The sequence below is a fragment of the Melitaea cinxia genome, chromosome 13 (assembly GCF_905220565.1).
Source record: "Melitaea cinxia chromosome 13, ilMelCinx1.1, whole genome shotgun sequence".
NCBI lineage: Eukaryota > Metazoa > Arthropoda > Insecta > Lepidoptera > Nymphalidae > Melitaea > Melitaea cinxia.
Genome location: NC_059406.1, coordinates 3,856,389 through 3,928,477, shown reverse-complemented (window position 1 = coordinate 3,928,477; position 72,089 = coordinate 3,856,389). Strand labels below are relative to the sequence as shown.

The 72,089-nt window shown below is 32.7% G+C and overlaps 1 protein-coding gene across 1 annotated transcript; it reads right to left on the bottom strand.

The window, feature by feature from the left end:
- Positions 1-20,495: 20,495 nt before the first annotated feature.
- Positions 20,496-58,558, bottom strand: LOC123658872 (acetylcholine receptor subunit alpha-like 2). The gene is made up of 9 exons (XM_045594161.1): positions 58,516-58,558; positions 50,792-50,928; positions 35,895-35,939; positions 35,343-35,452; positions 28,711-28,891; positions 28,192-28,345; positions 22,936-23,506; positions 22,122-22,314; positions 20,496-20,693 (listed from the first exon to the last, which is right to left on the bottom strand). Exons 1-9 carry the CDS (start codon positions 58,556-58,558, stop codon positions 20,496-20,498), a joined length of 1,632 nt encoding a protein of 543 aa, XP_045450117.1.
- Positions 58,559-72,089: the final 13,531 nt, after the last annotated feature.

Genomic DNA, 72,089 nt, shown 5'->3' with positions numbered 1-72,089 from the left:
TTATTGATTAACTTAATATATTAATTTAAAAGTTTATAATTAATATAATTATCATAATTATTGAAAATCAGTAATATTTACATCGTGGACTCATGCACGGACGCATGTATTATTTATATTTTATTTATTATAATTATATAAATATGTAAAATAATGATATCGACGTAACTGTTACTAAGCTCATTAAATAATCAAGAAAAAAAAATTAATTTGTATGAATAGCTTAATATTATTCTCCTTTTTTTACGTGGGAAAAATCCACCATGGATAAGCGCGGGGGCGCCAGAGGGTTATGTCAGACTCCTACTGACTGAAAAACCATTACGTGTGAGCAGTCATCCGCCTGGATGGGGTGAGATGGAATCGCGCTAGCACTCGCCGCCTCGCCCTATTCTCTTAAATTGGCTTATATATCGCTTATAAACGCTTGTCCCACCACAAAAAACCGACTTCAAATTATATCGCCAACTATTCGTAAGATCTCATTCAACTATTATAACAACAACATTAACTGTGATCACACGACAAGTACCAGCTTTCAAATAATAGAAGAATTATTAAAATCGTTACACCCAGTAAAAAGTTACGAGGTAGCACACACACATAAAGAAACAGTTGAATACATCTTCTCCTTTTTAGAAGTCTTTTAAAAACGAATGTCAATTTTCATATATTAGTATAAAGAGTAAAGAAGGCTTTGTATATATAAAATGTGTAGCTAGCTATAGCTAGCTAATTAGATAAAAACTTTACAGAGTTAGTGTTTCCTCAATTCTTTTAGGAGTATAACGCTTAGTGTACCAACGTACGGTCATTCTTAGTTGATGTCAGGATTAGCCTAGAGGCATATTTGTGATATATTACGTTGTAGCTGTTGCGTCACCAACACATAATTCAAGATAATGGTAGCATTAGTTAACCGCGTTCTACACTTTTTGCGATTAGACTGATGGTCGGGGATTCGGGTTGTTTAGCGTGATAAATTGTTTATAAGCTCTTTGAATGCTTTATATTATACCAAAAGTAATTGCTGGAAGATTTCCTTTAAAATGGTTACATTTTTATTTCACTTTTATCCATGTGGCATTTTAAAAGATTTACGAAATTGTAATATAAACGTTTTAAGCATCGTGGTATAAGATTAGGCTGTACATCGTGTTTGTACAGATTTTTTTTTTTATGTCACTAGGTCGGCAAACAAGCGTACGGCTCACCTGATGGTAAGCGATTACCGTAGCTTATAGACACCTGCAACACCAGAAGCATCACAAGCGCGTTGCCGACCCAATCCCCAATCCCCCCAGGAGCTCTGGTCACCTTACTCACCAACAGGAACACAATACTGCTTGAAAACAGTATTATTTTGCTGTGACCTTCTGTAAGGTCGAGGTACTACCCCAGTCGGGCTGCTCCATGTTTTGAGCAGGAAATTCCTGCTGTGCCCTACCTCAGTTAAACACAGTACAGATACCTATAGGACAGTGCATTTTTATGTATATCGAATATGTTAACATGTGTTACAAAAAGTAAAAATGTACACAAAAAGTGTACATTTGAAGTTAAGTCGTTAGCACTGTCTAACTTTGGACGTATAGTCTCTTATCATGTGTATTGTCATTATGTCATCTTAAGGTGGGTTTTATGTAGGTAGTTTAATGAAAGCGATAGCCATCGTAAAGAATTTCGTGGGTTTAGGTAGACGGGATTTTTTTATACAACTAGTTTGGCCAACAAGCCTACGGCTCACCTGGTGATAAACGATTTTCGTAGCTTATAGAAGCCTGCAAAAACTGAAGCATCGCAAGCGCGTTGCCAACCCTATCCCCAACCCCCCAGGAGCTCACCTTACTCACCACAGAAACATAACTTTGCTTGAAAGCAGTGTCATTGAGTTGTCATCGTTTGTAAGGTCAAGGTACTTCCCCAGTCGGGCTGCTCCATATTTTCTGCAGTTCAGCCTATTGCAGTCCACTGCTGGACATTAGCCTCCCCAAGTTAATGCCAGATATCCCGGTTTCTCGCAATTCTCATCCAGCCTACACCGACAATCTTACGTAGATCTTCGGTCCAGCGGAGGCGGAGGACGTCCAACACTGCGTTTGCTAAGACGCAGTCGCCATTCCAGGACACGTCTGCTCCAACGATCATCGGTTCTGCGATATAGGTGACCAGCCCACTGCCACTTCAACTTGCTTTTATGTTCCATGTAGGAGATGGATTAAAACTTAATCCATTACGCTGCTCCACTACGGGTTTAGGGATATGTTCCCTACTATGATTAACGATTACTATCAAGTATTTATGATAATAACCGGTAACGCCGGCTTAACGCAAAATTTTACTAAAGTTGTTATGTTTTTTGTCGATTGACAGTAGAATTTACATTTCAAATAGTTCATTAGTTCACATTAAACTCATACTTCGTTAAATAAAGATTAAATAATCCTTTAAATGCCTACTTAAATAACCTGATGAACGTGAATGATTGCGGTAATTTCAGGCTTGTATAAGGCAGCCTTATTTGGCATTTTATGAAAAAAAAAATTATTTGTAACAGACGTCACAATTATTGGACTAAATTTTTAAATAATTTTCTTGTTTTATGTGAAATATTAGTTAATCAATATGGTGTTCCAGTGACATATAGTGGGCAGTGGCGCTTCTAATGATATGAAGTTGCCACTTATCAGCCAATGAGAGGGCGACGGGCAGGGGGACCTCGCCTAACTTCATACGTTTTTTTCCTTTGTTCGAAAAAATTTAAAATTGTACCGTTCATCATTTCTTCATTCATTATTCGTTGTTATTTGGTCAGACAATACACGAAATCCTTATCATACGAGTCGTCTTTTATTTCAAAGCAAAAGTAAACGTTAATAGTTTTAATACCGATTGATCTTGAAATCGCATACAATACAAACAATCTGAATTACGAACATATGGAATTGTAGTGAATATTTGTGTAATAATATACATTACTAAAACGAATTATTATATTATCTAATGATAATTTTAGATAGGAAAATAAATTTTTCATATAGGTATAGTTTATTTCGATATTTCCTTTGCTACACTAACAAAGCAAGAAATAAACGTTGATTCGATTTCTGTAGCTCTTCCATCACATTTTCTTTCTTATATTGGATTCATTACAGGCGCTGATAAAGTACGACGAACTGCCTCGGGGCAACTCGGTTTTACGTAAACGTCAGCATCTATAGATTTGAAATGGATGGTGGATATACGTTTGCGTGCCACGTTTTATCACGTCTGATTCATTGTTATTAGTTTCGTAAGCTTTTATGACTATATGTACTACATCTGCGAAATCAAGTTTGGTGTTTAATAGTCCATAATAATACACTCTTCAGCCTGTAATATCCCACTGCTGGGCATAGGCTAATTTACCCATTTAGGAGAGGGATCAGAGATTTATCCACCCCCAATATTCCCTACTATGAGTAACGATCGCTATCAAGTATTTATGATAACAACTAGGACTGACTGCTTAACGTGCTCTCCGAGCACGGTGGGAAGACCCACAAGTCTGTATTTTAGGCGAATACTCACACCACTACACCAAAGCGGTTGTTGAATAAGTGAAATATTAATACTAAATGCTGCATACAATTAAAGAACCACATATGAAAATGAATAATTTTTTCGTAGAATTTCGTGATTTTATTTTAAATTATAGCCGTGCTTACGCGCTCACGAAAGGTAACACATAAATCGAGTCTATCAAAGCAGCTCGTCTTTTTAAACAAAAGTAAAATCTTCTATTCTTCTAATACTGTATGTAGGTGTTACAGAACCCCCCTATTTAAAGGGACGCAATAGGATTCAACAATCTGTATAAGGTAATACTGGACAATTGTCAGTTTGTTATACTTATATTTATAAATTTGTATTTTTGTTATTTCACCTCATTCTTGTTAGGTTCATTAAAATTTGAAACGAAGCTCGGCGGTTGGTAGTCAATAGGAGTAGTATTATATATTTTGACTAGCCCGTTGGCACAGTTTGTAGTGACACCGCTTTCTGCTCTGGGGTTTGTGGGTTCGACTCCCACCCGAGTCTGTGTGTAATATATATATTTGTTTATATATGTATTATTTATATGGATGTTTATCGAAAAAAAATGTAGCCGTACCAGTCAGCTGTTACCTATAACACAAGCACTAAGTTGCTTACTTTAGGAACAGATGACCGTGTATGTGTAAATATTTATTTATTTAGTATTAAAAAAATGTTATAGATTATAGCATATTATATCTACGCCAACAGTTTAGTAGACGACATCAACGACATACATGAGAAAACAAAACTTTCTTTTGTGTGTCGTATCTTTGACTAATAGTTGATATCTTATACTATTAAACGAGCAATTCTTGTATATATATATATATAGAATCTGAATCTCGGAAACGGCTCCAACGATTTTCATAAAATTTAGTATTTAGGGGGTTTCGGGGGAGATAAATCTATCTAGCTAGGATTCATTTTCAGGAAATGTCGTTTTATCCCTGTTTTTAGGAATTGAAAAATCTTATACTATTAAACGAGCAATTCTTGTATATATATATACATATATAGAATCTGAATCTCGGAAACGGCTCCAACGATTTTCATAAAATTTAGTATTTAGGGGGTTTCGGGGGAGATAAATCTATCTAGCTAGGATTCATTTTCAGGAAATGTCGTTTTATCCCTGTTTTTAGGAATTGAAAAAAATATCGTTAGAATACGAAGGTAAATTTCGCATAAGTCAATGTAGTTGAAATAGCTCGGTGGGAAATCGGCCGCTCGGGATCAACCGAGATCATGGTTCAAATCCACATGTCCCTGATCAATTATTTTTTCTTTTTCTTTTTCTAATTGCACTCGCTATTTTTTATTTAAATAGACTGTTCTTATTTTTTATTATTATGTCGGTAAAATCGAAAAATATTATTCATATTTTATCAATATGTAATTCGTATTTATACTTTATGATTTCCAAAAAACACGATTTACTAAAAATACCGAGCTTAGCTCGGTCAACCGGGTACTATATAATAAATGGTTATAATTTAACGATAAAGTACGGTGTTCCAAACTTCAGCGCTGTAAAGCGCTAGATAGGAAGAACTATTCAAACATAATGTGCTGAGAAATTCGCGGTATTCTGTGAATTCAGCTCGCGTTCACATCAAAGACGCCTTGCGCTGTTTGAAATATTGTTCAAAACGGACGCCTCACGAGGACAATTTTTGGAATTTACTCTAGAATTTAGATTACACGAGAAGTTTTCGTTAAAGAATTAACAATGGCCGCTGTGTGTCTAATGTACCTAAAAATTCTCATGTAAACTTTCATTGTGATGAAAAGTTTTTCTTAAAAAAATTGGCTTAAAGCAAAAAGTTGAATTATGTAATCTCAAACGATGGTTATAAAGAACTTTGATACAAGCCTTTGAACTTAACAATATTTAACAACGCAACTTAATATAATATTGTGCCATGTTCGTTTTTTGTATTAATTTTTTTAAATGTGTCTTTGTTTAAAATGTGATACTGTTTAAGTAACAAAAAAAAATGAGATTAACATTAAATTAAAAAACAGGCTGAAGCGTAATTTACATTAGAATTTATGACAGATTAAAATGTTGCACATAAATTATTGATTAAGAAGACTAAGGGATAATAAGGTTCCACAACCACCTTGGAACTTAAGAAGCCGACTGATGGCGGGATAACCATCCAACTGCTGGCTTTGAAATACACAGGCCGAAGACGGGCAGCAGCGTCTTCGGTGCGACAAAGCCAGTACTGCGGTCACCAACCCGCCTGCCCAGCGTGGTGACTATGGGCAAAACACATGAGTTCACGTTATTTTCGGCGTAAACTTGTGGAGGCCTATGTCCAGCAGTGGACTGTATAGGCTGTAATGATGAAATTATTGATTACGCATCAGCCATTAATATCCCACTACTGGGCATAGGCCTCTTTCCCCACGTAGGAGAAGGATCAGAGCTTAATCCACATCACGCTGCTCCAATGGGGGTTGTAGGATATATTCCCTACTATGAGTAACAATCGCTATCATGTGTACACGATAACAACCGGGACTGATGGCTTAACGTTCTCTCCGAGGCATAGTGGGGAGACCCACAAGAATTGCACAAACACCAAACACCCAGTCCACGGCAAACATCTGTATAGCCAATTCGAATATTTATCATGTGCGGGGGTGTTAAAACCGTTGCGCCAACGCGGCGTATATATTTTTTATACTCTAAAAATTTACTCATTTTAGAATAGAAATAAATGTTGCTAAAAGACACTACAAAATTAAGTGCCTTACTAGATATTTTTGAATATCATATCAAAAATTGACCGCTCCAGCGGGGTTCGAACCCGCGTCTCCGACGTACCGTGTCGGTACACACCGACACGGTACGTCGGAGACGCGGGTTCGAACCCCGCTGGAGCGGTCAATTTTTGATATGATATTCAAAAATGTTTAGAATTCCTAATGTGGGTAACACAAAAATAAAATCTTAGATGCCTTACTAGATTTTTTTATACTATCGGTAGTTGTCGCCAAAGGACTAAAAACTATAATGAGTTTAAAGGAATTATTAATCAACTGTAAATGCGCTGTTCCCGAAGATAAAGGCTTTGTTCCAGCCCCCTACTGTTCAGTACGAGACATGGCATTGTGTCCGCATTTTTAATCGAATCCTCATTCATTGCCTCAACGAAATTAAAGACGGAACGCATAAATTAATAGGACTTAGACAAACTTCCGACCACGAGCCTCATTCAAAGAGGTGGCTTCTTCGAACGACTGTTCCGAGTCAATTTCGAAAATAATCACGATCCAACGATCGTTGATTGAAAGTCAATTTTAATCCTTTAAACATAGAGATTAAATTAGTCTCACGGGCGAAATAAAGCGGTAAATATACCTCTGTAATGTCATATGCTAATGCGAACCTCCCATCGGAAAGATTTTGGAGTTGGTCGAATTGGATGGCAAATCATTGGAATATTTATTAGTCTGGGGACTTGAGGTCTCCGATTCTGTTTGTTTGATTTGGTTTGATATTTCGGAACTGACAATGTAGAAAAGCTTCTATTTTATTCACTCTTATGTGATTCAAGTGTATCAACTACAGTTGATACAGTGTGTCTTGTTTTATCGAAATTAAAATAAACGGAACAAAAAAAAAATAATCGTTGTAAAATACTGTAATGTAAATTATTTTAAAAGATATATCACATATAATCAACTTTGTTGTCTATTTAGTCTATCACTAATACAGAATGTTTATAAATAATTGAATTACATTAAAGAGTTTACAAATCATTAAATAATTATAATAAATCATTAATTTGGTTCGCGATTTTTGCTCGCCGAAAACATTATTTATAATAATTGGAATTGATTGTTTGAGGTTTTTTATTTTATAAATTTAAATCATCTAATGAAATGTATGACAAATGTCGATTTTAATTTTATTACCTTTTTAGGCGTCTATACAAAACATGTGACGTCACAAGTCACTATAAAATTTATGTACTACTTTGTATACATTATACTTATTACTTATCATATGTACCTCAATCCTTATATCGTTTTTACTTGTAAGGGAACCATACTGAACGGGCTAGTGAAAAGTACTTAGTGATCTCTCTTTTAGTATGGACTCAAATAACGTCCAGTTTCATATAGAAACTTCGACGTTATGCACGAACAAGACGTGGACAGGCGGACAAAAATGAAAGTAATTGGAGTTTCATCACTAATTAAATAAAATAAAAACAAGAGTGCTTCAGACCCCAATACTGAAGTAAAACTTCTGCGCAATAGGCCTGCACTGTGTCTTAGATATACGGAACGTAACTGGCTATGAGAGAAAGAGAGAAAGAAAATGTGTGCTCACACCTGTCTTGATTCGCTCGCCACGCCCCATCATACTTTTCGTAACGCTCTCGTCTCACATTCACCAGCTTACTCCCCAAGTCAAGCGTGCGTAAAGAAGTTTTACTTCGAAAACATAAAAATTTAAATTGTGGATATGCATGATACGAGCTGAAAGCAGAAGGTTAACCAAGGCAATGTACTTGTCATAATAATTTTATTTTATTTTATTTTTTATTTATTCATTTATCAATTTCTTTTTTCTTTGTGTATGTATTTTTCTTTTGTTATCAAATTATTATGTGTTTATGTAGGTGTATATGTATGCATATGTGTATGTATGAATATATATAATATATACTTATGTTTATATCTGATAGTACATATTTTGCGCCCCTATCCCCACTAACAATCAATTCTAGTCCTCTGCCCAAAGGTTGCCTGGAAGAAATCGCTGCTTTAGCGATAAGACCTGTTGCAACTAATGCAACTTTATTATTTTTGTTTCGTTGATTAAATTTATGTTACTTTTGTGTTGGTATGCAAAAAGTGTAAATAAATAAAATAAATAAGTTCACGCATGACGAACAAATAGAAGTTAAATTCCTTTGAAAAGTTTTATATTCATTTACTAGTAAATAAAAGTAATTTGCCGTACATCCGAAAGATTATTATCACTCGAAAACGACTTGATAATTCGACAGATTTTGTTGTTATGTTTACAATAAGATATAAGTATAAATACTTGTAAGAAAGATGGGTTTTGAAAAGGAACTGATAAATCTTTGTGTAAATCTTTAGGAAAAACTTTTACGTGATTGGAATCCAGTCTCGTTGCTTCGGAAACATTATACAAATACAAACGATCAAAATGTTTGTATGGTCAGTATATTTGTAACAAATGAAGATTGAAACCGGAACCGATAACAAAATCCATTTGCTAAAACGACTACGCCAACTTCTATTTTTAAAATGAGTATTTGATTATCTTGTATTCAGAGCATTGCAGTAACAAGACTCTAACTCTAACACCTGCAAAAACAAAAACAGCCAGCAGTATAAGTCTTAGATTATGGTTCGTTTCGTGTACTAACTTAACCTAACTATAACTTGGAATGAAATGCAATTGCAAACGTCCTGCATGCTCTTGTCAATCCGAAACGTACCTGGTTCGTGCCATTATCTCAAAGGAATCTTAAATGAATTTCTAGAAACCTTTTGTGGTAAACTTTTAACGTCATCGCTTGTATGGTTTGATAAGCTAATATAAAGTCATTTGTCGTAACTACTTACTGTTTGATATACTTGTTTATTTTTTGAAGTTATAACTTCTTTTGGTGCGTTAGAGAATAATGATGAGAGTAATTATTTACGATGTGCGCGCACTGTCACGAAAAACCGAATAAATAAATAAGAAATTAATGCAATACAAATAATCTTTATTGTACACTATCAGAGAAAAAAATTAACACCGGAAGTAAGAAACCATAGACATGTACAAAAGGCGGTCTTATTGCTAAAATTCATATTGATAAATTACCAGGAAATAAACAAAAAAATAATAATTATAATTATTTTATATTTAGATAAGAGATAGCGAATAACATATTTTTCTAAATACCTTATTAATGATTTTGTATGCTCTTTGCATTTTCCAAGTTGCGGCAAATAAATACAAGGACGAAGTCTTTAAAAAGTTTATTTTTTTTTTTCAGACGATCGGCGTGTTTTTGTCATTTCTCGTTATAGGATTAAACTTCGAGAGAGTTTCTATGGGCTGACTCTCATCAAGTTGTATATGCTTCGCTGGCTTGAATCTATAGTATTTTAATGTTCTCTTTACAATATATGGACTCGTTTTAGTAAAAAATATATTCTTACAGACATAACCATGACTTAATAATCGAAACTTTCTTCCCAAATGAACTAGTTTCACAATAGACAATAATATAAAACCACGCAACGGATAAGCCTAATCTATGTATAATGTTTGGAATAAGGTACAGTCATATAAAAGCCCATGGATGATGTTTATTCTAAAATAAAATAAAAATTAAATAAAAATAGTTTTATTCAAATATGCTTCAAAAGCACCTTTGAATCGTCATTTTATAAATTAAAATTTTAATTATGCTTAAAAGTGAAGCGGCCACTGATTCGGAATGTAAATTCCGCAGACTCCGCAGAGAAGCATCAGCAAGAAATTGGAACATGGTATAAAAACCAACAATTTTTTTTTACAATTTTTGTCTGTCTGTCTGTTTGTTCCGGCTAATCTCTGAAAAGGCTGGACCGATTTTTACCGGACTTTCACTGGAAGATAGCCGATGTACTAATGAGTAACTTAGACTAGTTTTATTTTAAACATTTATTTATTTTATAACTCTGCAAATAAGCATTAGCTATTAATTTACAATACAATACAATACAAATATACTTTATTATACAACCAAAAACAATACAAGTAACATAAAAGAAAAAGAAACAAGCGAGAAATAATAATAATAATAACAAAAAAAAAAGGAATGTACAAAATTTATTTTTAATAAAAAACCCGTGAGTTGAATATTGATAATTTATTAGTTGATGATCAAGAAACTTGTTTTATTTTCTGCTAATATAGCCCAAAGCTGTAATTTATGTGCAAGATAACATAAAAACATGCTTTAAATCATATCATTATAGGTATTATGTCTCTTTTGCGGTGTCAATCGCGTTGACTTCTATGGCAATCGTTCAAATAAATGATATTTTCGGTTTAATTAGTTTTAAGCTTATCAAATATTAATGAACCAGTATATTCTTCCTGTTTGAAGTTATTATATAAAAAAATCATAATTTAATAAAACCTTTAAAGGAGGTAGGGCACAGCAATTTTCCTGCTCAAATTATGAAGCAGCCCGACTGGGGTACCCGGGGTAGAAGATTACAGCTAAATAATACTGTTTTCAAACAGTGTTGTGTCTCTGTTGGTGAGGAGGTGGCCAGAGCTCCTGAAAGGAATTAGAGATTGAGTCAGCAACGCACTTGTGATGCTTCTGGTGTTGTAGACGTCTATAAGTTACGGTAATCGCATACCACCAGGTTAGCCTTACGCTTTTTTCTCGACCTAGTTGTATATAAAAAAAGGAATATTTGGGCTGACTCATATTTAGTCATGTTCACGTTGTAGGTCTGACGACAGTCCTCGGAGGCGACTTGTCACTGCTGAGCGTCATCATCGCGATGCTCGGCGACGATGAGTTCTGGAAGGCGATGGTCTCCTTCTGTGAGACAGTAATGTCCCAGAAGGAGAATGACGAACGGATAAGAGAGGAGGCCGTCGACGAGGCCTCCGTCCGCAGGTGGCGAACGGGGGTGCGTAGGAGGCGCTTCTTAATGCGCCTCCAGTAACGCCGCTGTGCCCGTGTCGGACCGGGATGGGAACCAGGTCCTGATAGACATGGCGTCGTTGGGATTGTTCAGAGGTGAGCCAGACAGTTCCCATGGAGGAGAAGTCTGGCTTTCTCGCCGAGGTCAGCCTGTCGCTGAAGGATCCTGTTGCCTGCATATCCGGGACCCTCCAATTAAAGCGGGTGAAGGCCCCGCAGGGGTTTTGGTCGGTATTGTACCCCCGAGTGCTGAAGCCGACATATGGTCTAGGAATGCCTACCCGGGCATCCTGGATATCACCCGTAAACGGGTTCCCCTGCGATACCAAAAAAAATGTTCACGTTGTAGGTATACAGCGGCGTCGGGTCGTCGGAGCATTTCTCACTTGAATAAATTCAATAACATGTAGAAAGGGACAAGAGCATAATTCAATGTTCCGTTAATGGATAAAGGTTACCTGGTTCTGAAGCACACAACAAATAAATGACTATAAATCTTTTTCTCTACAATCCTTTTTTATGTATTTATATATGTATTTTCATTTTTAGTTTACCATAAATTCGTTAGAGATGCTATTTATAGACGCTCTTCCAAAAATTAGATTAAAAACATTTAAAAGATGTAGAGTGCAAATCTTTTTTGTCTCTTTCTCATTTCTTTTCTCTTTCTATGTCTAAATGTTAAGTACATTTTGCATGTTTGTGACGTTACCAGACGTATGAATATTTTGTGCTTAGGTATTTATGCATGTATGGCCGTAATTATGCATGTATATTTTTTTGAATAAATATGAATACATTTTTGTATGTAAATTTGTATATTTACGTTGATTTTTTTTGCCCGTCTTTAAGTCGGTTGGTATGTAAGGTTTTAAGCCCGTCTTTTTCTAGATGTGTGTTGGATAGTTATGTAATCAAATTTACATAAATAATAAGTTTAATCATAATGTTTAATTTAGCTATAAACTCATAAAACTCATAAAATTTAATTTTATTTTAAGAACTAGAAAAATAAAAGTAGATGATAATGATAAATATAAACTTAAGTCTTGTTTATAACAATATAAACTATTATATGTTACTATCGAATCAAATAATGCCAATAAAGCTATTATAGCTTATTATAAGCTTAATAAGCTTTCACGAATCATAAGATGAGGTATATTTACTTTATGAAAAAAAAAAATGTAGCTATATATTGCGTTCAGACAGGGTCTAGTTTTTCCTTGAATATTTATGTGACAAATTTTAACATTATTTTTATACGAAAGAGTTCGATGACCTATTCATGACATTATTCATAAACTGCCAAAGTTTTGCTTTAAGCTTCCAAGAGCAATGTAATTGTTAATACTTTTTATCACAATAACGAGAATTGTCAATATATAGATACTTATACTAGTAAGTGGCCCATAACATCCGCTTCAACCTGTAATTCCCCACTACTGGGCATAGGCCTCTTTCCTCATGTAGGAGAAGTATCCGAGCTTAAGTCACCACGCTGGTCCAATGCGGGTTGGCAGATATATTCCCTACTATGAGTACCGATTGCTATCAGGTGGTCTCCGAGGCACGTTGGGGAGACCAACAAGGACTAACAATCAGATCGGAAAAATCGAACTTTTCAACTTCATACTATTACCTAAGATAAATATAAAAAAAAATTACGTTGAGAATATAAATCATCAAGATTACATTTTTGTAAATTTCTGTTCTATTTGAGCATATTTAATACTTTCGCTCAAAAATTTGAACCCCAACTTGGACTACATATTTTTAACTCTTGAAGAAAAACAATAGCTATTATTATAAACTCGATAGCTTATAAGCGATGGGAGAATTTTAAACTAGTAATATTTCAATAAGTGCAAACTGTTTTGAAGACTCCATTAGTAATATCTCCGCTGTACGTGGTCTGCATGAAAATTGACGGATTTTTATATTTTTATATAGATCCATAATGTGATATTGGTATTCATTCAGGTTTGAAATTGCGGACTGTTGGCTGATATTTCGTTAATAATGTTATAGAAAGCGAATGAATTGTATTAATAAATGTCAACCGCAGGTCTATCAGCGACAAATGATTTTTTGTTTGACGTTCAATAACTGTTGCTTAGTTTTTGTTTAGTGTTATGATTATTTTATTTTAACTTTTGTAGCTTATTTAACGTAAATATTTCGTGTTCGATATACTTTTGGCTTAAAGTTACTCAACTAATTGAAAATCATTTAAATTATTAGAATTTTATTCTACTGTAAGCAAAATGGTTTTTAATTTGTTATTTCAAAAAGCAGTTTTAGTGTCAGTTACATTGTTTGAAGTGATTACTTTTATAATTTACTAGCTGTGCTCGCGACTTCGTCCGCGTGGAATAGTGACTTTACTTGTTCAACGTGATTCTTTATATTGGCATAACTTTTTATTTATGAACTGATTGACATGAATCAAATACTAAATGTTAAGCTAAGCTTGCCACAACATATTAATAAAAACCACATCTAAATTGGATAAGCTGTTTCTGGGATTAGCGTGCACAAATACACAGACAAACAGACAACAATTCTGCCAATTATTGTTTTGGGTGCTCGGCGTATTAGCGTTGATGAAGGTTCCAATAATATTTTTTCTTATATGTCTTAAATGTACAGACAGTGACCCGTTACATTTTTACTACCTATATGTATTGATTAGTAAGTATTAGTAAATACTTATATGTTTTAAGCTGCGCATATGTTATTTAAATATAAAATTATATTAATATAAACAAATAATAAGTAAAGTATTGTATCAAACTAAAGGCTTAAAATGCTTTTTTAAATCAACAATTTAACTTTATACAAAACAAACATCAATTTGTTAAATCTATTTCGTCGAAACTAAACGGATTAACGTAGTTATTTTCGTGGACACTCAATCATACGTCGCCAACAGGATGACTATTAAAAAGGCAGCCAGTTCGCTACTATGTACATGCAGCGGGCAATGTGCCAAATCGGTTGGACAGTCACTGGCTGGGTTTTTGTTCGATGTACGGTGGGAACGTTTTTTTTTATTTCAAAAACAGATGCAGTTTTAGAGGTTTCAATGTGAAACTGAAACGTTAGTAAAGGTCAATTGGGGGAAGTGATAACTTAATGATCTGTATTTTTATTTGAAAATCCCAAACAATTTTTTATATCTGTTACATGTTGCTGTTACGTTTTGTCGTTGTATATCTGTCTCTCCAATAACCAAAGGTGGTCTGAAACAGATCGCTCTTTGCGACAAGACCGGCTTTTTTTGTGTGTATTATTGGTTTGTTTCTATATGGCGTATAGTAAAATGTAGGAGTTATTATTATTACATGACCCATTTACTAAATACAATATTATACAAAAAATTGACTAAGCTGTTGAACTAGTATGTAGTTGTAGTGCCTATCATAAGGTAGCCACAGTCTTCGGAGAAGATCTAGGTAGGATCGGTAGCGCGCTAGGAAATGTGGTGATGTAGGGGTCCATAGGCTACGATATCTGCCTACCATTAGGCGGACCTTAGCTTGTTTACCCACCTTGAAAAAAAAAAAACAAGTGTGTTTTAGACCACACGACTGAAGTAAAACATCTTTAGCACCATCTAACTTATATCTACTTCCGTTCATCTCGCTCGCACCTAGCTTAATCTCCAAGTCAAGGGTGCGTAAGGAAAGGTTACTTCAAAAATTAAATATGATATTGCAGAAAACTGGCATATAAGCATTGTTAATTTTAATCAATATTGATTGTTTCTGTGACTGTTATTATTACTAAAATTGTGCTTTGATTTCAAATGTGTTCCGTGGTTGCGCCAAAACGATGAGATGACTGTCGACACGTAACGCTGACGACACATGTGAGGACCAGGTGCATGCTTGGGCACGTTCAGTTTTAATAGTTTCAAAATCACAGACGTAGCTACTGAATGCTTTTTCTTTTAACTTTTCTTAATGTAACAGACTTGAGTACATTTGACATCATTTTTTGAAGTAAAATTTCTTTGTGCACGCTTAACTTGGGGATTAAGCAGGTGAATGCGTGATGAGAGCAATAAGAATAATGTGATCAAACGAGGCGAACGGAAGTTGAGAAGGAGATATATTTTGGTGAATATGGAATGAGAGAGAGTTATGTTTTTACGAAGTTTTTCCATAAACTTTTTGACTGTAAAAAGCTTATGAAACAGTATCCATAATCGATTTGTATACGCTCGTATTTTACAGCAGAGGCGTAAATAAACCATAAAAATGACAAAAGTTCGTTGACATTTAGTCGTTCCTCAAATATCTAAATATTTTTATACTATGAAACTATTAAAAGTATTACCATGTACAGTTATATAGAATTAAATTTCAAACTCTAAACTAATTGAATGGCTAAATTGCCAATTTTAAAGCACCAGGACTTCATAAAAGAATGCGTCATCGGAATATGAATTATTCAAGAGATTAAGCAACATTTTACCAGTATTCAAGTGTTATTCCTGTAATAATTCAGATATCGTCCTGGTTATAGCTGCACCGGATTCATTTAATTTTTTTATGTGAAGTATTAACGTTAATATTATATTACAGAACCTTTTGGAACATTTAAAAATAAATAGTTACGTCTAAAATAGGTTTGTAATTACTTAGCTTATAATAACATTTATATATAAATAAAAAAATAAATAATAAATAAACGCTTCACAATCAACGGCCCCCAGTAGGATTTTCTCCTGTGTTGGGGGTCCAGAAACACATACAATACACAAGCACAACGCCCAGACCACGACAAAATCTATATGGCCGATACAAATGTCTGTCGTGAGCGGGAATCGAACCCGCGACCGCCAGCGCAACAGCCAGTGCTATGACCACTGCGCCAACTCGTCGTCCATGCTATTCAGCATATACAAAAACTTCCCGCGTAAAGATTTCAAAAATTTTATGCTTAAAATAAATTTGAATATATCTTCATCGAACTCTTAATAGAGATCTTATGCTAAAAAGTTTCAAAAGATTTGACTTCAGGTACGTGTATCCAGAACTACACAGTCCAAGAAAGTTTGTAACTTTATACCCGTTAGCTACTAAAGAATTTTACATGTGACTGTCAGAATTTCTCTGTAAATCCATTGATTTATTCGGTCCATATTTATTTTGGATTTTATGGCGGAGAATTCATAGGTGCGAGTAGCGATATTTTTCACATGTTGACAAGTATAATGGGTCGGCTGCACGTTAATTGTTTCGATCCATCCATTTTATGGCGTTATATTCGTCAACAAAGCACTGTAGGAATTTTTCTTTATATGTTACGTGGTGCTTGGTACCATTCATAATATGTAACGTATAAAATAAGCCTTGATGTAAGGTTTTGGAGGGTTTTTATCGTGTGATATAATTTTAATGTAATAGTGCTGTTCATAATAATGAGTGAGATGGTAACTAAGTTGCGATGTTTACATTGGAAATAATAAATCGGGGTTAGTACTTACATTTTTTATTCGATTTCGGTTCCACTTAACGTAACGAGAGTGCTAACATTATCCTAAATCAAATAACTAAATCTATTTACCAATTTTTAATTAGAAACGTAAAAGGAATACTTAGGGAACGCTGATTTTTATAAGAGGTATGCAATTTTTAAGTCTGGAAGGGTAAAGGCTTTCCGTTTATTAATTTTATTCAAACAGAGCTAACCATTATTATGAGATACCCAATATTTCGCTGCTATTATGAACGCCATGGTCATAGGGAAAATTTTCCCTTTATTAATGTTAGAAAACAAGAACGATGGTACGATGGTTAATAGTTATGGATGGTAACAACGATTTTTTTAATACACCAGGTCGATTTCTGTTCCTGTTAGGGTGTTTGGTTGTTGAGTGGCAATTTTAGGCTTATGTTAAAGATGACACTGAGACACTCCTAGAAGTCCAAGTAAATTTTGTATCTCGAGATAGTGATTGCCAAACAACGACCATTGTCTTAAAATACAATGCAGCACCACAATATATATGAGTTTCTAAATACATTATATATATAATGAAAACAATATTTATAGGTATTTATTGTTTAGTATTATTAACATAGAACAGTTGGAGTATCAGATATAATGGTACTTGTTTTATTTTTCTTCTTATTTTTCTCAGAATACAGCAAAATGAACAAATATTTGATCTACCTAATTTGGAGATCAATACAAGTTTATGTTTATGTACGTATTATAGAGTCATCAGTATTTTTTGTATTATATAAAAGCCTCGCACTCAACGGCTCCCACTAGGATTATCTCCTGTGTCGGGGGGCGGAAACACACAATACACAACCACAAACGCCCACACCACGGCAAACATCTGTATGGCCAATATAAATGTTTGCCATGTGCGGGGATCGAACCCGCAACCGCCAGTGCAACAGCCACAAACCTCTTCTGTGACATTTGCACCAACGTCATTACAAAAAATACCACATATATATTAAACGGATGATGTCACACTCAGAATAATATTCTTTAATTGATCTTTATAAGATACACGTTCCTTAATCTAGAAAATAATTACAAAGAACTACAAATGATAGAATAACGAACTAGAAATGAGGTTTAGAAAGAAAAGTTACATAACTTTAAAGGATTTTGGGTTAAGTTAAATAAAACGACGTCGTCATTACTATCATTTATTAATTCAATAATTTAACAATGTCACTTATTTTTAAAATTACAATTATATTAACGTGTAAAACTTAGGAAGACTACATTCACGGTGATGAAAGTTGAAATAACTAATAATTCATTTTAATAAATGTTAAAAAGTAAATGTTTACATAATTTAGAAATAAAATATATTAATCTATTTTTATTTGATGAATTATATAATTCATAAGCAAATAAATTTATGTAAAAAAGCTCTATAGGCTACGATATTTTTATAAAACTACATTAAAAGTAAATTGGGTCAAGGATTGCGTTTCAAAATTGCTTTTATAATTCTCAAAGGATGTTAATACAAAATACGATGTATATTTTACGTAATACTAAGACAATTTTTAATATTTCTTGTACAAATAATGATAACTTGGTATAAGGACAGAGTAAAAAAAACTTGTTCCTATTTAGATATTTTAAATACTTTATCTGTACACACACACAAATAAAAATGAATCGCCGAATTATATGTAGGTACCGGTACGTGCAAACTCCCGAACGACACTTTATAATAAAATTTTACTTATAAAAAAATTGATATATTCACGAAAAAAAATATGGCGGTCGTACTCTGATATTTTTAATGGATCGCCGGTTCAGCCCGTATAGTGAATTATAATATTAATAATATTTTAGAGTGACTTTAATTGAGATATCAGATAATTTGAGCGAAATTTTCACTTTAGAAACCTAACGATATTTTTTGTCACTAACACAGCCATTTTACTTTACTGATTTGAATAATATTTGACACCAGAAATCATCTATTTTATTACGTTTTATTACGCTCCTATAAATATTATTTTTATAGACAGTACGACGGTTACTTGAGACTATTCTAATCCTTTTAGATGACAGGTATTTTAGATACCAGCAGATTAAAAATAAATAAATGTCTATACACGAAGGAAAAAATATAATTTTAAAAGTATCAACCAAATTGACTAAAAAAATGTTGACAGAAAATTCGCTTAAAATCAAACAACATCGATAATATGCTTAGGAATAGCAAGTACAATATATTAAAATTGTTTTTTTTTTTTTTAAATAATTATGTTTTACAAATTCCTTCATGATATTTTTGTTAATGGAAAAATCCAACATATAATAGATATAATTTTTTAAAATGTTTATTATATGTGTAATTGTTATTTCAAAAAAAACCTATATCAAAACATTCAATCAATTCCGATTTTGGAATTATTTTATAATTATTATTAATGTAATTATGTTACAATTGTATCAATAATTACTAATTTATTTATAATTTTCAATATATTAATATAATTATTTAATTATAATTAAGAAAATTATTATCATATAAATACTGTTACATCTGGATTTAGTATTTTATACGTGTAATGGATGACGTTACATATGAATAGTTTACGATGTTAAATTAACGTGTAAATTATGAGCGAAACTTTTCTCGTCGTCGTGCGAGGTCAGTGGCTTATTAGGACGAGCGTGTGGTGTCATGCGAGTCGTCACCTAGTACCTGACATTAGTACTAGCACTCCATGCATGGTGTTAAACGATATTATAATATTAATTACGCAAATTAGTATTTAATCATCATACAATCTAATCGCCTGTTTTTTGAATATTGTTTTTCAATTGAGTACATTAGAGATAGGGGGATTATTAAATTAAATGAAATAAACATACACAGACAACACCTTTTTATATTCATTATATTTAACTTATACTCTTAAAAATAATACTTGTCAGGATTATAATTACTTTTCTGGAAAAGATATTCAGATAGCGGAGACTAAAAAATAACTAAGAAGAGAAGTATATTTTATTCTTTTAATATTAATCTAATATTCAACATTTATCTATGAATACTTAAGTTATATTGTTAATTTGAAAATGTAATGCTGTCATGTTCTCGTTGTAGCATTTTTATCTTATACTAATTAAAATTACAATGAATCGATACTAAAAATCACAGCCCGATTTGGCTTTAATAATAAAAATCAGTAATCTTAATTATTCTTATAAATATACGTATTATATATATATAAAGCAAAGTCACACTAATGTTTTTTCAAAGTTACAGGCTGGGTGTGATGTTATAAATTAAAAATATAACATAGACTATTATTGGATTCCAAACGAGTTTGTGTCTTCTCGATGATATTGTCGAATTTTCATTTAGACTATTAAAAAATCAATTGAATCTATTAATATAATTAAATTCCTAATGGCCGAACGCTGGATTTAAGTTTAAAGTTTATTCATTCTGTCAAATAAAAAGTACGTAAGAGACCTACTTCGGCTCTTACGGGTTTAGACAAATGTATTAGGATAATATCGTTTCAAGTATATATTCTTTGTTTGTTTTTAAAATATATAAAGTAAATGAATAGATCTTCAACATTCATGGTTATAATTCATGTTTTGATTACTTATAATCTTTCTTATCTATTATTCTGATCACTTTCGAAAGAAATCCGAAGTCGATAATAGGTAAAAGAAAAATGCCGTCTTCCCAGTCATTCCTTATGATTCCCCACTGTCAACCGGCAGGAATTGCTGCTGTGCGACAGAAGACAGAACCATATCTATAGGTTTGGTGTCATCGTACAGTGAAGGCGCTTCGCAGAGGATGGCGAACGTTCCAACAATAGAAGCTATTGTGAAAATCCAGAGGAATAATCTGTCCAGAACCATTGCAACGAAGCCCCAGTCCTGATCTTCCTGTTAATATAATAAATTACGATATATATAAGACGAACGATAATAAAAAAAAAAAAACTTACGATAATCTTAATATATATATAAATCTCGTGTCACAATGTTTGTCCTCAATGGACTCCTAAACCACTTAACCGATTATAATAAAATTCGCACACCATGTGCAGTTCGATCCAACTTAAAAGATAGGCTATATTTTATTTTGATATATTATGTTATTATTATATTTCAGAAAAAAATAAGGTGATACGAAGTTCGCCAGGTCAGCTAGTATAAACATAAGAACATCAGTTTGGTGTTTTGGTGTTTTGTGGGTTCAATTCCCGCTCGGGATAGATATTTGTATTTGTACAAATTTTACTATCCGGTTTAGATGTCTCTACCGTACCTTGGAGAGGACGTTAAGAAGTCGGTCCCGGTTGTTATCATTGACACCTGATAGCTATCGTTACTCATAATAAGGAATATATCCGCCAACCCGCAATGGAGCAGCGTCGTGGATTAAGCTCCGACCCATCTCTATGCTTAGCAGTGAGATGTAAAAGGCTGAATCAATAAATATAAACATATTTTTTTTTTACAATAATTCAGTCACATCACCACGGTACGTCGTCATATGACGCGGTGCGGTATAGTGACAAAGCGGAAAGTTGAGTAAAACGTTTTTATTTTTGAACATATGGACCATTGAGTTCCACACCATATTAAGCATAGATCATAAAGTGCAAGTGACGTCACACGCATTCATTGAATGACGTCATTGTTCATTGCAATTTACGCGTCCACTAATACGGCATTGCGTCGTGCCGTTACATCGCAACCGCCATGCGCCGTGGCGATGTGGCTAAGCTTGGCTAAGCCTTGGCTTAGAAGCAATTGTATACTCCCAAGTAGTATTTGATTGAACAAATCCTTATAATATTATAATCTCATGTGTAATATATTCTAAGTTTAATCTACCCTAAAGCCGCAAATCGAAATTGAAATCCCTTATAACTAACCTATACCTATTAACCTATTTATAGGTAACGACACGAGTTTATTTCGATGTCATTGTATTTAAATTCCCTAGTACCGTAATCTATACCTTTTAAAAGGTAAGGAAAAAATATTTTGTACATCTAAGAAAGCTCTGATCTATTCTGAGATGAATAATTTTTAAATATACACAAAATTTAAGTACCTAAAATAAAATTTACATCAATTTAAAAAGAAAAACGCGTCATGCGCTTCTAGAGCAGTTCAATGTTAAAAATTAAAAATGAAAAATGTTAATAATTTTGTATTTTAAACATGTTGTGTATTTTTAAGGCTGTTTACAAATTTTATTAATTAGTAATGATCTTGTATAAATCTTCGGTTCACAAGCTAATTAATACGTTTATAAAAGCATCCAAAGTTTAATTAAAATCTACCGAAATGAATACATACAGCATTGAACTCGTCCTGTCTCTGCATATGGTGCTGAATAAACATAACGTTGTGAATTGCCTTCTCTAGTTCGAATGGATATTTCTTCCTAGGAGTGATGTCACTTAGGGAATCGTCCAGTCCAGACATGACGGAAGGTAGACCGTTGTATCCAGCGCCGAGATTACCGAGAGCTCCCACCAGACCACTGAATCTAAAGGATTTTAAAAAAACTTCTAGGAAACGTTGTAAAATACTGGGAAATCGCAACTACTTAAATTCTTTATGCTTCTTATGTATGTATGTGTGTATTTATGTATGTATGTATGTATGTATGTATGTATGTATGTATGTATGTATGTATGTATGTATGTATGTATTTATGTATGTATGTATGTATGTATGTATGTATGTATGTATGTATGTATTTATGTATGTACCTATTTGTATATGTGTTTAAGTATATATATTCAAACGTTTATATCTCAATTTGTACACCTACACCGACACGATACCATCTCCTTTTCCCCTAGGTTGCCTGGAAGAGATCGCTTTTCAGCGATAAGGCCGCCCTTTGCACCTTATGATGCTCTGTTAAAATCAATCTGATATGTATTATTTCTGTATTGGTGTACAATAAAGTGTATTGTTATATCGTTATGTTATGTTCTTTATCTAAAAGAATTAATAGGAATATTATTATGTTTGTACCAATACTTGGGTTTCTCTTGCGGTAAAACTGCAGACCGATAATAGTGGTAATTGATATATAGATGGTTCAAGACTCAGATTTAAACACACTTTATAATAGAGAACAGTTATGCTAAAAATGTACCTATTAGTCGCTGTTGTAGAATGCAGTCCGTTACAACCACCAGGTAAGTGATGACGTAGGGAGTCAGGACTCGACGCGTTTGAATTTGTCTGTTCGGCCGCCGCCAAAGCATCTTTGAACTTATTCTTCTTCATGCTCCGACCAGCAATCTTCTGCGCGGCCAGATCCCTCAACAGGTCCTTAGGTACCCTCATCAGCAGTAGCTTCGGTAGCTTGGTTATAAAGAATTTTCTAACCCATGGTGCCATTTTATGGGTACTCGGCTTACGATAGTGAACGTTCAATATTACGATCGTTATTACAACAGATAATCCTACTAATAACATTGTGAATAGTAGATACTTTCCCAGTAATGGTAAAGCAAGGGAAGTTGATGGAATAATTTCGGATATCAGGAGGAAAAACATAGTTTGCGAGAGAAGGATGGAGATACTCAATGCTATCTTTTCCCCTGAATCAGCGGGTAAGTAAAAGACAAGGACGGAGAGATACGATATACCGACACATGGTACGATCAAGTTCACGGTATAAAATAGTGTTTTGCGTCTTAAAGTTATGTTGAAGAATATATCTGAAACAATGTACATAGATTAAATCGTGAAAAAATACGTATTTCTAAACATTTTTATATCATTTCAAAAATCGACCGTTCCAGCGAGGATCCGACTGACCGTGTCGGTGCTCTAGCCAATTAAGCTATGGAATGATGTACTCGCTAGATCGAAAATTTTGATATGATGATTTTATATTCGGTCTAAGCGACTGTGGCGCTGTCTATAGTGAGTTCTTTACAGAAGCCCGTAACTATTCAAAGTTTCATATTACAATGAAAATCTATTAGAGGAGACGACACCATGTAGTTTTTAATTTGTACGATTTTTTTTTCTGTGTTACCCACTCATTAGGAAATTCTAAACATTTTTTAATATCATATCATCATGTAATTTTTGAACATACGTCACAAGTCAAAATTCAAGTTTTAAGTAGAAAAACGGAGGTACTTAGGTAATTGCAATCGCTTTAACAAACGAATAAATAATAATAAAATTTATTTATTCCAGTTAAATGACAGGTATATATCGTTATATAATTTCAAAGACGTGACAGTTAACAAAGCAATTCAAATAATATTAAAGATTATCTACAAAAAAACGTTTCCATCATTAACTTGTTGCTTAAGTAATAACTAAACGATACAAACGTAAAATCTATAAAGTCTACAATTCTATAGCTATCTATGTAATTATTAACTCGACAGACTAGATTTAAATGAAAAACAATTAAATAATAAACACAACCGAGATGAATAACATTTAGGTAACGAATAACAGACGGAACATTCAAATTACTACCGTCCCAATTCAGTCGCCAATCACTTAGACGCTGCAGAGCAATTTGAATACGAACTCGAACAATTAGTATAAACAATTTCTGTTTATTCGAATTTCAAATTGAATTGGTGAGAATATTGAAGGAATTATGTCGGTATTTTATTTTAACGTTATATAATTATAATAATTTAAAATCGTTTAATATTTATGTGTCGAGATTATTCAGTTTAACCCCTAGCTGGATTCGTTAGTTATGATAACGTAGGTAGTTTGAGTCGGGGTCAAACATAACCCTACAGGCGTTGTAACGGAGCATATAAAAATCATCAATGTGCTTTTAATAATTCTGTTTATTTGTTATTAAATAAATTATTATCTACCCAGTTTTTAGTTTTATCTTCTATCTATTTTTTTTTTATAATTATTCAAACAGTGTACACATCAAGAGCCCTTATGTATTAAAAAAAGTAAAGATAACATACAAAATTTTATTTACATCGCTTTCTTATATAAACTTAATAACAAAAACCCGAACTTCTTTTGAGATCAAAAAAAGCGTGTTCTTTCATATTTTCCTTCGAAGTTTGAACTCGAGAAGTCATCTTTGGCTGTCTCGAGTTCCTCTGCATCGGAACAGATTAATTCTTCCGCTCCGTGAGGGTCATTGACTTCTACGTTCTTACAGGCAAGTATTGTGGAGTCGTGGATAGATTCTAGATCCGATTCATCTATTTCATCTTCTAGTAATATTATAATATGGTTATCGTTCAAAAAAACGACCAAAACTTGCTTCATTTATTGATAAAACAATACAGTACTCTATCATTCCCGGAGTCGGGGTTCGTTTTTGAATCCACGTGTATACATACCTCCGCTTCTAGGCATGTTAGAGCAACCGTCATCCGTCATTCACCCCACGACGTAGTGAGATTCTTCAAGCGCCGAGGATTACAGGGCCTTAGATCTCAAAGTTATCAGGCAAAATAGTTTCGTTGGGGTCATTTTTGACTCCTGACTAAAGCTAAGGGTTAAAATCAAAATTTTAAATGACTTAATACAATCTTTGCTTTATAATTTATGCTCACCATTTACATATTATATGAACTAATAATATAGAAAACTATATAACCTTTATTAAAAACGTTTAAAACATACATTTTATTTTATCAATATATTGTACACAGGAAAAAATAAATCCACATGTAAAAACTATTTAAATTAACTTTACACGAAAAATGATTTAACATCATACATTTTTATGAACTGTGGATGCAAGAAATGCCTCTGTGATATTAAAATACGCTCGTCACATGTGTGAAAATACGTCAAATGAAACCCAAGCGATCGTTTTAACACGTTTCACTTTATTTTTTATTTAAAGTCATAGCAATAAACGAGAATGGTTTTAAAATTCATTGAACGTGATGTAAAACCGCTAGAGTGAAGTAAAAAAATGATAATGTTATGGAACTGATGATATTCCACGGAGGTAAAGTATCTTTATGAACTTCGATGTATGCAAAAGGCGTTCGTCGTCGACGTATGCTTGTATACTTATGGAAAATTTTCTTTCTCTAAAATTGATTAAATATTCAGTAAAATTTCCAAAAGTACTGTATTAAACTGTGAAAAAAGAAGGAGAATAATTGGTAAAATTAGAAAAAAAATCCGCTATGCTTCACCAAACTGCCGGAAATAACAATATCTCAGAATTTCTTGAGAATCTTACAAGTAATTCATCGAGGTCATATATTGTCGATTAGCGACTTTAGAAACCTGAAGCCGCTAATAGTTTAAACCATTCACTCACTAGATTCGGTCATCACATTTATCCCTTTTCTATAACACAATTATAGGTTAATTACAAGGGTAAGCCATTTATTTCTGACCCTTTAACCGAATCACTAACAGTTAATCAAGCATCAACAAGCAATTACAAGTTGCTGAAGTGAAATCGAAATTTCTCTCAAGTAAACAACGTGTTTGTATTGTTAATTAAGATTAGATCATATTTTCTTAGTTAAGAGTCAATATTTCAAATTATTAATTGGAATTACTCAAAATTCAGTTATTGGGTCAAAGTCGAGATAGACGCTTCTCCTTAGTAGACTTCTATATAAATAAAAACTTACCAAAGACTGTGTCAAATTGAATTCTTTTTTAGCGTTCGTTTTTGTCAAGACAAGATTTGTATTTAAAAAAATAAATAATAAATCGATAAAATTACGAGAAAAAAACATAGGGCGGAACGACGTTTGACGGGTCTTGCTAACCCTGTTAATATACTAGCTGTGCCCGCAACTTCGTCCGCGTGGAATAGTGACTTTGGACAGCATTTTTTTGAATATATCTTTTGGGTCATTTTGGACATCAGAATCCAACACGACTGACGCTAACTTATAAAACATTCACATAAATCTTACACATTTCCATACAAATTTTGATCCTCTATTCCCTTATGTAATTTTACACCCATGAGGGTAAAACTTTTACAAACTTTGGATGTCATATTTATTTATATCGAATCAACAGCCTAAAAAATAGGCCTAAATATGTTCATCACCAACTTTCAACCTCTTGCACTCCTTTTTCGCAGAAAAAATGGCCTATGTCCTTTCACAGACTCTAGACTATCCATGTACAGAATTTCATTTACGTCGGTTCAGTAGTTTTGGCGTGAAAGCGCGACAAACAGACAGACAGAATTACTTTCAAATTTATAATATTAGTACGGATTACGTTTAAAAAACAAATTTAATACTTTTCTTAATAGACATAAACTATTATCAACTAACAAAAAAAAAATATGAATCAATGTTTAGTGAATTTAACATCAAGCGTACACCAAAACTTATTGAGACATCTCACAAAATTGTAATTGAAACAATACTATAAGTTCAGTCAACACTGAAACCGAAACGTATCCCTATAAAAAAGGCCAACATAGCCTCGTCACAGGCCTAATCTCAACTCGAAAGCCGTAAATACCGCGGCACGTCGACAATGCTTATCTTAGCTAAATTACTGCGTTCAACCGCCGTCTAACAGGTTAAACGGTTGTTTTATTAATGCCCGCAAAGTATACTTACGCGCCGTGAATACTGATACGAACGTCACAGATTAATGTCGTGAGAGCGTTCTTTTTAAAGGATTTTGTTTAAGAAATACGAACGTTGGTACTATTTATTGGTGGGATTGTCTTTTCTAAAGATGTACATTTGTGACCAAAAGAATTGGGGTCTTATAGATATATACATAAGTGCTAAAACATTGTATTGGTGCTGATGCAAACACACAAAATTATCGAATGGTATTTTTGTAAGAGTATCAAAAGAATCACATCAGATCACATACAAATAGACTTAAAAAATAAGCTATATATAAATTAATTTGAAACTTAATTTTTTACATGAGGTTTTATTATTAATTAGTCGATCCACGCAGCGCTTAACTTATACGGTCTCCTTGTTTTGTAGGGTCTAATTTAACTGACAATTATGTGAACTGGCCGGGTATTATAAGAAATGAGGTTATTTCTCATTTGATTTACAAAAAAAGGTTTACCTTGTATTAGAGAATTTTTTTATCGTTTTTGAACTTAACCCAATATTATCGTAAATACATATCTAATAAGCAAAATGACAAAGCTTTTACTTATTTGACAATCTATAGACCAGTTTTAAATTTCTAAAATCTTTGAATTCGAATAGAAACACAAAAACACAACACAATTTCAGAAAGAAACACATTTTTTGTCATAAACTTCATACGAATTGTGCTACAAATCTGTTGAGGGTAAGCTTAATTGAGAAAAAGCACAATTCATTATTGAGATTGGCTTTTAGTGCTCTTGAGTATCAGGATTTCAGCCTGATGATAGTACTATTATCAATAAATAATAAAAATATTCACATTCTGTACATACCAGGATAAGGTTCTTGACAACAGGGGTAGTATCTTTCATGTCTTTCAGCGGGAACTCCCAGGATGTCCCACTCCACTGAGGGGTAGTACTCCCGAAGGTCGATTCCTACATCCACCATGTTGCCTTTCTTTTGATTTATGTGCTTCAAATCAATCTAGAATAAGAATTACAATATAAAACTTGTCTGTCGAGTACTACTCACAGCTAAAATACAATGAAATATTATTATTAAAATGATTGCAGTAAATATTAAAGTCATCATAAGAAATAATTATTTATGAACTTTTGATTATGATTTAATGAAAATTAAAGTAAGAAATGTATTAAGTTATAATTCTTTATACTGTGATAGCCGGTAAACAGCGCGTATTGTCCAAATAGCTACAAGTATGAACAAACCCTTACTTGCATTCTTAATTTTTTCAATTGCTTAACAACCTCATGTCAATATCACACTTAAAGGAACAGGATTATAAATAATTTGAAAAGATATATTTGTCAAGATAATTTTTAACTTACCTGGTCACCATCGTAACTCCAAGAGCCAAACTTCAAAAAACACGTTTGCTGATCGAAGGGGAAGTATCGAACATCAATCTCACAGGAGGACTTAAAGATAGCTGGTGGCGTCCAGAGAACCTTGCCCGTGTAGTGTAGAACAGCCTTCGTCATCGTCGTCACTACATACTCGCCGTCAGCGCTAGTAAATAATATTGTAATTAGAACAGTTATAATAGCTTTGATGAATTTTCTGACGTAGACTCACTTTTTGAAGTAAAACTTCTTAACACACGCTTGACTTGGGAACTAAGCTAGTGAATGCGTGACAAAAGCTTCACGAAAAGTGTGGTCGGGCGAGGCGAATGGAGCAAGGGAGAGAGATGCGAGCACACTTTTTTTCTCTCATTCTCTCATAGCCAGTTACGTTTCGTATATCTAAGAAACAGTGAAGGCCTATTGCTAAAGAAGTTTTACTTCAGTCGTGTGGTCTAAAGCAAGCTCGTTTTTTAAAAGAAATATGAATCACACATGTATTGTAGCTATAAAAAGGGCAATCAAAAAGCATATGTTACTTGAATCATATGTACACCAATTTTGTCATTATTATCTCACAACATTGTTTATTTAACACTATTACAATATTTTCATATGTACTTATATAATGAACAGTTATATGTGTATAAAACCCCAGAAATTTGCCAAATTGTAATGAAAGTTTGAAACAATTTGCACTCAGTCTAGAAGAGCACTAAATTTGTATTTTTTTGAACGAATAAATAAAGATAAAAACTATAGTGCAATTTTGTATATTTTTCTGTTGAGAGGGAGTGCTGCTTCTTATAAATGACATTGGTTTGGGTGAAATACATGACACATTTATAACGCGATACGGTTTGGTTAAAGTATAGGCTAAAATGTTGTTGAGATTGAAGAAACCCGAATCCGCTTTCCGGTTTATCTTCTGAACGCACATAAGGTACGGCTACGTACGTAGACAGGTTACGTCGCTTAAGCATCTAATGCTCCCATCCATCGTCTAAATCCGGCCATTTGAAAATTCGCATGCTAAGATTATCTATTCCATAATATATCTCAAGATTGCCTACCATACGTAACAGTTACTTTATAGACGTCAAGTGGCAAGTCATACGTGAATGGGCGGACATGCGCTACGTATAGTTCGAGGCGTTCATAATGATATTATGCGATACAGTGCACTTAGCTGTCTATATTCCATACAATAATTTAGTACAATTGCTATATAAAGTACAATTTAAACAATATTGTGTTTGTTACTTTAAAATTATACTTATTTATCATTCAACATCGTTGTATGCTTGTATTTTTTCTGACTAAAAATTATTTTGTTTGTATATTTTGGTAAATAATTATCTATATTTATAAAAATTTCGTGTCACGATTTACGTTAGCGATAAACTTCGAAACTACTGAACCAATTTTTATAAAATTTTGTAAGCATTTGTAATTTGTCCAACTTGGGAGTTTTTGGGGAGGAGATAGGGTAGTTTTTTTCTCAATTGGACTCGGTAGGTGGCACTGCTATCGGTATGTAAGCAATCAAATTTGGTAGCTGTTTTCTGGGCAGGACAACGTTTGCCGGGTCCGCTAGTAAATGTATAAATATCGAAAATATATGCATATTTATGACATAGGCAACAACAAACTAAGTTCATTGTTACTAAATTGTTACTTGTTCACATTACTACTTTTAGTTGAATTTATATAATAAAATGTTATTTTTTGTCTGACTAATTCATCATCTTTGAGCCGACCATTAATGACGTTTGATCCAGAAAAGGGATGAAATACGGGGCAAAAGTTTATATCGGAGTTCTCCCATGCTTAAAGTTAGACTAACAAAACCAATAAATAGTAGTTTCAGTCACCCTTAGGAGGGTAAAAGGAGAAATTAAAATTATCAGAAAAAAAGCTGTAATCATTTTAATTTAGTAAATATGAGAGCGTTGCTTAATAAGAAAGAATAATATTTAAAAAATTAAGACCACTTCAGATATATAATTATGTTATATATTCTATATTTCTACACGTAAAGTTAAAAGCAAGAGTTTTTCCTTAAATAATTATGAATTTAATTCATTTAAGTCCGAAATAATTTTCAGCTAATACAATAAACATAATACAGTCAGAAGTAAAACTTCTTTAGCAAACTAATTTTTAAGTCTTGTTTATATTTATAGAAATCTAAAGCTTTAGATTAACGTTCCAGCGCCAAACTTTGTAGTTTCTATAGTGCACGCTAGGTAGCTCTACTCGTACCTACCAAAAATAAAATTAACTGTCGTTCGACAAAAATGTTGCATTTTCATCAAAACGTTACATGTTTCATTCGTAAAATTAATTTTAATCTTAATAATAATTAATTATAATTTTACCCTTAATTAATTAATTAATTATAAGTTTCACTTCAAAAACCTTAAGAAACTCACGATAGTGAAAAAGAAACTAAAGATAGTAAAAAAGAAATCACGTCTCAAGCTTAAGCGATTTTCAGACCATGACTCCTTTCAATTAGACCGCATCTAAAGTCGCCGCCGTAGCGTAAGATTGGTCGCACGTGCGTCGCTCTCTCAATCTAGCCCATGATTAATAGGTCGCCTTTCTGTTTTGACACAACATGATGTATCATTCGCCAACGCTTTCTTGTCGATATTTACTATCAATTAACTTTAAGCGTTACAATTTCTGACGGTTTTTCCCACGCGCTGTCGTGGTTTGTTTACCTAGCTGTTGACTTAACATTGGAACTGGACTTCGTATACAAAGAGGGATGGTTTATTTACATGTTCGTCTCACTATTTGCAAATTGTTTACTAATCATTTGTATTTTGAACTTGCATTCAGCCTGTAACATCCCAATGTGGGGCATATGCCTCTTTCTCCTACATGGAGGATAAGTATTGGAGCTTAATCTATCACGCTGCTCCATTGCAGATTAGCGGGTATATTTCCTACTATGAGTATCGATCGCTATCAGGTATTTATGTTAACAACCGGGTCCGACAGCTTATCGTGTTCTCCGAGACACGGTGGAGAGAGCACAAGCAGACACATCCAAACCGGAAATGAATATTTGTACAATTACAAATATCTATCCCGAGCGCTAATCAATCCCGCAAACCGTTGGTGTTTTAGGCGACTACTTGTACCAATACACCAAAGCGGTTATATTTTAACTATATATTGTATAAGGGTTTTTATGCAGTTTGTTTGTATTTTTAATATCGTTTGAAATAATAATGTGTATACATAGAGATTTTTTTTGAATCATCATCTTTAAAAAAAAATGCGATTGAATAAAAACACTTTTGTATGTGTTTTGATTTGGCCGATGACATATATAACTTATACATAAAGTTTTCGCGATTTTATAGGTTATTATTGTATTTATAAATCGAATATAACAAGTAAAAATAAAGCATCTATTTCTAACATACATTTTATATAGTGTTTTGACCATAACACCTAAAATACATATAAATATTTCTTTTTTAAATAGATTTATGTAAATATATACCCTCAGTATTTTGCAACAGTTAAGTGCTTGTTTGTTTTACGTGTATCAGCTTATTCAACTTCGTTTGCCTAACATTGATTTATGCGAATATTATTTTAAAAAAGGTTACCTTAAAATTAAAAAAAGAAAGATATAATTATATGTTAAAATATTTGTTAGGTGCTACTTTTTTAACTTTATTAAAAATAACTAACAATAAATAGAGAAATAATAGATATCATCAACAATTGAAGTTCTAGAAAAAGAAACGAAATCAAATATCGTCGAATTACACTGCATACCTGAGTATAAAAATTTAAAATTGATTAAAACAGTAAAAAGGTAAGTAATGTAATAAAAATAACATTTGAAAAAGGAGGTATTAGTAAATATAGGCATGTAGCTAAAATAAATAAATAATAATATATAAGCGAAACAGTATTAGTAAAATTATCAACATCTATTTTGAGAAATCAACTTTTTGCAGCTGTTATAAATTTCAATAAATCCAATTCTAAAGAAAAAATTAACACATCACATTTAGGAAAATCAGGAGAGTAACTACCAGTGTATATCTCTGAAAACCTTACTTAACAACATTTATATCCAGAAAAGAGCAACCAGAATCGATTCTAATTCGATTGGAATTTTTAAAAACTGTAAATAAAAATTAACTAGCCGACTGTCTACTATTTTAGTTTTTATTTTTAACTTCTAGTTAAAGTCTAAAGTCTAATGAGTCACTTTTATACACATAGATGCTCCATCATATCGCAATTTGGGTATGTTGCGTATCTTAATTTGGATGTTATCATAACGAATTTAATTACAAAATTGAACAGTGGTATTGTTGAAGCGGTAGCAGCATTCATGAGTCTCGGTAGCTAATTGAAGATATTGTGATTAAAAGGCCGTCTAAGGTGTTTGTTTAGCCGTCTAAGATCAGATTTAACTTTATTACCTGGGCTGGGATTTGTTACACCCGAATAAAGCTGATGTTCTGCAGAATTAAAGGCATCATCGGGGCTGTAAACAAAGTAGCACCTTATTTGGAAATAGACACCCAGCCACAAGTCTATTATAATGACATTCGAGATAGATATCATGAAACACAACCAAAAGTTACAATTTAAGCGACGACAAACATCTAACAGTACAAATAAATACGTCCAATATGTCCCAACAAATGTGTCTTACTATAAATTTTAATATTTTTTAATATACACATCTAAAACGATTGAGGGTTTGCTGTCAGTCAGTTCCTTTATTTTACTTTAGTTAAAATAGATTTTAACTTCATAAGGTTTTAATATTATAATGTTAGCCAATTATTTATTATCAATGTATTTTATGATATTGTTAAAGAAATATTAACCAGATAATAGTGTAATGCATATTCTCTTACTGCAGTGGAGAAGCGTGGTGATTTAGCTTCGAATAATTCTCTTTAACAAGTGCCTGCCTTAGCTCAGTGTATACGGCCATTACTGTATTTTATATTATAATAGTAGTGACATAATGTTTGCCTCTTACTGATTAAAATGCAAAGCTGAAAAGATCCGCAAATCAAATTATGAACCGGAATATAAAATTACGTAATTAAAAATCATATGAAATATATTCTACGTTTCCTTTAACATTTAAAATGTTTTTTTTTACTTGGTATATAGAATCATAACATAAACGCTTCATATTCAGCTGCCTCCAGTAGCCCTAGAGCACTATATTAGGAGTTCGAAAACACACGCTTATATATAAACAAAAACGCTTAGACATTTGTCATAATAATATGAAGAAATATAGAACCCGCGATCGTTGCCAGTTGCTGACAACGTGTCGAAATATTTTCAAAACATTATTAAGTTATTAAATCTTCTTTTAAAATATAAATTGGCTGATAAGACACAAAAATAACCCAAACTAACATATTTACCATCTATTGACGTAGTTGGCCCACTGAACAAACAGCCAGCGTTTTTACAACCCGCCTCGTAAACAATTCGACTCGATAGTCGCTTCCGACTGTACGTATGAGTCTAGCAATTGGCGCATAACAGCCCATCCCGACGAACTTAGTTGGCGAACATTCATTAGGACATTACCTAGCACCAAATTGCATTGTACCGTCTAACTTGTTTCGAGCTGTTATAATTAGAAACATGAACATCGAGGTTTGCATTAAAGTTGACGTAACGACAAACTGGCATTGCAACTCATAACGTGATTTTCTTTATATACATATGTAAAAGATATTAATTGTATTACGTGACGAAATATTTTTTTTTAATTATTTTTATTAAATATACCGAAATAATTATATATAATTAATTTATAATTATTTCGGTATATTTAATAAAAATATGATATTATATACATTTATTCCAAAACTATCTGTAAATATTAAGTTCTTAAGTTTTGAAATGTAAAATGTATGTGTATAATGTTTAATAAACTATTTTTCTTAAAAAAAATAATTTATAATTTATATAGTTAGTTTATATATAATTATTTCGGTATATATTTAAAATTTTGTATCCAGTAATTTGAAACTGGAAATAGGTTTTAAATGTCAATGTCACAAACAACAATTTACACAGACCAGAAAAAAATCGCATTATTAGACAATATTTCAAAAATCAAATATGTAAAGATTCAGATAATACTGACTAGCCCATTGGCGCAGTTTGTAGTGACCCTGCTTTCTGCTCCGAGGGTTGTGGGTTCGATTCCCACCCCGAGTCTGGATGTAATATAAACATTTATTTATATATTTATATATGTATTATTTATAAGTATGTTTATCGAAAAAAGTAGCTATATAGCAGTGGGCTGTTACCTATAACATAAGCATTAAGTTGCTATCTTTAGGAACAGACGACCGTGTGTGTATTGTGTAGATATTTATTTATTATAATAGAAATGTATGTAATGTCTTAAATATTGTTTTAAACTGATTACAAATATTAAGAAAATGTCATTTTTATGAAAATATATTTAAAAAAAAACAACACCGAGTCAAAAAGGGTTTCTAACCTCCATTCACTTAGAAACCTAGAAGCAACGCCTTGAGATCATAAATATAGTAAAACGCTAAAGGCTTTTTGTATCCACTTACTTGTTATACAGAACGATATCCGGAAGCCAAATGTGCTCCGAGGGAACATAAAGTTCCTTCACACCGCCGTATTCCAAAGGGTCCCATTTAAATTTGTGGTCCTCCCATTCCTGTAATGTTTCTACCATTATTAAGGAGCCTTTCAGTATAATAAATAAAGGCGGGAGAAAATTACACTAGCATTAGGTACACTAGATTTTTCCACTTATAATCAGTTGCCTATTGATGACCTAACGATGTCATATTGAACATTTTAATGTGTTTTATTTGACAAGTAAGTGATGCCTTCGACATCGTCTGCATTGCTTATTTATGTGTATACCAAACGACTTCGTAACGACATCGCTACAACTGTTTATTGAATAAAAATAAATCATTTCTAGAAGGTGTATCGAGATCAAAACCCACGCTAAATTTAAATTTGAGCCTTCGCAGTCATAAGCGTAATATTCTTAATGATAAATTACTTTGGAAAAGTAATTTGTTAAATAATGTGTTAATATATCAAGTTTTCTGAAACGTTCAGGTAATAAAAAAATGCGAAGGACTTACATGTTCAAGCCACACGTTCGTTGTCAAAATTTGATCTTTCAGGTTCTGAAACCAAGAAAAACTTTTTTATTTACAAATTTCATACCTTCTGCTCTAAAAATAAATAGTTTCAAGTAAACGTTTCATTTTTGCACTTGTTTCGTGTATTACAGACTTGCAGTTGGTTAGTTTTTATTCCTCGGTATAACTCAATCGATCGACTGGATTTGGGGATCTGCCAAGAAATTCTATAGCAACATCAAAATGAATGTATCAGAAGTGGCGCAACGGAAGCAAAAAGTAAAAAAGTAAAGTTTTACTAAAAATGTATTCCTTGACATGTCTCAGATATGTTGTTTTGGTTATCTATACTCGATTGATAAACTCCTACATAGTATTATACAATATTATGACCATTTTTACTTACTATATGTAATGTTCATAATATTATTTATATTAAGCTGACATTAGTGCTGTTTAAGGCATTATTATCGTAGACAAACTTAAGCGCTTAAGTAATATTTGTAATAAAACATCATGACCCTTGGTTGACAAAGTTACATACGCAAAAACGGAAAATTCCAAATCCGAATTTGACTACACCATCAACAAATTTAAGTTTTTCGTGTATTTTGTTCCATATTTGTAAAGAAAAGGAAAGACTTAGTTTGTGCAATAACAACGAGCCTAGGGATTTGAAGCGTCCATCTCATTCCAATTACGTACCCTTTGGAACTTAAGTCAGGAACTGGCTTAGATGAAGAATCTTTTTATTACATTTTAATTATGTAACATTCTGCAACATGAATATACATCGGAATTTTTGGAATAAGCACGCTTGTTTCTTTTCTTTTCCGTGCTATATGACTCTGGGCAAGAACAAAAGTATAATTGTATAATTGTTGGTATGTATGTTTAATTTTCTTAAGAAATATAGTAATTTCTTATATAACCGTACATTTAATTTCTTTAGTAGTAAATTTAAGCTACGCAAAGACTGATAGTTTCACTAGCCTTCTCATAATTAATATGTAGTATTAAATACTCTTCTTAACAAGTCAAGTTAATTAAGTGGTTAGAATGACGTCACCACTTAAACAAAACTTACAAATATGTAAGGAATAATGAAAGATCCTTATGTATTTATAAATGTTAAAACTTTGATAAAATATTAAAATATTATATTATAAGTAAAATATGAGGCCTATTTAATATGTATGACATAAAGTTAGCTAGTGAAAGTATATAGTAAATATTTTGTATTCCACTTTGTGCCTCCCTTTGTGTCCATAGTTAACATTCTCAGGGTAACCTAACAGTTAAGAAGTTACGTGCGGAATCCACACCTCTACTAAGTTATAATGTAATTTAAATGTTAATACAGGGACCCTTTTATATTATTTTCTAGGATCTGAATACGTACATAAAGTATTTAGACAGTCAAATAGTTGTAGTAACGCTCCTGTGTGTGAACAAATTATTATACATATAGTTAAAAAAACTCAGTTGAAATATGTTTCCTATTCATGAAAATATAATAATATATACAATATAATAAACAAATATATATTAAATATAATAAACTAAGCAGATAAATTATTTACAAATCATGTCCATGTGAAATGGTGTTTAGAATTCTAGCAACATATCCCCGTTAAATTAGAATTTCAATAAACTGACAGAAAAATATCCAACCCTCTTGTCACCGTAGAGACAATGTTAATTTAACATTTGTGCATGAGGTTATGAGTTTAATTATTAATAATGATTAATTATGTTCCTACAACCGAACATCAATTCAATCGAATCATCTATTTTGTACAAAACCCACAAACCTCATTACTCCATTATAATAATGTATCGATTGCACGCCTCTACTCTCACTAAATGAAAAATACGGGAAGCGCTTATTCTTAAACTTCTTTATTTTTATAACAATGAAATAATACGCTATAAATACACACTTTTATGCAGAATACACATCAAACTAAAAATCATTTGAAGTTAGTTTATTAAATATTTTTGTAGTAAAAATAATCGAATAAAAATATTATGTTGGACGTCACCGTTTTGGATGTACTGATGATAGTAAAATAATACAAGAACAACTTGACGAAATAAGCTGTTTTTTTTCAAGACTAATAATTTAGAAGCTTGATGCATAGGAAGGCTGAAAAAATCTTAAATTTTTTACAGTAAATATTTTAGCGTTTCTATCATAATAATATATAATCAGAGCCATCTATGATTATCTGCAAGAACTAAAACAACGAATCGAATTTATTATCGTTGTATGGTCGATTATTAGTTCCTAAACAAGTTATTAAGGGGAATTGCGTGGAGTCGTGCAGTTATGGATTTTCCAAATATTTTTGATTATAGCTATAAACGACTTACGACATTAATCGCTTGTAATTTACTTCAAAATTGTATTTAGTAAGGAAAATCAGAGAGATAAATAGATTATTGAGGCGATAAATAAGCTTTTATGTTACATCCGCAAAAGCTGGTCCATCGCTTGATTCAACTTAAAGCGTTAGTTTTAAGAGACTGCCAGCATTCACAGAGACTGGATTCACTCAGATTTTTCACAAAATATGTGACAATAGTATTTTTTTTATGTCACTAGGTCGGCAAACAAGCGTACGGCTCACCTGATGGTAAGCGGTTACCGTAGCTTATAGACACCTGCAACACTAGAAGCATCGCAAGCGCGTTGCCGACCCAATCCCCAATCCCCCCAGGAGCTCTGGCCACCTTACTCACCAACAGGAACACAATACTGCTTGAAAACAGTATTATTTTGCTGTGATCTTCTGTAAGGTCGAGGTACTACCCCAGTTGGGCTGCTCCATATTTTGAGCAGGAAATTCCTGTTGTGCCCTACCTCAGTTTTAGTTTCAGTATTTGAATAGTGGTATGATATATTGTAAAAATTCTTGTGATAAACTTACCGCAATGCGATTCTAATTAAAAAAGCGTGCCACAAACTTGTTGTATCGCGAAGCACGCTAGCTTAGTCTAAGTATATGTTATTTCTAGTTGTTGATGCAAAACCAAATAAAGTCGAGAGAACTAGACAGAGCTCAACATATCTGGAAGAACGCCCACAAACAATAACATTTTAGATTGCCTGTTTTGTGTTGTGTATTTGTTGAGATTCAGTTCGATAGCTGTTAGCGGCGTTGAAGCAAAACAATTTGCAGTCTTTTGTGTAGAAATTGTTACGGTATATAGAAACATGATGAAATGCAGGTCTGTTAAATATTATTTTTTCTACATATGTATTTACTTTCAAGGTTTGATGATATTGTTGTAGAAAAATGTGTGCCTGAAGTGGAAATAGGCAATATTTATGCCTTATTAAAGTATAATTTAGACGCCGCGTTGGCGCAACGGTTACAGCCATGGATTGTACCTGTTGCGCTGGCGGTTGCGGGTTCGATCCCCACACATGACAAACATTTGTATTGGCCATACAGGTGTTTGCCGTGGTCTGGGTGTTTGTGCAGTCCTTGTGGGTCTCCCCACCGTACCGCGGAGAACACGTTAAGCCGTCGGGTCCCGGTTGTTATCATGTACACTTGATAGCGATCTGTTATCATTGGAAAAATTAAAATCTTTTTAAAAAAGAATTTATTTATTAACACTAATTAATTTACAATATAATTAATGTAGGACAACTTAGACGTGAGAAATTCGGCAAGTGTTAATGGTTCCGCGATCAGATCCGAACTGAGCTTGAACTTTACTATGGGATAAATCTATGGAGTTAAAGGTGCTGATGAAGCACTTACTCGTTATTAATCCCTACAGTACAGGGATGTAACAGCCCCCCCGATAAGAGGAAACTTACATTTTTAATGCTAAGTTTCAGGCAATTATCCTGAGTCTTGGAACTGGTATTTCCTCTGTTTCCTGACTAGGACCGATTGTTGTATCTAGATTTGTAATATCTTTTGATTTAAAGTTAAAACAATTGCCAAATTTCTGGTAAATTTTAAAACATATAAAAATTAAAATTAAAACAATTATACAGTATGTAAGTATAGGATAATGTGAATCGTATTTGACAAGTGGATTAGGCTCATTTAATATTTTATCGATATCTGTCATAAATTGCTCATTTGCGACATTTGTAAGTTTTTCCAAATTTGCCTCAATTAATTTTATTGGTTTCAATTTTGGTTCTTGAGATTTAAATTTCATTTCATCACAGCAAGGGTCATTAATTAAGTTAAAATCTGACGTTACAGGTTTTACAGTTATACTAAAGTTATTTCTAGTTGAAAATTCTTTATTTCTGCAGAAGGCTTTACAGCTTGGCGGTAAATTCAATATGCCAGTACCTATTAATTTAAAATCTGATATTTGCCCTTGACATTCAACAGTGAGTTTAATAGGATCGGTCTCAACAAATATCCATCTATTACCAGTTAGTTCTTGCCAGATATCGATTTTTCCATGAATTATTTTAGTTTTACACTGCTGAGGTAATTTATCTAACATATTACATAAAATTTCTGTTTCACAAGTAGGGATATTTTGAACTGAATACGCATTCAATTTGTTACAGATATGAATATCATTAATAATATTAACACAATCTCTTAAATCATTAAGATATATATATGTTGTCTTATCTCTACTTATAGCTATGTAATTACAATTTGGAATCACCATCGCATAGGAATAAGGATGGTTTTTGTCATGTGGAATCGGTACAGGTATAGTTTTATACAAACTGTATTCTATTCTAGTAACTAATGGTATCTTAATTACAAACACAATTTCCTTATTTACGTAGTAGCATGACAGCTGCGCTAAGTTAATTAAAGAATGTATACTATTTAGACTTAAACTTAAAGGTAATTCTAAATTATTATCTAAATTTTTAACATTATGAGATAATTCTTCGTAGAGTTGTGTTGGTGTAATAACAGATGGGTGAATCGAGTGGCTTTTAGTAAACATAATAGAGTCGATGACATTCTCGATTCTAAATGATAGAGTAAATAAACTAGAAGATAACTCATTATAAATTTCGTTCATCTTCGATTCTACATATAGTATTGATGTTGTATTGGATAGGTCGTTAACACCAATATTTAAGGATTCAATAGCGCTATTCAAACGGGCTTCATTGATTTTAATAGCTTTTAAGGTTTCGTTATGATTATTTATGGCTGCATTTGTCATCAGAATTTTATCCTTAACAAGAGAAGCAAGTTTTTTATTATTATCATCTAAAGTTTGAATGGCATTATTGTATCTGATTGCGTCATTCTCATCCATTGTTCCTATTATCTGTTTAAATGCGGACCCAATACCAGCAAACCACGCAGATCTTTTATCTTTATCCGAAATCAAATGTGATATAGCACTATAATCTCTTAGAATACTGTCAAGACGCGGCACCAAGGGTAACAAATAATTATGACATTTAGAATTATTGTTATATCCACTCTGTTGACAGAAGAATCTAGCGGTTCCTAAGATGGTTCTTATATTATCGATGTGAGGTTTTATGTAACTAATGTCAATGGGAATTAATACATGAAGGTAATCATCCGTGATTTTAATAGAACCCGCTGAGTCGAAATAGATTCCGGGACTTTCGTTTATCTGTTCTATAATATTTGATGCGACAACGAAGTTAATCACCGTGGTAATTCTGGAATGTGATAGAATCTAGATTTATTATCTATATTACGTCTAAATAACTATATCTACGCTTAAGTAACAATTAGTTTGAAATGTATCAATATAATTCAATAAAAATAAAATGTAAAATATAAAATGTAAAATATAAAATCTTATGATAAAATATGTTTATTCGGAATTAGTTTCCGCTAGTTTGAGCTCATCGTAATGATACTTTACGTGTCGACGATTTATTAGTAACGTCAATGTGTTGTTTCCGTTTATTCGGACAACTTTAAAGGGACCTTTCCATATGGGTGATAAGGCCTTACGGAGCCGTAAATGATTTTTTACATACACCATATCGCCTATTTTATACTTAATGGGCTTAGTTCGTTTGTCATAATATGATTTGGAAATCGATTTTGATTTTAATATATTCCCTAGAGCCTTTTCTCTAGAAAGCTGTAAACGTTGTTGTAGAACACGTACATAGCTATTATATGTCGGTTCTAAGGAAGTATCGTAAATAGAGGACGGGATAAAGGGTTTATGGCCAAAAACTAATTCATATGGGGTAAAATTTGTTGTTGAGTGAACTGTAGTGTTATACGTGAGCATTGCAGTGAAAACATACCTTGGCCAATTATCTTGGTGTTCATTTATAAAGGACTTAAGATACTCCTTTAGAGTGGAGTGACTACGTTCAAGAGCACCCTGAGTTTGTGGGTGATAAGGACTGGACCAAAGTTGTTTAATTTTGAGAAAAGTGCACGTTTGTTTAAATAATTCAGCTGTGAAGTTTGTACCCTGGTCTGTTAAGATAGATTTCGGTATGCCGAATTGGCAGATGAAGTGGATAAGGCACTCGGCAGATTCCTCAGCCGTGGCGTTTGGTAAGGGATATGCAGCTGAATATTTTGTAAGGTCATCCTGTAGTGTAAGTATAAATTTATATTTAGAAGGTCCGGCCTCCGGGAGAGGGCCAACGAGATCTAGCGCGACACGTTCAAAGGGTTGTGTTGATGTACTTGTAATCTGCATAGGAGCTCGGCTAACTTTACGTAGGGCTTTATTAGTTTGGCATAATTCACATTTGCGGACATAATTTTCGACATCACTGCGCATGTTTCGCCAGTAGTATCGTTCCTGGATTCTATTTAACATTCTATTAGAACCCAGATGACCCGAGATAGGGATATCATGGTTCTCTTTTAAGATTTTATTTATCTCAGTCATCGCTGGATATATAATGGAATTTTTGTAAATGTGGATAATTATATTTGTATTATGGAATAGGTACGTAATTATGTTATATATTTTTGTAAATGTATGTACATCAAAAGGATTGCGAAAATCTGTTATACTAAATTCTGTAACGTTGTTTGCAATAAATTCGGTTTTTAGATTAATTAAGCTTTTAAAGATATCTTCATAAGTATTCTTTTCATAATGGTATACTTTAACGAATAATAAATAATAATTTGTATTGTCCTTCTGAAATGTTACAAATGAGTGTAGGGTTCTTTCTTTAGATAGAAATTCTGTGGATTCCGATAAGTTACCAATAATATCTGCAACGTAATGATTTGATTCGTCGAGGTCAATAGAAGTAGGAATGACTACATGTTTAATTTTTGTTTTTAATAGACTTTCGTTATGTTCTTCAATTTTAGTATCAAATTTTATTAATCTATTATTTAAAGTTTTCATGCATTTAGAGTATGTGTCATCGTTGCCAACGTTACTATCGACAGATGGCGGAGTAGGAATATTAAAATCCTCCGGCAGTTCTAAATCTTCAGGGAGTACAAAGTCATCTGGTAAGTCAAGGTTGTCAGGTAAATCAAGGCTGTCAGGTAAATCAATAGTTTCAGGTAAGTTTTCAAGTCTATTAGAATCAGCTGTAGGATTTTGATCATTTTGTTCTTGTACAGGGTTAACTGGATATCTCGAGAGTGCATCTGCGTTTGAATTCATTTTACCCTTTTTATATTGAATTTCATAGTCGTATTCTTCTAATTTTAGACGCCAACGTACTAACCTCGATCCGGGGTCTTTGCAGTTGAAAAGCCAATTCAGAGGCTTATGGTCTGTGATTACCGTAAACCGACGACCAAACAGATAGGGACGGAAGGTCTTTGTGCCGTAGACGATTGCTAAACATTCTTTTTCGGTAACACTGTAATTACATTCTGCCTTATTTAATGTTCGGGATGCGTAAGCGATGGGTCTATCTTTACCTATATCGCCTTGTGAGAGAACGGCTGAGATGGCATAATTAGATGCATCACAAGTTAAAAGGAACGGTTTTGTAAAATCTGGATATATAAGAATCGGAGCTGTGACTAGTTTTTCTTTGAGTTGTTCAAAAACTAATTGTTGACTATTTGTCCAATTAAAAGGAACATCTTTCTTGAGGAGATTTGTTAATGATTTAGCATATTTTGAAAACTCTGGAATAAAACGACGATAATAAGAAGCTAAGCCAAGGAAAGACTTGATATCTTTAGGACATTGCGGTACAGGGAACTGCATGACAGCTTTAATTTTATCGGGGTTAGGTTTAACTCCCTTGTCACTAATTATGTGACCTAAGTATGCGACTTCTTTGCGAAGGAACTCGCATTTATCGGGTTGTAGTTTGAGGTTAAAGTTTCTTAATCTTTCGAAAATTAGATATAGTTTCTCGATATGGGAAGACAGGTCGTGAGAGTAGACAACGATATCATCTAGGTACACAAAACAATGTATACCCTGTAACCCAGATAGGACAGTGTTCATTGTTCTCTGGAATGTTGCAGGAGCATTTTTAAGACCAAAGGGCATTCGATTAAATTCGAAATGACCTTGTGGTACACTAAATGCTGTTTTGGGTGCATCTTTAGGATTCATATTTATTTGATGAAACCCGGACGCTAAGTAGCGTCGAAAAATATTTACTTTGGCCTAATTGATCTAATATTTCACTAATTTGAGGGATAGGATAACTTTCTCCAATCGTTATGTCATTTAGTTTTCTATAATCTATTACAATCCTCCATTTTCTTTGTCCAGATGAATCTAATTTCTTTGGTACAATCCAAATAGGTGATGACCATGGAGATTTTGAAGGTCGGATAATGTTTTGGTTTAACATTTTTGTTATTTGAGACTTTACTTCTTCTTTGTGTACTTCCGGAAATCTATATGATTTGACACTAATCGGTTGCGAAGTTGTCGTTTGAATTTCGTGTTGGACGACATCTGTTGAGGTCAGTTCATCGTCTGGTAAATGGAATATATCGGCATATTGATTACAAATTTCTTTTAGGTTATCGATTTCTTCAGTATTTAAGTGTGATGTTTGAATGAGTTGGAATAATTGTAAGCTTCTTTTAAGACTATTAGTTCCTATTTGACCTTGTCTTCTATGTCCTAATTCGGTATAATCAATTGGGGATAATGTGAATAATAAATTCGAATTTATATGTATAGGTTCATCTGATACATTAAGTACTGTTAGGTTAATTCTATTATTGTTTTTTAATTTTACTATACAATTAGATACAAGCAATGAGTCCGAAATGTGTTGGTCAAGTATTATCCCTTCTTTCATTTCAGGATTTTTAACAGAGCATTCAATTACTGTTTCTGTTCGAGGCATAATAGTATAGGAAGGTTCATTAAATGATAATTTAATATTATTATCTTTTATTTCAAGGGATTTTGAGTCATAATTAATACTACAGGCATTTTGTATGAAGAAGTCATTGCCTATTATACCGTCATAAGGTAAGTTAATGCTATCAAAGACATGGAATTTATGTATTATTTGAAGATCTTGAGAGAATTGTAGTTCTAAATTAAGGTAACCTAAACTTTTTATAGGACTATCATCTTTTGAGTCTATACCTTTTACTTTGACATCGGTATCACATAGCTGTGTTGGATTGGTTATGCAATCATTTTTTAAGATGCAAAGGGATGCTCCAGAGTCTACGAGAAAGGTAAGTGGATTTTTATTAGCAGATGTTTGGACTACGACGTAAGGTAAATACTTTCTTTTGGTATTAATTTCGTAAATTTGTTCAATTTGAGAATTTTTTTCACATGGAAGGCCACGAGTTTGGGGCTGACTACCCTGTCCATGGGCCTGTGTAGAAGAAAGACCACGAGTTTGGGGCTGACTACCCTGTCCATGGGCCTGTGTAGAAGAAAGACCACGAGTTTGGGGCTGACTACCCTGTCCATGGGCCTGTGTAGAAGAAAGACCACGAGTTTGGGGCTGACTACCCTGTCCATGGGCCTGTGTAGAAGAAAGACCACGAGTTTGGGGCTGAGTACCCTGTCCATGGGTCTTTTTGAAGGAATGACCGTGAGTTTGGGGCTGGTTACCCTGTCCATTGGTCTTTTTGAAGGAATGACCGTGAGTTTGGGGCTGGTTACCCTGTCCATTGGTCTTTTTAAAGGAATGACCGTGAGTTTGGGGCTGGTTACCCTGTCCATTGGTCTTTTTGAATGAATGACCGTGAGTTTGGGGCTGGTTACCCTGTCCATTGGTCTTTTGGAAGGAACGACCGTGAGTTTGGGGCTGGTTACCCTGTCCATTGGTCTTTTTGAATGAATGACCGTGAGTTTGGGGCTGGTTACCCTGTCCATTGGTCTTTGATTTGGCATGAGTATCGACTTTAATAGGAAGAGACTGACCCGTGCGATACTTATACGGGGCAGTAATTAGTTTAAATTTTTATCCGTTTCATACTCACCTTGAATTTCGTCATTTTCTGCGTAATTTATGCGGGGACCTGGTTTATAATCATTCGCTTTTGAAGTTGATTGGTAAGGTGTAAATGTTCTAGTAGGTCCATTCGAATGTTTTTTATTATTATATTCGCGGAGCCTACAATTATCTAAGGTATGACCGATTTTCCTACAATACCTGCAAAACGGCGCTTCTTTAGAAGGGGAAGGGGCATATTGATTTTTGGCATTATTAATATTATGATTTGATCGGGGTCTGTCATTAAAGTCATTTCTTTTGGGGATTGTTTCATTGGATTTTTGTTTGAAATTATTGCGGGAAGAGAACTGTTGAATTTTCTCCTCCGATATGGCACAGTTTATAGCATCATTTAAATTCTTAGGGTCTCTACACCTTACTAGGTTGGAAATGCGGGGATGTAAACCTAGTGTGAAAGTATGAAGGGCAAGGTCCTCCATAGCTGCTAACCTACCCGCTAGCTCCATTTTCTTAGAATTAGAAACCGTGACCTCAGTTAATAATTTCTGCAAACAAGTTTCTACCCTAAGGGAGAACTGGCTAACAGTTTCTAGATTGCCTTGTCTACAGTCTTGTAATTCTGTGAGAAGGTGGGCGTAATGTTTACGCTCACCGAATTGGGTTTTAAGAAATTCTTTTAAAGATGCCCAGGAATCGAAGTCTTTTATGGAACAAGCTGTTTCAGCTTTACCCTCTAATTGACTGAGGATGTATTTTAGAATTAAATCTTCTTGTCGTGGAGATGCCAAGGAGATTGCGCTGTCGCAATTCCTTAAAAAGGCAGTAAGTTTATCTCGGTCACCGGTAAAAGGTTTTATAAATTTTAATATAGTATTTAATGGGATTTCTTCTTCTTCTACTCGAGTCTCTCTCAATTCCTTTTTGGAATCTGATTTCGACATTTTGAACAAAACAAAACAACAAAACAAAAAAAAAAGAATGTAAAAAAAAAAATATCTATATGAAAAATAAAATTAAGAGTAGACGAAACCTGTAAACAGGAGTAGTATAGTATTCTAAGATATTATAATACAAATGAAATCGATACGCTACGGATGCGATAATAGTTATAAGAAATTATTGATAAGAATGACTGCGTTGAATTATATTGAATTACAATTTGGTTTCAATTTAATAAATATTAACAAATTAAATTATAAGATGCCTTAATATTTCTATAAACATGTAAATTATGACTACACATATAAAAGGTTTTTCACTGGAAATTGTTCACGATAATTACTGGATAAATATAATGAAATAGTTCGACTCACAGGAATAGTTTCACACACTTCATCTTTGATTTGACTGGAACCTGGGTTTAACAGCTGGACTCGGTGTCCGGATGCCGTCGGGATGTCACGTTGATTAGGTCGGTGCTGGATACAGAGCTGCGTCAGGCGTGTATGCCTCAACAGCTAGATACCGCTTGCTGCACAATGGACTCTCTTCGTGATTCAGGATACCGGGATTTTTCCGGTTTAGAATGGCCAATGCTATGACCTTGGGTTGAGTTCGGATCGGGAACTTCTGGATTTAGACACTCACTCACTCACTTGCACGTTTTTATTTTATTGGGATCCTTATTTATTAGGCACTATGGAATGTTTTCGGTATCCCACCGCTGCCACCAAATGTTATCATTGGAAAAATTAAAATCTTTTTAAAAAAGAATTTATTTATTAACACTAATTAATTTACAATATAATTAATGTAGGACAACTTAGACGTGAGAAATTCGGCAAGTGTTAATGGTTCCGCGATCAGATCCGAACTGAGCTTGAACTTTACTATGGGATAAATCTATGGAGTTAAAGGTGCTGATGAAGCACTTACTCGTTATTAATCCCTACAGTACAGGGATGTAACAGATCGTTACTCATAGTAGGGAATATATCCGTCAACCCGCATTGGAGTAGCGTAGTGGATTAAGCTCCTTCTCCTACACGGGGAAAGAGGCCTATGCCCAGTAGTGGGATATTACAGGCTAAAGCGTATAAAGTATGATTTAGACTGCCGTTGAGAACTGAATAGACACAAAAATATAACTAGTATCAGTAATACTTGTAAGACAGATGAATGACCTGCGAGATAACATAAAAGATGCTCGTGGAAATTGGTGACGGAATTTTACGAGAATTGGTGATGGAAAGGACTTTAAAGATATTTTGAGCGAACATGGTATGCAGAGACTAATCGTGACATATTTTCTTGAAGTAGAGCCCAGCAGGATATGATGATCAATATTTTGAGCAGCCCGCCTGGGGAAGTACCTCAACCTTGCAGAAGATGTTCTTTATTCTGTGGCGTCTAATGGAGTTCAAATTGGATTGAAATATTTTTACCGTTACGGATATATTTGATAATATTAGCTTTTGCTTAAGACGTTTGTGTAAAAACTGATATTGAAAAAATGAAAAACAAACCCTATGGGCAAAACACATGAGTTCACGTTATTTTTGACGTAAACTTGCGGAGGCCTATGTCCAGTAGTGGACTGTATAGGCTGTAATGAAACCCTACTTATGTTTTAACATTACTCGTATCGTAAAAGAAAAAGTTTTTTTCAAAGAAGAATTTTTTTTCGATCGTACATTTTCCAACTCAGTCTTTACATTTCTTTTACATTCATTTTTGTTTCGATGGGTTTGAGCAGGGAACTTATTAACAACTGCATATAATTGTATTTATTTAAATATACTCTTTTTTAAAGAGATGGATAAGACCATTGTTAGTACCAACTCATCTATCTACATAAATAAAAATGAATGTTGCTAGGCGCATAACTCGAGAATGGCTCGACTGATTCGGCTTATTTATTTTTTGTATGTTCCTTAAGACCCACGGAAGGTTATAATACAAAAAAAAAAACTAAAATTGTGTGGATAAATTAAATTTTTACTATTAACTGTTGACAGAAAGAAGTCTGTCCGGGCAGCTAGTACATATGTATATATCTCATATATAAAATTCTCGTGTCACAGCATTAGTTACCATACTCCTCCGAAACGACGGGATAATAACATATATGGCAAAATGATTTTTGTGGGGTCAGCTAGTTATACATATATTAATTTTGAATTTATTGTTATCTTATGATACTTTGTCCTGCCTTTATTATGTGCCAACTCCCATGTCCTTCCAGTCGTTTGGGGTGCTCATTAAAGCATTTTTTTATAATGTAAGATGTTTTACTAACATATATATAAACGTATGATATACAAAAGTAACTATTTATGGAAAACTAATTATGGAATCTTTGTACAAATTTTTCATTTTTGCGATGGCATTGGTGGATATTTTTATTATATTTTCTTACTTTATCTTACAATCATATTACAAGATTGGTAGGCTGGAGCCTTTCTATTAAAGCAGTAACCCTATTCCTGTGCCAAAAGATTCCAAAATGTATTTTTTTACAAATATTTTTTTTCAACACGGTTGGTTAAGTGTATTTTAGAGACACGGATGTTCCAAAACTTGTACAAATACAAATATTTCTTTTAAATAGGAAGCAATGCTTATTATGTTTAATTTATATAAGCTTAAGCGCTTTTACTATGCCGTGCCTATAACAAAAGCTTGTCTGGAAGGAATCGCTCTTCTTGCGATAAGATCGCCTTTGTACGCCTTCCTGTGTTTGTTGCAATTGTTTTGTTTTTTGTCTATTACTTTTATAATTGTAAAAGTCTTCTTATTCCTTCTCAGATTTTTAATTCTATGTTAAGTCCTTTGCTTGTGCTAGAAATATGATTTATGAATGTATCGGAATCAAAGTCTATTTGAATTAGAGTGCAGTAGAGTAGAGTATCATACAGGGTTTTGAGGAATGAAGGTTGTTTGCCGAGCTAATTTTTTAAAATAAAATTATAATAAGAAAATATTTAAAATATGAACAAAAAATTATTTCAAAATTACGTCGAAGTATAATTTACTAAGTAAGAAAAACTCATTTAATAGTAAGAGTTCGGTAGCTCAAACTTAATCGCGAATAATCGAAATGAACAGCCTTTCCGCTTTGCAATTAACATTTTCTGTTTTCAATATATTTAAAATTACACATTACATATGATGAGTAAAATATTCTTAGAGTTAATATTATGTTATCAAACTAGTTAAGACTTCAAACTACTTTCCTTACCCTTATGAAAGAAGTTTTTATTCCGTCATCTTAAACACAACCATATACTACGGCTTAAAAATTCATATTTCTTGTTGAGAACATTTTGGTTTTTAAGGAACATTGAAACATAACATGTTGAAAACATTTAGTTTTTTGTTTGCACGTCTCAAAGGAAACTGTGCTTTATTTTTTAAAATAATCTTCTTTGTAGACTTTTATTCTTGTCGCGATGATTTTATGATTACGGCTAATTACCAACGCACGCTGGCGTATTAGAAGCGAAGCGAATCGCGAAGTTTCATAATTACCATATTTTTTTTAATATTTTATTTTTATATCTATAAACTGAATTAATTTTTTGTTATTCTAATATAAATTATTATAACTTACCAAATCAATGAGTTGTGAAAGCCGAAGACCCAATTTTACCAGCACAGTGTTATTGTTCTTGTCAACAGGTCGGATTAATCTATTGTAATTACTCAAAAGATCATCGTACAGTCTTTTCGCATCTGGATTTGCGATGCTAATACCACAAATTACTAAAATAAAGAATGCAACAAACGTGCCACGTCTCAACATCTTAACTTCCATAACACTGCTTAAGGTTATAAATTATAATTTAAAATATATTAATGTTAAGCACAGATTTAAATACCATATTCCCCATTTTTAATTTTCTAATACTTTGGCTTTGTTTTATAAATAAGATGCTGTAAATCGTATTTTTTTAGAAAATTTGACAGCTACGCCCGACACGCTTGGGCGACAGTGGCGCCTCTACTGGCGGGAAATTGTAGCAACTAAAGAGCCTCTGCGCAAACTCCGCGTTGAATATTATTAGACTAAATAAAACAATGTTCTAATGACCAATACAAAAGTTGCTTTTATTATTTTACTATGGACTTTGAAGTTATGTGAATTCAGCCATTTCGCTTTCGTTTACTGCATTTATATATGTTTATCATTGATTAATTATAAACGGAAAGTAGATTAAAATTTTATTATTTTAAATAATTATTATAAATTATGATGTCAATGTTATAACAAATTACTATTTTTGCGTTAAATAACATTTTCGTTAAATAATAATTCCAAAAGAATTACGAAAGTTACCAATTTTGGGTTTGAAGGAACCCTTATGTGTTTTTAATTTAATTATAATGTTTTGTATATTTTAAAATAACATTTTTTCAATTACCACGTTGTTTAAGTAAACGCCGGTCGGATCAATCTCAATACGCATGCGTGTTACTTCATTCATTACAACATGGATTACGCATGTCAATAGATGGCGTAACATGTCATAATCAGCTATTAATTTTACTCGGTCTTCTTTTGGTTCTTCACGGGAGTTAGTAATTTTTAACTAGAGTAATCTCGTAATTTGGCTTATGGCGTGCTTTGCTAAATTAGTTAACTTTTTTAATTTCAACAATATTAATAACGTATAATTTTTTTTCTCAAAAACAAGAGTTTTGTATACAAAAATAATTTTTAAGATCAAAAATATAAACTCTTGTATTTACCATGTTCGAATAGACTTGAATTTAATTTATAATTATTCAGTTTTTTAGTTTTAATTTTTTTTAAATCTATATTTCTGCCAAATTTTAAATTCGAAATTTTGAAAAAAATTACGGTCTCCGTTAATTGCACCTGGCACTTCGGCAACTTTTTGTTTTAAAAAAGCTGAAAAAAGTCATTTTACACGCGCGACTCGTGATAACATATAATCAAAAACGGTAAACGTATATTATCGCAGCGGACCTAACAAGCAGGTATTATAGAAACCAGCCGCCCTCGAAATTGGGAATTTTATAGTTTTCTATAAAAATACGGAGCGAACGAGAAACTTAAGTCCCTTTCTGAATCGTAGCAGCAAAAGGTTTGACGGTAATACTAACATAAAAAGCGGAGGTTACAAACTTAAACGAAAAAGTTTCGGTCTTTTTTCAAATCTTGGATTGTCGTTACGATTTTTTTTGTTTCATTCTCAACCCCCCGTTATTGACTCGGCCGAGTGTTAGTTGACTGTATTAAGTTTCTTCTTTACATTTAGGGCATTTGATTCCGAAATTTTATTAACTTTAGTTGAGAAATGTTTCTTTGTGGATTGTAATTTATCACCATAGCTGTAACAGAAACGAACTTTTTAGTTTATTAATGACAGATAACAAAATATAACATTACAATACACTTTATTGTATACCACAAACAGAAATAATACATAGCAAAGAAAAAAAAATATCAACAATATATTCATTAGGTACAAAGGGCGGTACAGAAAGCCAATCAGAGAAGAAAATTTAAGGTGGAAATTCTTCTTAATAGGAGAAAAGACTTGTCCCTTAATGAGGCATTTAGAGTTACGTAACACAGTAACATAAAAACTCTCAGAGCAATTCAGTTTAATTTAATTAATTGTTTCAGAAGGAACAAGAACTATTTTTGCCCTGCAGTAGTTCAGAGAATACAGCAGTTTTTGATAATAGGTTTTCGACGCTGTCAAAGAGGACAGCGAAAGTCGAATTAATATTTTTGACTCCGCTTAATATTTTGTGCCTTTTCAAATAGTCAAAAAATTGTCTTTATAAAGCAACAGATAATATATTTGTTTTTGTCATTATACAGCCAATTCTGGAGCTCAAAGCGCTGTTATAACAGTGCATAAAATTTAATTTTATGAAGACCGTAACGACCAATTTTTATAAGTCGCTAATACGTGAATCTCTTGTTATTTAATAGATTTAGTGTAAACACGGTAATTTCATAATTTATTATTTCTTTTATCTCTTTCATTTAATTTTCATAGCTTTTGGAAGTAATATAATTTTGCGAAGTAGTGTAAATCTTTAATTTAACAATTGTAGGGTTGTGTAAGGTTGTCGTTTTTAACCGACTTTAATAAAGGAAGAATGTCTTGGTCAGTGGACTCGCGTCGACTTTTAGAAATTTGAAATTTTAAGTCTAGTTATTAAGGCTTCTAGATTCTAAAATTGCGGTGAAGTACCGATGCATGTTAAAAAAAATAAATAATAATATATGGAATAACAAAAGCACGGGCATAATAAGCCTGTGGATATATCACATAATAAAAAAAAATAAAATAAAAAATAAAGTAAGAATTTCTCAATTTGATTGTTTTTGTGTGTTGACTCATAAATCAACAAATTAATAGAAAGCAAATTTTTATGTGCTTGTCATGTGGTCCCATTTAAATTAAATCGAGACCTACCAATCTTAGTCGATCGAGTACTAATCGTAGCTATCTCTGATAAAGGATATTTACTAATTTTTCGCCTACCGTTTTGTTTCTTTGTTTGCAAAAAATACAAGTATTGTGTTTAGTTGTTTATTTTTTGGGTACGCCTTAGTAAAAGAATTATTCTTTCCAAAAAAAATTAGCGCACAATAGTAAAAACATTTTTATTATTTTATATTTTTTTATACAACTAGGTCGGTAAAAAAGCGTACGGCTCACCTGATGGTAAGAGATTACCGTGGGTTATATACGTGTATAACACCAGAAGCATTGCAAGCGCGTTGCCGACCTTATCTCCAATCGCCCCAGGAGTTCTGGTCACCTCACTTAACAACAGAAACACATTACTGCTTAAAACTGTTTTTAATGTGCTTTTATTATAATTATACTAATAAATATATAGTACTACCCCAGCCGGGGCTGTTCCATATAAAAAAACATATAAAAAACATACACAAAAACAAAATTATAAACAATGGTCGTCATTTTTTTAGAGGTCTTCCATTTTTATTTTAAATTGCATCAGCGTATTCATGGGGAACAGGGGGAACCGGGGGAGCAAGTCAGGAATATGTCATATCAATCAAATAATTCTTAAATTTAGATTAGGACTCCAGAATTCCTTGTGAATTTTGATGTCGGATTAAAGACTAAACTAAGACCCTATGTGTACGATAATATAAAATATGTACGAGGTTTCTTATATAATTTACGATGTATATTAAATTTTCTTGGATAGTATATTCATCGAAATTTCTATTATTTTAATTTAATTTTCACAAATTTTTAACTTAAAAGGTGCATTTACGATTAAAAGAGAAAATAAATATAATATTGATTGATATATAATCAAATTTCAAATTACTAGTTTCAGTATTCTGTTTTGTAAACAGGTAATCTTTTTATTTTATGGCATTATGTTGCGGTTTTATCGTTGTAAAATTATTACTCATTCATCTCAATTTTATTGCAATGTTAAAGTTAAGTACCAATCCATAAATAACCTTTATACGATAAGAATTTAATACAATACCTTTTGTATAAGAATAATAAATTCTATAGCTTATAATTGTATTTATGATCGTCAAATAACCTTAGAATGAAATATCTTGATTATTAAGCTTTTGCGTATTCAACTTTAGACCGCCATGGAAACTTCAGATAATTTATTATTATTTAAATGAAAACTGTTCAAAGGTAAGCTGCAGAATTAATAAGAATGACATTAAGATACCTTTTATAATTTCGCGCGTCTTTCGCTAATAGTTCGTAAAAGTGATAAAATAGTCTTGCGCTAATAGTTCGTAAAATTAAAACTGTAGAAAGGAAATGTGATATAGTTTATTTATAAAAGATAGTCTAATCCTCAGATCGTATTAAAATCTGTTAGGGAATTCAGAAATTAACGTGACCTTTCTCATCTAGTAAAAACTGCTTAAGTAAGGTTAAGTAACTGTATCATATTACCCACCTTTATAGGTCATACGTTTTATTGTTAGTTAATCAAGAATACAATTTCAAATTTTACATAAATTGGGTATTGTAGTTGTTAAAATTGTACTGGATGAGGATTGCGGAAAACCGGGGTTTATGGCGCGAATTCGGGGAGGCCTATGTCCACCAGTGGACTGCGATAGGCTGAAGTGTGAAGTGTGTCAAATTATACTGTGATGTCGTCTTACTTACTCGTACTACGTACTCTACGTACTCTAACTCTACGCTGGAGCCTGTAGATTGAATCAAATTTATTGAATACACTTTTTTTTTCTTTTTGAATAAAAAACAAAAAGAAAATTGAATGCGATTTTCTAAAATACTGTCATTTCAAACTCAGATACAAAGTATGAATGGGTAAATTTTTATTTAATTTTTACTCATGTTATTTCTTATCCTTTACCTATTCATTGATTTATTTATTCTGAATCTCCTATAGCACTGAACTCAAATATTGCTTGCTACTTGGAACAAAATTCCTTTTGTAAGATAAAATTGTACAACATATATAGAATGCCAAAATATTATTAAAACAATGTCAAATTGGTTGACAGTTTTTTGTCTTATCACTCGCCTGTGAGTTTTATCTTTATGTTCTATTTCTTAATTTATTTCTCAGTAGAGTCATATTAAAAGAAAACAAATATTTTTTTTAATCTGTAATTTAATTTTAAAATGTTAAAACTCTTCAACTAAGCAAAAAAAAATTCTAAAACTAAAAAACCGAAACTAATGCTAACTACTAAAGTCAATGTGGCTGTCAAGCCATATTGACTTAATTACAATACTATTGCTTATAACACTATGCTTATTAGCATCCAGCTATTAGTATCAAAGGAACTAATAGACATTGATCTCAATTCCTAATAATACTATTCCGAGAGATCGTAAGCAAATTAAAGGTACATTCGTAAAGTTTATTTGCTAACTGACTGCATTGCAGTTGCTCCCCCCACGCGTTTTGAATTATATAGACTGAACTAGGCTGTGCTATTTGGAGGCTAGAGATAATTATTACTTTCAACACGCTAAGATAATTATACAGGCTAAGTAGGTTAGGTTTGTTGGTTTTAAAGAAATTTAATTACTAATCGAATACTTGTTTATTTATTTATAAAAATATTTAATTTTAAATGAATTAGGTTATGCTTTCTATGTTTTTATATCTTTTAAGCTTATGAAATGAATTGATTTTGTTTATTAGAGTGTACTTGTAGAGAGATAAAAATAACATTTGGGATCGTTTTCTGCCAAAAATAATTGATATATATATATATATATATATATATATATATATATATATATATATATATATATATATAATCATATTAATTACAGAAAACGTTCTATTTGATTTATTTGTGTATTGTATTTTATTGTGTAAAATTATTCTGAAATAATTTTTATTTCAATAACTTTATTTTTACTCTTTCATCTTATAGAAATATCAATTAATAATAATACACGAACAACTTAAAATATATTTAAATATTATAAAATCATTAGTTACCTGAAATTGAACTAAAAAAAGGAATCTCATTCAAACAAAATTATTATATAATATTATGTCAGTAAGAACGTGTTTTGAAATATTAAGGTGTAATTAAATAACCGTGTCAAAGGCTTATTGAAAAGGATATATGAAACAAAATATACTCTACGACCCTATAAGGTATCTACGAGTACATGGTAATAATTACGTAAATAATAGTAATAAACGTTTCATAATCAATTGAATAAATCCTGTGTCCTTGTTCAGAAACACACACAGTACAAAGACCGAACCTATACAAACATTTACCATGGGTCGTGCCAATTTCTCATTAAAAGTTAAACGGTATATTTTTTATTAACTAAATGATCTGGTAAAATTTCTATCTCCATTTTTTTTTTGTGAATATATTGATGTGCTTAAGATTTTCGTTATGCAAACCTGCAGCGTGGTGGATAAAACTTCGATCCTTCTACTTCACGGAGAAGAAGGCTTATACCCGGTAGTGGAACGTTACAGGCTGAATCGTGATACCTTGTCTTGATCATAACAAAGATAAACAAAATACACCCAAATTTGGTGCAGTAATATGGATGCTATGCGCGACTTGACGATTTATTGTTGCTTATATAGATTTCCTTAATAATTTCACGAAACTCATTTACAAAAGTCTAAAATAACGTATTAAGTAAAGTAAGCGATTAATTTCGCCACTATTATTCTTTTATATTTTGAATAGCGTTGGCGCGTACGAAAGTTTATTTTGCAAATGCAGAGAAATGAGTGTTGTTGCGTCGAGTTTGTTCCGGCTGTCTCGCGAGGGTTTTTGTTCATGTAATGAATGACGTTTGCCAAATTATTTCTCATTTTGCTGCTTCAAAATAATCCATTACACTTTTTTTCATATATTTCATTTACAGCCTCTTTAGTGACTGTCTTGTGACAATGTCGCCTACTTTGGAAATATTTCCAAGCAACTTGTTGGGTATATTTTTATACAATAGCTATATCGATTGGTAGCAGTTTGTATATTGATAACTTTTATTAGTATTACTCTCGTAAAAAAATAATCTGAAGTAATCTATACAAATAAATAAAACTAGAGTGTTGGTTTATAATATTAAAATAACTGCTTTTTACTAAATGCATATGGATTTATACACGGTACTAATAGACTACTATGAAATAATTTATATTGGAACTTTAGAAAATTTTCATAGATAGAGAAAACTAAAAAAAATTCAGATGGAACTCGGATGGAACAGTCTTAATGTATGTACTTGTGCAGAATGCCAATCATTTTCTAGTGTATGTGTGATTCCTTCCAACAGTAGAGGTTGAATTCCTCTAAAAAATGTTAGTATATACAACGTACAACGAAGTCGAACAAAATAGATGACATTAAGTATATTTACTTTGCTATTAACTTGAACATTTTCATTATTAGATGAACTTTTTGCTCAGCATAGTTATATGAATAAATATGATTTTTTTTTAAAAATTAAATACGAATTTTTGTCACGTCTATTTTCGGGGAACTTTTAGGTTTTTCATTTATATTTTTAGCTTTTATATTTCTGATTTTCATATTTAATTTCACTTTATGAAATTTTTAGCTTTTGTATTTCTAACTGATTTTCTTACACTTTATGGATATTATTAGTATTGTGAGTCTAAGCTAAACCAGCTGGCGTAGCTGAATTTTGAGGCAATGTTTTCAAAGAGACGTTGGACACTGACGAAGGGACTGGTCCACAAGTTTAGGGTCCCTAAACGTGCAATGGAACGGGCTATGCTTGGGGTTTCTCTCAAAGATAGGATTAGAAATGTGAATATCCGTGAGAGAACGAAAGTAACCGACATAGCCCACAGAATTAGCAAGTTGAAGTGGCAGTGGGCTGGTCATCTCTGTCGCAGGACCGATGGCCGTTGGAGTAGACGGGTCCTAGAGTGGAGACCGCGTCTTGGCAAATGCAGTGTGGGACGTCCTCCGGCCCGTTGTACCGACGATCTACGTAAGATTGCCGGTGTAGGCTGGATGAGGATTGCGGAAGACCGGGATGTCTGGCGCGAACTTGGGGAGGCCTATGTCCAGCAATGGACTGCGATAGGCTGAAGTGTGTGTGTGTGTGTGTGTGTGTGTTTTCAAAGATTAATTTGGTGTTTAGTGGTGAAAAATATATAATCCTCATACAATCCTCTGTGGAAATCTTCGTATAGTAAGTATAATTCTACTTCTTGATAAGATGCAGAGTGAGATCTTTAAAGTCTGAATGAACTGTAGTTATATTATTCTAGAATTTAATTTTAGGAACCACTATCAGTCCAAATGTAAATGCAAAAAATCACTTACCTTTTAAATACACTCGCGTGCAACTGAATCGACTCAAGCCGTATATTGGTATATAAGTTTGATTTTTCGGAAAATGGCTTATCCGATTTTTGTAAAAGTTTTTTTTATTCCAAAGACATATATTTTTTTTCATAAATATAGCCATTTTCAAATAAACAATGAAAAAACTTTCTAAATAAATACGGTCAAACATGAGCGTTACAGAAATTACCCGTTGCGGTACCCATGAGTTGCGAGACTAAATCATGTATAAGAGCTCACGTGATCCATATTTCTTATCAACCACTCGTCAGACGTTGACAGGTACACATCTCCTTAAGCTCCCAGTATTTTAACCGCGATCCAATGGACACTATCTCAGAAGCGGCGGTCTAAGTTGTAGGTTTGTTGCAAGCGGGCCATAATCAAAGGCAAGTCGCTCGTAAACTTAACATGAGCCAATCAGCTGTTTCATGAGTATACAGAAGGTTTCAAGAGACCGGTGGCTTCGTTCGGAGACCACAAACCAATAGACACCGGAGCACATCTGAGACGGACGACCGCTCCATTGTCTCAACTTCGTTGAGAAATCGTTATCTCGCGGGCGTTGATGTGCAACAGGAGCTCAGAAGGGTTCGAAGAGTGGCTGTCAGTCAGTGGCCAATTAGAAGACAGCTGAAGAAATTCAATTTAACTCCTAAACGGCCAGCCAGAGGCCCGAAACTGACCGCAGGTCACCGTCAAGCCCGACTTTAATTTGATTGTGAACACCTCAATTGGACTATTGAGCAATGGAGCTCCATCCTGTTCACTGATGAGAGCAGAATGTGTCTCCATGGCAATGACAGAAGAGACCGAGTATACAGGCGTCCAAGGGAACAGTTCTCGCAATGCTGTTTTGCTGAAACAGTATCATATGGCGGTGGTTCAGTCACGACGTGGGCTGGAATTTCATATGAAGGGAAGACCGAGCTTGTTTTCGTGCCTGGTGGTGGTCGGAGTGGTGGTCTAACAGCTCAAAAGTACGTGGAAAACATTCCTCTTGATCATGTTGTACCTTATGCAGGGCACATAGGGGGAGATTTTCTATTGATGCATGATAATGCTCGGTGTCATACAGCAAGTGTTACTCGCCAGTTTCTTTAAGAGGTGCATATTGAGACGATGATGTGGCCAACCCTCAGTCCTGATCTGAATTGCATTGAGCATTTATGGGATGAGCTCAAACAGAGGGTGCGAGCTAGAGATACGGCTCCATCAAGCATCGTCGAGCTCAAAACTACGCTAAAGGAAGAATGGATTACGATACCAAGATTTTATCAAAAAAGTGATAAAATCAATGAAAAATCGCATGCAAGCCGTTATCAAAGCTAGGGGAGGCAATACAAAGTATTGAAAAATTTAATTTTCTTTACTTCTATCAAAAATAATTTTTTTATTCATTATGTTGTTGTTTTCATTTTTCTTCATTTTTTATGCATTTCTGTCAAATTAAATTTTATCAATAAATACTCAACCGATTTTTCTCATTATGATAGCATTTTTTAAGAGAAAAGATTAGGCTTTCAAACAAAAAAAAAGAACAAGAAAATCGGCTAAGCCATTTTTCTAAAAATCGAACTTTTATACCAATATACGGCTTGAGTCGATTCAGTTGCACGCGAGTGTATATATTGATTTACATTCCTTTTTAATTTCCGAAAATATACTAAAAAAATTGTGACAAAAGGCTATCACGGTGTGAATATTCAATAAAATTCAGTTATAACACACGCTAAATAGTCGAAAATTGTCTCGTTTATTTTTTAAAATGCGTTAAAATTGACTGACAACAACTAACTTATCAATTTGGACATGTCACACTATAAATTATTTTACCTTTATGTAACTATACTAATATTAAAAGAAGATACGGTAGTTTGTTTGAATCCGATAGGCTTAGGAAATAAGAAACGCATTCTATTTTTTGCGTCATTGCATCCTTTTTTAAACGAATTCAAATTTGGAAATCCTTAATTCAAATGTGTTTTTTTTTTTTTTTTAATTTTTATGCGTTTTTCCTCGTAACTTTTCACCGGGTTCACTGATTTTGATGATTATCTTTTTATTCCAATGCCGTCTTGTTTTATGATCTCGAATAAATTTGAGCGAGATCTGACTTGTAGTTTTTGTGTTATCCTGACCTCGACTGTGAATGATGTTATCATTTTATTTATCGTAAAGAGTTTGGTGGTTGGTTTTCTTTAATTCTCTATAGAAGATGGCCGCATTGGAATTTTCAATCAGATTAAAGTTTTGGATTTTGTAAATAAAATCAGAGAAGCATCATTTAAATGAAATGCTATAGTTACAGTTCATATGCGTACTATTGTGGTTCAACACAAATAAAATACGCATGACATACTAAAACGCAGCTCACTGCGCTGTATTAATTTGTTTACGAGAAAATCAAAAGCATCAGATTTTTGACTCGCATTATATCGTATGCAGCTTTAAAAACGCGATTTAACTCTACCGTAACATTCTTTATTGATAAGTAATCATATAACTAAAGTAATAGTTATGTTCTAGCATATAATTACGTAATAGTATAAAAAGTTAAGGGTTTATTTGCTTGACTATTCGATCATGCTGATTTTACATTTAATTTTCGCTGATAGGCATTATACAAATTATTGCAAGATCACGAACAGTCAACATGACCATTTATGTAATTAAATATAGTCGTATATCTAAATATCCGCTACCCAGATATACTAAGCGATGCATCTAAATTGATATAAAAGTTAATTAATTATTAAACGAGTATTCACGTAATCATAAAAATTAAAACAGCAATCTACTTGATACAAAAAAAAAAATCATCTAATATACTTAAAAGTTCAAAGCGAAAAAATATACAATTTTTGCTTTATTAAAAGTTCATTGAATAAAATACAATATTCGAAGTGAAAAATGTCTTACGTAGCTATTGAGTTTCGAATATTGAAAAATTTACTATAAGATTGTTCATATTGGCAATATTCAATGCAAGGGACACTTCGAATCTTTGATTTATGCTCCATTCAGGTACTTCGTCGAAGAATAGTGTTGAATTATTCAGTATTTAATATGTAACTCTGTGTGTGGAATAGAATCACCCAGTTTCGTACGTTTCATCGCATATGTTGTGAATGTTGTTGCAATTTCGGATTACGTAACGTATTTTATTTATGTTTGGGAAGATTGAAATGTCTTGCAATGAGGTATTGTCACGCATGTGTATGAAGCAGATATTTTATTCGCTTGTATTCGTTTTCGATGTTTTATTTAGGAATAATAAAAGTATATTTTTCATATCGCAAGCAAACCTAAGATTACTGATAGTTATCCGACGTTTAACGGAAACCATACGATAAAAGTATTAGATATGTTTTGCTTTGTTTCATCTATATTCCACTTTATTGGTCACATATTCTATTTGCAAACCAAAAGATACTGAAAAGTGATAGCCTATCAATGACTTATGTGCGAGATAAATTTATGAGTAATCTATAAAACAGGCTTCAAATGGTAATCTACATATATAAAAAATAATATTTGTCTATATGTCCTTTATAGAATCGTAAACTGTGCATTTGATCATGTCATGATGTTCCGCAAAGTGTTGTGCATGAGCCCTCAAATGTTTCTAAGTTGGTACGACTAAAAAAAAGCGTAGTAACGCGCGCGGAGTACGGCTACTATATTATATAAACTATTTTAGTTGAAACTTCTTAAAACTAAAAATTTTATTCAAATAATTAATTTCATAATAGGAAGTGGTAAAAATAAAAAAATAAACTCATAATGTGCATTCAATATACAAAAAAATTTGCAGGAATAAAGGAAATTGACAAACTATGTGCCAAATAACATTTCACCGTACAGATTACTAGTCATCATGTTAGGACGCGAGGACACTTTTACAAATTTACTATCATTTGTCAAAATAGGCTAAGGCTCCTTCACGCTGTTACGTTATTAGAATTTTCAGCAAGCAGTTTCTACTATTTTCTTTATAGATAGAATATTTCTAATGTTTGATGACAAAAACAAAAATATTATAAAGGATGTAATATTTTACTGAAAAATGAAACTTTACTTATTTGTTTTGTTTATTTGTTTATAATGATTGCAGTATTACGGTTTTTATCGTCCATAAAATATTTTTGACCATGATTTGTGGTGCCGCAAATTTTGAATGGTACTGCATGATAATGTCCTTCTTAACGTGTCCGTCTTTAGCGAATCTATTTAGTTAGGGATTCTTCTGGAATACGATCGCCGGTGACTGAAAACCCGATTTTGTTTAAAATAAATTTATTACAATATGGCCGTATAATTCCATATAATTTATAACCCACTTACTGCATAGCTCTGCCCACAAATTGCTATTTTTGTATAACATCAATTTTCGAATATAACAAAATTTGTTGTAATCTCTGCTGAACACAAACACCATATTTGTTAACACGATATATGTATTGCATGCGATTGTCATAAATCATAAATTATCATAAAACGTACCACTAACTGAGTCACTATTGGATGAATTGTTTCGTGTTTTATATTGGCTTATAGTCACGTGCGTTGCAATTTTACGCGCTTTCAAAAATAAATTTAATAGAGAAAAGTCTCTTGTGCTCGCTGGTCACATAGGTATGATATATTTTGTGTTTATTTGGTAGGTATGACATTGTAAAGTATTTATACTGCTAGGTGACTACTACTAACTACAACGAATGTAACCATATCCAGGTTTGTCTTTTTTTCTATTTAAATTTGATGTTCTACAAGAATAAACTAACAACGTGATGTATCATCATTTGCAACTTGTAAGGTTTGAAAACATTGGAGCTTTACGTCTTTAAGTTCACCTTTTCAATAATTGTACAACTACAATGATTTTTAAGATAAAAATTTGTAACAAATAACATAACTAAATAATACACTAGATTTGTAACATAAAATAAAGTTATCCGGATTTCAGTCGTAAACGTTTTTATCCAAGAAAAGGGTAAACAATTTATCATAATATCACACTTGCTGTCGAGGTACCGGCTAACTCATATTAGTTTTCGATTCCGCTGTTTTATGCATGAACTACTTTACTCATAATCAACATAACTTAGATTATGGTTAGAGGTTCAGGTTATCATACTAATACTTTGAGTCGTGTATCAAAAAACGAGTGTGCTTTAGACCACACGACTGAAGTAAAAATTCCTTAGCTACATCTAACTTATATCAAAAAGTGAATGTGAGTGCTGTAAGAAGTATACAATATATTTGAAGTAAAACTTCTTAACACACGCTTGACTTGGGAAGTAAGCTGGTGAATGCGTGATGAGAGTGTTACGAAAAGTGCGATAGGGCGAGGGGTACGGAGCAAGAGAGAGGTGGGAGCACACATTTTCTTTCTCTCTTTCTCTCATAGCCAGTTATGTTTCGTATATCTAAGACACAGTGCAGGTCTATTGTACAGGCCTATTGCTAAAGTAGTTTTACTTCAGTCGTGTGCTCTTCAGCACAATCATTTTTTTTTGTCTATAAGATATCTTGGGTTGTGTATGTTACGGTGTGTATGTCAATACTAAACTTTTATAACGTGTGCATGATTATGCTATCGAAATATTATAAGCAGTAGTAAGCTATACTACTGTCTATGATTATTATTAATTTGTACGATTTTATTTTTGTGTTACCCACACATAGGAAATTCTAAACATTTTTTAATATCATATCAAAAATCGACCGTTCCAGCGGGAATCGAACCTGCATCTCCGACTGACCGTGTTGGTGCTCTAGCCAATTAAGCTATGGAACGATGTACTCGCTAGATCGAAATTTTCGATATGATTATTTTATATTCGGTCTAAGCGAACGTGGCGCCGTCTATAGTGAGTTTTTTATAGTATCTTCCATTATTCCATTATTTAGGTGTAAATATATAGATATTTGGCATAATTTGTTATAATATCGTCTCTCAACCAAGCACCAAGTTCAATAAAATATGCCCATGCTCTGTGCCCAAGCATAGACAAACAACTATAAATATTTCTATACGATGAACTGCTAAGGCAACAGTAAGTTGTTCAAACTATTGTGTAAAACATATTTCACCGACTTCCAAAAAAGGAGGAGGTTCTCAATTCGTCTGTATTTTTTTTTTCTTGTATGTTACATCAGAACTTTTGATCGTGTGGACCGATTTCGACAATTTTTTTTTATCGAAAGGTGGTGTGTTTCAATTGGTCCCATTTAAATTTATTTGAGATCTAACAATAACTTTTCGAGTTATATCTAATAATGTGTTTTTACTTGACGCTTTTTTCGTCGACCTACGTTGTATTATACCGCATAACTTTCTACTGGATAGACCGATTTTGATAATTCTTTTTTTGTTGGAAAGGAAATATCCCTAGTTTAGTACTATGATAAGGAAACCAGGATCTGATGATGAAATCCTAGAAAAATCGAGGGGAAACTCTTGAAAATACGCAATAACTTTTTACTGGGTGTACCGATTTTAATAATTTTTAATTTAATCGAAAGCTGATGTTTGTCATGTGGTCACATATATATTTTATTGAGATCTGATAACTATATTTTGAATAATCTTTGATAACGCGTAGTTACTTGACTATTTTTTCGTCGATCTACGTTGTATTACTCGTCGATGTAATTGAAGTCGGTTTTTTTTTTCATTTGCGAGCAAACACAATTATTATTATATTTTTTAGTACTAGTTAAGAAAATATAGCGCTTTAATTACAAGATTACTAAAGTAGCATTAATGAATTTATTGGTTTTATTCATTTGCAAAGATTAATTTTTAAAGATATTATAATGTTCCTGTCTCTAATTTTTGTTTTTTAATATCATATAACAGATAAATTATCCATAAAATTGTGGATTCTTAATGAAGAAATTAAGCAATGTAATTATTAAGTTAAATAAATACTCGTTTTGTAGCAGTTGTAATATGTAAGTGACGAAAATATTCAAAATAAAGAAAAACAGTTTGTTTATATTTCATGTAATCATCAAATAATTTAATTAGAGAAGCACGACAATGATTAATTGTTGACTAAATATACATATAATAATGACTTGATATTTTCGTATTTTATAGTTCATAATAGTAATAATATTAATGTCATATTGCCCTCTCGCTCTATCCTAACATATCCCATGTTAGGATAGAGCGAGAGGGCAATATGACATTAGTCGAAAGAGTGAGATAAAAGATTCTAGTTTCCAGTGGACAGCCAACACTATACGGGGCCGCAATGCGGGCGACGTATTTAAAACTCGCATGCCTGAAACTGATTTATGCTAAGGTCCTCAAAATTTATCGGTTTTAAGCTGTAAAGCAATTATCGCGAACCATGCGTTTAACGCTGTAGAATAGAATGATTAGGGCTTTTGATCGTGTGATAAAAGGACCGTTTTAAGCCTTTGTTTTAGTTTTATGCGCTATGCAGTTGTGCGAGTTTAAAGCGCTTTTTTTTTTCATTCTGGTCTACTTCACCATGCTTCGCAGAGTAAACAAAACCGTTGTCTCGTTTGTTGTCAAAGCAACTGATAGTATTTATTAGTTCTGGTAGGAAGTTTACCGTAAGGGACCTTGGTATACAACTCGATTAGACTTTGTCGTGGTCAGTACAATTAAAAGAAGCTAGGAGAAAAACCTTCACTGCGCTGAGCTCCCTATGGTGCCTCAAGTCTTTTTTACCAATTCCAAATTCCAAAATTATGTTGGCGAATTCTCTCCTCCTATCGATTCTCGACTATGCAGATGTAAGCTAACAGAGGACCAACTTGAGAGGCTTGAGCGTCTTTAAAAACTTTGCTATACGGTTTATATTCTGCCTTCACAAAATGACCATGTTTCTGAATTTCGTTCCAAGCTCAAGTGGCTACCAATACGCTCTCGCCGAAACCCACATACTTTGTCACTTCAGTACTGTGCGTTGTTTGACTTTAAGGCTGCGTCTTAGTTAAAAGATAAATTTGAATTTTTCGGGGACCCTTCTTCCCTAAGATCTTCGAGGAGAATTTTTCAGTCAGTCTTTCACCATTCGGGCAGTTAAGCTATGGAATAATTTACCATTATATATTAAAGAAGCCAAATCACTCCCAACGTTCAAAAAATTAATTATAAACCATTACCTTAATACTGAAGGCGATTCCAATTAAATTTATTTATTTATTTATTTTTTTTTTTTTTTTAATTTTCAATTTTTATAGCGAAATTGATTGTTATATTTATTAGTTTATAATATTATATTATTCAAATGTATATATGCATTGCTTGTAAGTATTAATGTGTAGATGTTATGTATATGTATGTAAGTTTATTATAACTGCACCACCTACCGAATTTTCAAATAACTCAATCAAATTTCGGGTTGTCTGGAAGAAATGGCTAACTAGCCTTAAGACTGCCTCTTGTACTACACATGTTTAAGTTGTCTGTATTATTATTATTTTGTATTTGCATATTGTGGTGTACAACAAAGAGTAAATAAAATAAATAAAAAATAAAGTTTATTCGCCTACCAGCAGTGAAGCAGCATAATCGAGGTAGGACTTAGAATTAGTGGTACGTTTGTATGTGAGGCTTATTTCAGTTCATTATTTAAGATGCAGTGTTGAATAAGAAAGATTAATGAAGAACACTAAATTATATTTCATGTATTGATTTCATACTATGCAGTAAAATCTCATCCTAATTTTTATCGAGATAAAAAAAGTTTGTTCTAAATAACAATGTTCAATATATAATATGTAAACACAAAAATTAATTTATAAAACTTCAATAATAAAATAACTCGTAAAGTTAAAACATTATCAACGTACCATGTCGCAAAGTCAATATTTCTCTTCTCGAGCAAGCTATTCGCTGCTTTAATAAAATCCACCAATATTTACCATTCTCGCTTAAAAATTTAAAGCTTATATTAAAAATGCTAAGTAGGCGAAGACAAATATTATGCAGTTTTTAAAAAGAGTATAAAGATACATATATTGGTATGTTACCTTCAATTATAGAAATTAAAACGAATATATGACAATATATTAATATAATAACTTTCAGTTAGAGAAAGTCAGATAAGCGATCGGTCCTGGCGGCTGTGTAATTACAATTACCCGCAATGTATAAAAAATTGTTTACGATGACGATGCTATTACTCTTTGTTTACATACTGTTGTCAAATTTTTTATTGAGTTGTTGTAGGCGTCGATAGTTTACGTAATCAGCTTACCATAATGTTGACTCGACGCTTGTATGCCACCTTAGTGGTATCAAAAAAAAATATTTAATCCAAATGATATATGACTCCATCTACATCACTCTTATTTCCTGGGCTCACTAGACGAGCACCCATGACTCGCGAAGTCCAAAAAATCTTTTAATTTCCTGTCAGATCAGCATCAGATAACCAATACTGACTAAACATACATGTCACTGGAAAATTAATCGATACATGCGGCTCCATTATTCTAGTGCCCAATACTAATGATATTTAAAGGCTTCTAGCAGGAAAAAACGCCCATGCTAATGGGTATTTGAAATCTTCAGATTGTTTTACCATAGCTTGCGTACAGGATCCATCCATTACCCACATCAAGCCATGAAGGCAAATCCAACTATACCGACATTGAAACACTACATCAATCAAGTTTAATTATAACTTCTTGTTTCGTTAGCAAAAGTTTAGTAATTTATGTGTAAAGCAACAGTTGGTTATTGTGGCAAATATTCTGACTTAAATAGAATTAGTAATATGTCTTCAATTCATGTTAATGTATGTGATACGTTATAAACGTATTTAAACAATGTAGGTACTTATGTAATTGTTCTGTTACATGGACCTCTGAAGCGACGAACTCAAACGAAAGATAAACTAGTGGCGTAGTAAATATAACTGTGTAATGATACACATTTTATATGAGTATGAAGGTTTTGATTTTCATAAGCCTTTATATGTAAATGTTAGATTCATAGGAAATAAACCCTTCACTGATAACATTTATTTTATTTTTTCGGGTCGTCGATTACAGACAGTTACTTACATAATTTCCTGCCTACGCTAGACATAGTGAATTCGATTCCCAGTACACATGTTTGCCTTGGTTTGAGTGCTTGTGCTTATGTATTTTATGTTTCAAAATCTTCGCTACGATTCGTGAAATGCCAAGAGCGGTGCAGTTTTCCTTTGTCGGCCTATCCAGATAAAATTATGTGTAAACTCCTACTCAGTGCTCATTAAATACTAACTTTTATGAAAAATTTAAAACAAGCACAGTTTTACAAGATCTTTAATACGTTACAAGATTTACATCATTACCCCGTTTACAGTATATATTCTAATGACAGGAAACAAAAAAAGTTCAATATCCTCCAAGAAATTAAAAAATGATAAATAAATTCTTTATTTTAATCAAACATTTATAAATTTCTTCAGCGTACAGATATTAGAAATATGTGCATTACAGTTAACATATATTTATATATTAGAAATAAGTAATACAATTATAGTACATTTACGCATAACAATGGTCAATGAAAAAAATCTATAATAATAATAATAATAGTAATTATAATTTATTTCAGACGTATGTCCATATTTTTGTTAGTTACATTTTTTTTTCCTTAACTATGTTAGTTTCAATAATTGTGACAAAACAATTCATACTAAATCAAAAGTCCAATCAAACAACACAATGTAGGTTCAGCCTGTGTATTTCAAAGTCAGCAGTTGGATGGTTATCCCGCCATCGGTCGGGTTTATAAGTTCCAACATTATTCATTATATCAAATCAATATTAATCTTTTACTCACACTGGTCTAAGTTATTAATTACAAATTAACAACATATTTTTGTCATGCTTTGAAATTAAAAAACACTATTTTTATTATACTTATTGTCATTGTACGCTTAAACGAAAACAATATTTAATATTAAATTTCTTATAAATCTTGATAACTTATTAGATTTCTTAAACGCTATTTCCAATCCGGACTCGACAGAAGAAATGAAATACTCGTAAACATTAAATAACTGGAAACCTGCATCGCTTCCTGCAATCGGTATTAATTTCTAACGTGCAGCTTAGGGTTGCTTCGCACGGATGCTTGCGACAATTTGTAACAAAATATTTCGTGTACAAACCAAGAATACAGAAAACAATACTGGAATTATGAACTTCTCGAAAAATATCTCTGTGACAGAAATGTTCAGTGTCATTCTGTAAGTTTTTGTTACAATATTTATTGATATGAACTAGAATAAATGATTTTTTTTTTAATTAAGATTACTAAATCATTTTACTGTTATATACCTATTAATGTATTCTTCATATCTTCGTCTTTTAATTTATAATTTGATTAACAGGTATTATTGTTGTCTAGCTAGATATTTTGTGTGTGTGTGTTTTTTTGTTGTGTGTTTGTTTGACGCCGCGTTGGCGCAACGGTTACAGCCATGGATTGTACCTGTTGCGCTTGGCGGTTGCGGGTTCGATCCCCGCATATGACAAACATTTGTATTGGCCATACAGGTGTTTGCCGTGGTCTGGGTGTTTGTGCAGTCCTTGTGGGTCTCCCCACTGTGCCTCGGAGAGCACGTTAAGCCGTCGGTCCCGGTTGTTATCGTGTACACCTGATAGCGATCGTTACTCATAGTAGGGAATATATCCGCCAACCCGCATTAGAGCAGCGTGGTGGATTAAGCTCTGATCCTTCTCGTACATGGGAAAAGAGGCCTATACCCAGTAGTGGGATATTACAGGCTGAAGCGTGTTTTTTTTGTATCAATGTTTAATCTTTTTGTTTTTCAATAGTATTTATATTAAAAAAAAAAACTAGCTGATCTGATAGAAATAGCGATTTTCTACCTTTTTTCAATATTTGCGCAATTTTTTTTTCATTTCGTAAGTATCTTCTACATTACACTAAATAATCGTTTGCTCGCAAACTGCTCGCAAATAAATAATATTTGTCATAATTTAAAGTTTTGAAATACAAATCGAAATAGTTTGACTGTTATCGTGTGCGACGCCTTATTTCTCCCAGTTAAGTAATTGCCTCAATTCCATATCTCGCTGAGCTACTTCACTAGTTTATAAAAAAAAAAACTAACTCCACATTGTACGTTTCAAAGTTTTTAATTTTTTAACAGATAACTCCATTCATACGCCTCTTGAGCTAAGCGGGCTCCTGTGAGTGAATGTGTAAAATTAATATTTTCCATGTTTTTACTATATTTTGTTTTCGTTTATTTAAAAAAATTCATCATCATCATCATCATTTAGCCTAACACAATCCACTCTTGGACATAGTCCTTCACAAGTTCACGCCAAAAATGGCGTGAACTCATGTGTTGATTCATGTTCCCATAGTTACCACGCTGGGCAGGCGGGTTGGTAACCACAGGGCTGGCTTTGTCGCACCGAAGACCTGCCGCCCGTCATCGGCCTGTGTATTTCAAAGCCAGCAGTTGGATGGCTATCCCGGCATCGGTCGGCTTTTTAAGTTCCAAGGTGGTAGTGGAACTGTGTTATCCCTTAATCGCCCCTTACGACACCCACGGCCTAACCTAACCGTAGCCACACCGCTAAAAGGAATTACAATTTTAATATTAATATATATTTATTACTCTTTAACCCCCGACAAAAAAAGAGAGGGATGTTTATATAGAAAAAACTTCACGTTAAATAATTATTTCTTTACGTTGGAAACGTACATATTTAAATGCAAGTTTAAGTTATTTCAATCAGTAATTTAGAAAATTAGCTTAGAAAGAGGGTAGATAACGAAATAAACTTTTTTTAATAGTATCAGTGCAAAAACTATCAGTGTTCCTCTACTGTACTATGCAAATTTTATACATATAAACCTTCCCCTGGAATCACTCTATTTACTAAAGAAAACAGCATCATAATCCGTTGCGTAGTGTTAAACATCTAAGTATACAGACAGTGGGAAGCGATTTTGTTTTATACTATGTAATGATTATTATAGATTTATATTATTACTGTCTATATCAATAAATTTATATATCCAAATTTCTTT

Bases quoted from the DNA above. Each gene is read 5' to 3' on its own strand.
- LOC123658872 (XM_045594161.1), bottom strand. From the start codon at position 58,558: ATGACCAGCCCACTGCCACTTCAACTTGCTAATTCTGTGGGCT. The intron at 50,929-58,515 runs ATGTCGGTTACT...TTTGTGGTATTA, and splicing joins ACTTGCTAATTCTGTGGGCT to GCATCGCAAATCCAGATGCG. The intron at 28,892-35,342 runs GTAAGTGGATAC...ATTATTTACTAG, and splicing joins GATATCGTTCTGTATAACAA to CGCTGACGGCGAGTATGTAG.